General features: G+C 41.0%; 1 protein-coding gene across 3 annotated transcripts; it reads right to left on the reverse strand.

Annotated features, from left to right (window-relative positions):
* Positions 1-13216: 13216 nt before the first annotated feature.
* LOC140738626 (troponin T, cardiac muscle isoforms-like) lies at positions 13217-58911 on the reverse strand. 3 transcript variants are annotated; one of them, XM_073066205.1, is made up of 13 exons: positions 58760-58911; positions 49554-49609; positions 49441-49454; positions 48538-48579; positions 32729-32750; positions 29947-30004; positions 25275-25391; positions 23304-23381; positions 22325-22438; positions 22005-22117; positions 21519-21609; positions 15674-15717; positions 13217-13375 (listed from the first exon to the last, which is right to left on the reverse strand). In XM_073066205.1, the coding sequence occupies exons 1-13, from the start codon at positions 58838-58840 to the stop codon at positions 13324-13326; spliced, it is 882 nt and encodes a 293-aa protein (XP_072922306.1). In that variant the 5' UTR covers positions 58841-58911; the 3' UTR covers positions 13217-13323. The 3 variants fall into 3 exon arrangements, with proteins under 3 accessions (XP_072922306.1, XP_072922308.1, XP_072922307.1); XM_073066207.1 differs by lacking the exons at positions 48538-48579; positions 49441-49454; positions 58760-58911 and having other exon boundaries at positions 49554-49578; XM_073066206.1 differs by lacking the exons at positions 48538-48579; positions 49441-49454; positions 49554-49609; positions 58760-58911 and adding an exon at positions 33441-33498.
* Between the last annotated feature and the right edge of the window lie 12489 nt (positions 58912-71400).

Raw genomic sequence — 71400 nt, forward strand, 5'->3', positions numbered from 1 at the left:
GTTTACAATGTTAAAAGTCCATTATGCTGCTTTTTTAAAAACTCTGTGCCTGAAGATCTCTTTAAAATCCTGAAAATATCTACATCTACCACCACCCCAAGCAGCATATTCCAGCCACCCACTACTCACTGTGTAAAAAACCTGCTGCCCCTCACATCTCCTTCAAATTTATCCCCTCACCTTAAATGAATGCTCTCAGCTATTAGACGTTTCAACTCCGGGAAAAAGATACTGCCTGCCTACTCTACTATGTTTCTGATAATTTTATAAACTTCAATCAGATCTCCCCTCAGCCTTCACCACTCCAGAGTAAACAAAGTTTGTTCAACATGCCCGCTAATTGAGGCAGCCTCCTGTTAAACCCCTTCCCCACCTTTTCCAAAGCCTCGACATCCTTCCTTAAAAGGGCTGACCAGAACAGTATGCAATGCTCCAGATATGGGTTTCTTAGAGTTAAAGCTTGATAAAGCTGCAACATTAATTCCTGATATTGAACTCAGCGGACTAATAAATGGAAGAATGCAATAATATGCATTCGTAACCACCCTAACAACATGTGTATACACTTTAAGGGAGCTATGAATCTGAAGCCCAGGATCGCCCTGCTCATCAACACTTCTAAGGGTCTTGCACTTAATGGTGTACTGTCTCTTTATATTTGACTTACCAAGGTGCAGCACTTCACATTTGGCCTGCATAAACTCCATCTGCCATTCATTCCTCAGTGCATATCTGCTACTGATCTATATCCTACTATATTCAATGCCAATCTTCAAAGGTTCAAAGATTCAAAGGTTAATTTAATATCAATGTTTGTGTGCAGTATACTGTTCTGAGATGCTTCTTCTCCAGAATAGCTTCTTCCATGCCACCAATCTTCCTATCATTTGCAAACGTACTACCCCACTCATCTACATTTTCATCCAAGTTGTTTAAAGTTCAAAGTAAAATTTATTATCAGAGTGCATACGTGTCACCACATACAACCCTGAGTTTCTTTTTCTGTGGCATACTTAGCAAATCTATAGAACAGTAACTGTAAACGGTATCAATGGACAACAAAACTGTGAAAATGTAAATATAAATAAATAGCAATAAAAATGGGGATGAAATAACAAAGGTAAAGTGAGCCCATCAGTTGTAGGAACACCAGAAGTAGAACAAGTGTAGTTCTCTGCTTTGCTTCAAGAGCTGATGGTTGAGGGGTAGTAACTGTTTTTGAACCCGGTGGTGTGAGTCCTGAGGCACCTGTACCTTCTACTTAGTGGCAGCAGCGACAAAAGAGCACCCGGGGCAAGGATCTTTGATGATGGATGCGCTTTTCTACGGCAATGTTTCATGAAGATGTGCTCAGTGATTGAGAGGGTTTTACCTGGGAGGTACTGGGCTAATCCACTAAATTTTGTAGGATTTTCCACTGAAGGGCATTGGTGTTCCCCTACCAGGCAGTCAGCACATGTTCCACCACACCTCTATAGAAATTCGCCAAGGTTTTTGATGACATGCTGAGTCTTTGTAGACTTCTGAGGAAGTAGAGGTACTGTCGTGCTTTCTTTGCAATTATATTTTTATGATGGGTCCAGGACAGGTCCTCTGAGGCAGTGACACCCAGGAATTTAAAGTTACTCACCCTCTCCACCTCTGATCCTCCAAGGAGTACTGGCTCATGGACCTCTGGTTTCCCTCTCCTGAAGTCTATATACATCACAGACAGCAGGGGTCCCAGTACAGATCCCTGAAAAACACCATTAACCACAGTCCTCCAGCTAGAATATGTCCCTTTGCCCACTATCCTCGTTCTTCTATGGGCAAGCTAGTTCTGATTCCAAATGGCCCATTTACGATGGATCCCCTGCACCTTAACCTTCTGGAAGAGTTTCCCATGAGGGAATTTGTCAAATGCCTCCGCACAAAGCCATGCTGGCTCTCCCTAATTAGGCCATAGTTTTCCAAATTCTCATAAATCTTATCCCTAAGAATTCTCTCCAGTAACTTCCCTACCGCTGACATGAGACTCACTGGCCTTATAGTTTCCAGGATTATCCCTGGTTCCCTTCTTGAATAATGGAACAATGTTAGCGACTCACCATTCCTCTAGGACCTCACCTATGGCTAGAAAGGACATAAGGATATTGGTCAAACTCCCAGCAATCTCACCTCCTGCTTCTCTCAATAACCTGGAGTAAATCCCCACAGGTCCTGGGGATTATCCACCTTAATCCTCTTTAAAAGACCCAACACTACCTCCTCCTTTATTTTAAAATGCCCTAGTGTATTAACACAGAATCAGGTTTAATATCATTGGCACATGTTGTGAAATTTGTTGTTTTGCAGCAGCAGTGCATTGCAATGAATAATAATAAAAAGTATAAATTACAATAAGAAGCATATATAAAAAATTACATCCGTAGTGCAAAAAGAGAGGAGAAAATTACTGAGGTAGTGTTCATAGCTTTTTATGAATTTTGTTTTTGTACTTAGTTAATGTTCAGAGATTTCTTCAAGCTCGCCTTGTTTGAATCTCCTGCAATGATAGGGAAGGCATTAGGGTGCACAGTTCTGCGACTGCTGATTATGTTTCTCAGCTCCTCCAGTGACTACCTGACATTGGCCTGAGGTGAACGTACACTGCCACCAGGCTGGTGATGGAAAACTCTCTCGGCAGATAAAATGGATGACATTTGACCACGAGATATTTTTAGGCTGGATGAGCAGGACTGAGACAGAACCACCACATCTGTGCATCAAGATGAGTTACTCATAAACCATACTCAACCAGTTCTCTGCTTTAAAAGACTGAGCTTCCCTGTCTTTGTGCAGAATGGTGAAGCCATCAAACTGCAGTGCTGTGTCCAAAATGGCGGGAGATAGTCATGATTCTGTTACGCTCGGCACTGATCTCCCTATCATCCATGTCCTTCTCCTTGGTAAAAAACTGATGTAAAGTTCTTATTAAGGACCTCACCCACATCCTTCACATCAAAGCAAATTATCCGAGAATGGTCCTACCCTCTCCCTAATTATCCTTTCGCTCTTGATGTAGGTATCGAATGCCTCGGGATTCTCTTCAATACTACTTGCTAAGGACTTTTCATGGCCCACCTGGCTTTCTGAATTCCCTTCTTGAGTTCTTTTCTGGCTTATTTATAATGTTCAATGATGCTGTTTGATTCTGGCTTCCCTTACATACTTTTCTTTTTTCTTCTTGACTAACTTCACCATCTCTCTCAACATTCAAGGCTCTCTTACCTTGGCACCCCTGTCCTTCATTCTAACTGGAATGTATTGTACCTGTCCTGTGCAGCTGGTCTTTAAACACCCTCCACGTGTCCAAAAACAGCTGTTCCCAATGAACTCTCCCGAGTTCTGCTTCATGCTCTCATAATTTGACCTGTTTTAACTTAATACTCAACTGCAAGGTCCATAATTATCCTTATCAATAGCTATCTTAAAACTTAATTTAGGGAACTCGCTGGTCCCTAACTGCTCACCCGGTTGATAACCTGGCCTTGTTCATTACCCAGCACCAGATTCAATACAGCCCCTCCTCTTAGTCGCCTATCTACATATTGATTTAAGAAACTCTCTTGGATGCACCTGATAAATTCTGCCTCATCTAAACCACTTGCACTGAGAATATCTGTTTATATATTAGAGAAGTCAAGGTCCCCCATGATAACAACCCTACTGTTTTTACACCTTTCCTTAATCTGCCTGCATATCTGTTCCTCAATGTCCGGGTGACCATTGCAGGGTCTGTGGTGCAATCCCATCAGAGAGATTGCACTCTTCCTATTTTTGAGTTCTACCCATAGAGTCTCAGTGCAGAGCTCTCCATTATGTTCTCTGTGAGTGCAGCTGTGATATTCTCCCTGCAACAACCCCCCTCCCCGCCTACAAACTTTTACCTCCCTTTCTATCTTTTCTAAAACATCAAAATCCTTAGACAGTAAGCACCCATTGCTGTCCCTCTCTCAAACGAATCTCTGTAGTGGCCACGACTTCATTATTCTATGTACTGATCCATGCTCTAAGTTCATCACCTTTATCCATAATACTCCTAGCAATAAAATACACACACTTCAAACTATCCACCCCATTGTATTTTACTTTGCTCCTGCCTGTTGTTACTGGCCCTGAGATCTACCTTCCTCTCCATCCCTCCACCTTCTGACCTGGTGCTCTTGTTCCCATCCCCCTGCCAAACTAGTTTAAACCTTCCAGTGTAGCGAATCTCCTGGCCTGGATATCGGTTCCCCTTCCGTTTTAGGTGCAACCCATCCCTCTTGTACAAGTCAACCAGTTCCTCAGCCACTCATTCATCTGTACTGTCATCCTGTTCCTGCCCTGACTAACACGTGGCACTAGGAGTAATCCAGAGATTACTACCTTGGAGGTCCTGCTCTTCACCCTCTTCCCTAACTCCCTATAATCTCTGTGCAGGACCTACTCCCCCTTTCTACCACGTCATTGGTGCTAATGTTCACCAGCACCTTTGGCTGCTCACCTTCCCTCTTAAGGATATTCTACAGCTGCTTGGAGACATTGTGGACCTCAACCCCTGGGAAGCAACAAACCACAAAATCTCCTGTCTGTCCCCCTCCCTATCAAGTCTCCTGTCACTGTCACTGCCACTCCACCTGATTTTACTGAGCCTCAGAGCTGCCACAGTGCCACTGGCCTAACTGCTGCTGCTGTGTGCTGACAGGTTACCCCTACCCCCAGCAGTATCCAAAGGGATATACTTGCTGCTGAAGGGAACCCTGCACTGATTGCTTGCTCTCCTTACCCATCCACTATCTGAAGCCCAAACTCTGGATGTTACCATCTCAGTAGAAGTTTTATCAATGAGGTTTTCAAGCTCCCAGATAGACCTGAGTACATCGAGATCCAACTCCAGTTGGGCAGTCAGGAGCTGAAATTGGGTGCACTTCCCACAGATGTAGTCATCAGGGAATTTGTTAGGTACCCTAAAATCCCACATCCCACAGGAGGAGCATTCCACCACCTTAACCTTCCTGCCCACACTAAATTAAGGACTAATGGTTTACAGACACCAAAAAAAAAACTTAACCTGTTCTTACCTGTGCCTTCTCTCTGCAAGTTTTGAGTTTCTTCTAACCAAGCTTGTTAGACCTTTGGCTCAAACTTCTCAAGCCAAAGTTTTACAATTAAAATAAATGATTCCAATAAGACTCAGTACCCTTAGCCTCTGCCTATTGTTGCCAAAGCCAGACAATTTTAACACTGCCCACTCTCATAGCGGCTGCTCTGCCATTACTTTGCTTCGTTTTATTGGCCTTTGCCAATTGCCTAAAAGACCACCATGGCTGAAGGCCACTGAAAAGGCCCCAAGCTCTTTCTGAACTGCGCTGACTCTCCTATCAGTGAGTGCTTGTGATGATTGGCTACCAAAAAGTCCTGTAAAGGCCTCAGACACTTTTAAAACTTCATGACGCCTCTCCAGTTGAGTGTACTGTACTCAATGCTCCTAATGTCATTCTCTCTCCACGTTCACTTCCCTCTCATTTCTCTGCAGTCCTGTCGCCTATTCTCTCTCATATGACCATGAAACCCCTCTTCCTCCATGCCTTAGATTCTTTTACTTCTTTTGTTTCAATAACATGGTTCTCAAATATTCCTTAAAAATGCTGTGACATTGGTTAGCATCAGTTCAAAGATCACATTAGTGGGCTCTGTTGTGTAACACTACTCTGTTTTGGAAACAGCAGGTATGGGGGGTCAAACCTCCCATGATGTAGTAACTGGCTTCCTCGCTCTAGTACAGTCAAATGATTCGACAGACTCAGGGGAGGGGGAAGTGATGTAACTCTACTATGGCTACACAACTACAGCTCAAGAAGTTTGGAGTTCAATCCTGCCATCCTCCGTAAGGAGTCTGTACGTAAGGGATTGTGGTCCACGTAGGTACCAATGACATAGGTAAGAAGAGTGACAAGTTTCTGGAATGTGAGTTCAGGGAGTTAGGTGCTAAGTTAAAGGACAGGACTTCCAGGGTTGTGATCTCAGGAATTCTACCAGTGCCTCTGCTAGTGAGGCCACAAGCAGAAAGATTATACAGTTTAATGTGTGAATAAGCAGTTGCTGTAGGAAGGAGGGCACCAGATATTTGGATCATTGGGCTCCCTTCCAGGTGAAGGTTTGGACCTGAACTGGAAGAGGGGGTGTATTAATATCCCAGCTAGAAGGTTTGCTAGTACTGCTTGGGTGGGAGGCATTAAACTAGAGTTGCAGGGGAATGGGAACCAGAGCTCCAGAACAGATTGTGGAGAGGTTGTGGAGACAGATGTTGTTAAGATCTCAGACAAAGTCGGGACTCAAAAGATTGAGCATGGTGTGACTAACGTCCTGAGCTGCCTATATTTTGATGCTTGATGTATTCTAGGAAAAGCAGTTGAGCCCAGGGCCTGGATCTAAACAGAATTTTGATATTGTAACCATTAGTGAAAGAGACTTGGATGCAGGAAGGGCAGGACTGGCAGGTCAGTGTTGTGGGTTTCAGTTGTTTTAGACATGACAGAGTGGGGGGGGGGGGTGATTAAATCACGGCAGTGCTCAGTCAGGACGGACCGGAGAACTCAACTAGTGAGGCATTATGGGTGGAAATACGGAATAGGCAAAGTATGGCCATGTTAATGGGGCTATATTATAGACCACCTAAAAGGCTGCAGAATGTAGAGGAACACATTTGTGGAGGCTGCAGACTGTTGCAAGAATCATAAGGTTGTTATAGTAGGTGATTTTAAATTTTCACATATTGACAGACTCCCAGACTGTAAAAGGACTAGATGCAATAGAGTTTGTCAAATGTGTAGAGGGAAGTTTCCTTAATCAGTAAGTACATAGAAGACCCATTGAGAGAGTATGCAATACTTGATCTCTTATTAGGGAATGAGTCAGAGCAGGTGACAAAAGTTTGTGTAGGGGAACAATTTGCATCTAGTGATCATAATGCCACAAGTTTCAAAGTAAATATGAAAAAAGATAGGTCTGGTCCATGGGTTGAGATTCTAAGTTGGAGAATGGTCAATTTTGATGTTATCAGTAAGGATCTGACAAATGTAGATTGGAACAAGCTGTTTTCTGGTACATGGGAGACTTTCAAGAGTGAAATCTTAAGAGTACAAAGCTTGTATGTTCCTGTCAGAATAAAAGGTAATGTTAACAGGTTTAGGGAATCTTGGATTTCAAGAAATATTGAGAGTGTGGGTTGAGCTACCAGTGCAAGTGGTGCATGTGAGCTCGATTTCAACATTTATGAGAAATTTGGATAGATACATGGATGGGAGGGGTATGGAGAACTACAGTCTCTGTGCAGATTGACAGGAGTAAGCATTTCAAATGGTTCAGCATGGAATAGATGGACCGAAGGGCAACATCTATGGAGGGGAATAAACTGTTGACTTTTTGGGCTGAGACCCTTCATCAGGACTGAATGAATGGCAATGAAATCTTCTTTTATGCAGAAAGTGATTGTGTCCTTGGATCTCGCTGTTTCTAAGGTTGGTGAAGAAATAAATCAATGTCTTAAGAGGGTTGTTGGATAATCATATGAAGGAGATTGGCTTTCATTGCTGTGGGGAATGGGTCTTCTCGCAGACAGCAAATCCTCAACAGGTGAAATTGTGTCTCCCTGTGCTATAATTTCTTTAGTTACATGGCATGAAACTGGATGATTTCGGGTAGAATGGTCTTTGATTAGCCTCTATGAAAATGGCCGAGTTTGTAACATGATCATCTCCAGTTTATGGAGTCAAACCCTTTTCCAAGGCTTACGTTCAGTGTGTGGAAGGAAGAGTATTGTTGAGCTGGTTCCCCTTTGGATAACGTTTGCAGCTAAACCTATTCAGCTTGAATTAAAATGTGTAGAACATCTCTGAGTTCTTTTTATGTCTTTTATTTATTTAGAGAAACAGTGCAGAACAAGCCCTTCTGGCCCAACAGCTGTACCATCCAGCAGCCCATCTATTTAACCCTACCTTAATCACAGGACAATTTACAACAACCAATTAACCTGTTAACTGGTGCATTTTTGGACCTGTAGGAAGAAACCCGAGCATCTGGAGGACATCTACATGCTCATGGGAAGGACCTACAAATTTCTTACAGAGGACACTGGAATTGAACTCCTACGCCCCGACCTGTAATACTGTTGTGCTGACTACTATGCTATCATGGTGCCTTAACACTGTTGTTTCAAACAACACCAGAATAATTGGCTGGTCATTGATTAACGGGTTCCAGATTTTACTGTCAGGAGCACAGCGGTTTTAATTGTGAATGTGTGGTTGTTAATGTATGTTTGTGGAAATGGAGTGATTTCCAGTGATTGTTAATCAGCACATTGTGGGCGATATGCAGCAGCCAGCATAAGCCTTGTGAAAATGACTGCTCTCACGCAAGCTCCCCAGGGCTCTCATAAAACAGTTACATTTAGGCAGTAATTAATAATCAATCCCACTGTCAAAATTTAGGGATGTTATAAACAATGCAAGAACCTTCCAAAAAATGTTCCTGCAATTAAACTGAGCCCCAGAGAAGAAGAAAAAATATAAATCTCGTTCCTACAGAAAATAAGCTCGAGGTTCTTAAAATTTTAAATTTCAGTGTTTCTTTTCTTTTGCCTTTGTTCTTTTATCACTTTACATAATTTCACTTAAATCCTGTTTTCTTTTCCTCTCAAAAAGATGTTTATTTATTTCTCTGCCTTTCTCTTTTATGTCTTAGATTTAATTTATCAAGGGTGTTAGTCTCAGATCCAATCAAGGCAATAATGTTCCATTTGCCTCTTTGCTTAGTTATCAAGTCATTAACAGCATTTTGCAGAATAATTGAAAGTATAATGACAATGTGGATTGGAGGAAACTTACTTTTGCCAGAAAAAATTGGAACTATGAGTTACTGTTTAAAAATAAATTTTTGCTCATTAGAAACAAAGATGAGGCAAAATATTTCTCTTAGAAGATTGAGAGCTTGGAATATTCTTCTTAGAGGGTAGTGGGAAAAGGCTTGATGGATATTTTGAGATAGGGATGGATAGATTCGTAATAAACAAGGAAGTGGGAAGTTACCAAGCCAGGTGGAATGCAGAATTGTTGTCACGTTCATGTCAGGCTGAGTGGTTTAATCCTGTTCCTGATGTACATACCGGTGCTATTCCAGCAGTATCTGAGTCCTGCTCTTTATTGTGTACCATCAGATGCCAGAGCAGGGACTTCAACTCATATCACTCTATTCTTTAAGAAGGTGAGGGAGGCAGAAGACTGGAGATTATAAGCTGGTTAGCCTGACTTCAGTGGTTGGCAAGATGTTAGAGTAGGGTGTTAGTCCCTCCAAGGCATCAGAAAGCATCTTCTCCACTGTGTTAAAATCGGTGCTTTGGGTAGTGATGCGTAAGTCATCAGTATATATAAAATGGTGTGTGACATCACCTATAGGTTGGGCATTCGTGTAGATGCTGTACAGCAGCGGTGCAAGCTGTCAAGAGTCAGTGGATGTTGCTTACATGGATTTTCAGAAGGACTTTGATAAGCTGCCACACAAGGCTGTTAAACAAGAGAAGAGCCCATGGTGCTATAGGGTAGATACTAACATCGATAGAAGATTAGCTGACTGGCAGAAAGCAAAGAGTGGGAACAAAGGGGGCCTTTTCTGATTGGCTGCGGGTGACGAGTGGCATTCCGCAGTGGTCGGTGCTGGGTCCACTTCTTTCCTCGCTAAATGGTAATGATCCGAATGACCGAATTGATGGGTTTGTGGCCAGGTTTGCAGATGCTACAAAGGCAGGTGGAGGGGAAGATTGTGTTGAGGAAGCAGGGTGTATGCACAAGAAATCAGATTAGGAGAACGGGCAATGAAGAGGCAGATGGGATATGTTCATGCACATCGGTAGAAGGGATGAAGTTGTAGACTATTTTCTAAATGGGAGGCAAATTCAGAAATCAGAAGTGCAAAGGGACTTGGAAGACCTTGTGCAGGATTCCCTGGACATTCACTTACAGGTTGAGTCAGTAGCAAAAAAGGCAAATGAAATGTGAGCATTCATTTAGAGAGGACTAGATTACAAAAGCAAGGATGTAAAACTGAGACTTGAAAGGCATTGGACCACATCTGGAGTTGTGAGCAGTTCTGAGCCCTATTAGAATTGATGTGCTGACATTAGAGACAGTCCAGAGGAGGTTTACAAGAATGATCCCGTGAATGAAAGAGTTAATATACAAGGAGCTCAGGGTTTGTACTCACTGGAGTTTAGAAAAATGAGGGGGAACTCATTAAACTGAACTTTGAAAGGCCTAGATGAAGTCAATGTGGAGAGGATGTTACTAATATTGGAAGAGTCTAGGACCAGAGGGCACAGCCACAGAAAAGAGGGATGTCCCTTAAGAACAGAGATGAGAATTTCTTTCATCAGAGGGTGCTGAATCTGTGGAATTTGTTGCCACACATGGCTGTGGAGGCCATGTCATTGGGTACAGTTAAAGCAGAGGTTGATAGGTTCTTGTTTAGATGCTCTCGTTGAGTGGCAAAAAAAATAAGCCACGATCAAATGGTGGAGCACTTTGTGGCTGAATGTCCTAATTCTCCTCCTGTGTCTGATGCAATAATTTTAGATTATAAATTCTTCTTGGTGCTCTCTGAAAATAATTTGTTCTTTTATTGCTTTTGAAACTTCCATCCAGAAACAAGAAAGCCAGTTTCTTGACTGCTCTGTGAAAATGATTGATTTCATTCCAGCTAGATAATTAAATAGACATCACACCATTCTACATAAATCTCCCTCCAGTTAAAATGTCCAAGTTATTTTAACAGGATTTTTCATACATTCATTTTAAAAGATGAGAAACCAACATAGATGGAAAACCATGCTCCGAACTCTCAATGTAGCCTGAGTGCACAATACACTGCCCTCTGTGCTCTGCTTTGGAAGTGCTTATTCATAAAATTCAACTCTTTGTTAAGCATTTGAATGGCTTGACCTAAGTGCCTTATTTTCTTGCATCAATATATATTGAATCAGTGAACAAAGATACTTACTCCAATTTATGAATTGTTTAAATCCTCCAGCACAAAAACATGCCAATAACATGTTAATAATTAAGGATAATTTATGAGTTCTGATCAAGGTACAAAGAAGCAATTGAGAAAAGTTGGTAAAAGGCTAGCAAAGACAGACATTGAGGATGTTGTAGAGTGATATGTCCATCGGCAATGTTCCCACTAAGCTGTGTGTGTGTGTGTGTGTGTTACTAGCACACAAAGGAATTTAAACTTTGCTCAAAAGATTATCACTCTCTACACCTCATTGACATGTTAAGTATATTTCATGATGGTTCACAATCACATTTCCTTTTCCAGATTCTGGTGTGGACATTGTTGACAATGTGGAGTTCACAATGATTTGTCTGCAAATTTTAGAACTGGCTTATTTATACTGTTTTTATTGAATAAATTATTCAGTGCACACATTTTGTTGGCACTGGGCAGAAAAAAAATCACAGCATAAGATTTTTGAGCACACTGGTCATTACAAATTAGAGGGAACATTGTCCATTGGTGGCATTCACCTGTCAGCGTGAGTTATTTTGTTACATTGGCCCTCATTACCAAGTGCTTTCGAAGCTGAAGCACTCCGGCTCAATGCTGTGCTGCTGGCAAGCCTAGCCTGCTGATGGGGGACCAGTCACAGAGCTGGAGTCTTGGGTGTCATGAGACTTGAGCAGCAGTACCGTTCCTTTTGATCTCTAGGAAGCAGCTTCAGTTATTGAATAGATTATCACATCATACAGAGGGCAAAGGGCAATCTGCTCAGCTGACCCTCATAAAGCTCAGCAGAATTCCTGTCTGATCCAAACAAACGAGCTACCAAAGTTCAAAGCCGGCGTTAAATGGTGATATAGGACTAACAGTTTGGCACTTTGAATATACAAATAAAACATAATTTGTTTTATTACAATAGTGTTAATGTTGCGATTGCAGGAGTTAGATATTTCCTATTTACTGTTACAAATCTTGGCAGCCTCTGCAGAAAGTAACAACCTACTACTGAGTAGGTCCTCTTCAGGACTTTCTGCTTCACGTCATTTGAAATAATCGCTGTGGCTGTGAAAAACTTTTATGTGTCCACTGATAGAAACACAAGGTAAGAGCAGGAATGTACCATTTAGGCCTTTGATATTCCTCCGTCACACAAAACCATCTTCCTAAACTCATCCTTTTATACTTATTACATCCAGAAATGTATCCACCTTTTTCTTAAATATACAGTGTTGTAGACTTGACAGCCTTCTCTCAGAGTAAATTCCATTGGTTCCTCACCCTATGAGTGAAGAAGTTTCCCTGATCTTCATTCTAAATCTCTAGCCCTTGTAATCTGAGACTGTATTCCCTCAGTTAGAGGGAACATCCTCCTCATATCCAGTCTGGCTAGTCCTACCAGAAATCTGTAATTTTCCATTCTGCAAGATAACGATAAGCTTTGCTTGTCACATGAAACATACAGTGAAATGCGATGCTTGTATCAAATAAAATCAGCAGGGATTGTGCTGGGCAGCCTGCAAGTGTCACCTTGCCTCCAGCGCCAACATAGCACGCCCACAACTCTTCAACCCTAACTGTACATAATAGCAATGTGGGAGGAAGCCAGATCATCTGAAGGAAGCTCAGGTGGTCATGGGGAGAATGTACAAGTTCCTTACAGACAGTGGTACGAATTGAACCCTGATCAGTAATCACTGGCTGGCCCTGGAAAGTGATACGTTAAGTGCCACGCTACCTTGCCACCTCTAAATAGATTCCCTCTCATTCTTCTAAACTTTAATAAATAAAAAAAATACTGAATCTTCGCCCAACAGCCCAGCCACCACAGGAGTCAGTCTGTTGAACATTCATTTCACTCTTTCTACGGCAAGTATATCCCCATCTACGTTAGGTAATCTATGTAATTTTAATCATGGCATTTTTATAAATTTAAAATGTTCATAGAAATCAGCAAAAATATTGATTTAATTATGCAGGTTAGATACTCAGAACAAAATCTGCTTGACATATTTATACTTTAGGCATAGTTTCAAGCATTATTCCAGGTATCCAAAGTGCATATTTAAAGCAATAGCTTTTAATATGAAAATCAGATTTTAAATCATCACAAACACTGAATTATGGGATGCTATTTTTTAAAAAAAATGAAAGAAGACCATTTAATTGTCAACATAGAAAAGTAATTTATTGTTTTATTGGAAATCCTGCCTTGAATTAATTTGATGCATCAGAAGATGCAGTCTTCTGTTGCATTTCAGTCACTTATTACTTCCAGCGGCCACCAACTTTGCCCTTGCCTCGTGCTGATTTTGAACTGCTGGGGTTTGGAGACAAAAAATTGGAAACATTAAGTTAACAATTACAGAAACTGGTTAATAGACACAGCTTCCTTTTCCTTCTGATACAAACGCCAACTATTTTGTTAAGCAATGTTTTGTGGACCAAATGCTTTGTTACAATTTCCTGAACAATACTTTTGACAGACCTAAAGGAAATTTATGGAAACAATTTGAAGACCTGAGGCCCACATTAAAACAGCATTAAACTACCACCGTATGATGAGCTTCTTATTATACAGTCTGATACTCCCCTGATGGGGAACAACAGGAGGCAGGTGACTGGTGATTGCTGACAGGCAAAATACCTTAGCAGAAACTTGAATTACTTAAATCATTCTTGCTCCAACATAAACATTAAGTGCATTTTGTTTTCACTTGCACAGTAACATGACACACAAGGAGAAAGATATAAAATAACTGGAAATTAGATACATAAATATAAAAATATAACTGTTGTAATGATTGCTATTACTTCTAGGCAATTTAAGATAGCTAAAAGGGAATTATTGTACTGATTGGTGCAAAGCGAGACTATAATTGTGTTCTGGTTGAAATAACTGCAAGCAACATACACATTATTCAGAGTTCATTCAAAATACCAGGCTATGTAAAAGCATATATAAAATTCTTTTACCATCCTGATGCGATTCCAACTTTAAGAAAAAGTTGTCATATGACCTGGTATGAGTAATTCTGACCAAACAATTGAGCTTCCATAAAATCTAAGATCCAAGCAGGTTCTGATTGGGAATGATGCTGGATGGGATCTAAATTCAAGCAGCAAAATCTAAAATCTCATTTGTCTCCATCAAAATGTTCACTGTTGCAAACATTTGTCATGGTACTGTTGAAGTTGATTTTGAATACTTTAGCATCAGCACTGTGTGTTCTTTGCAAACAGATTTTATTCTCATTTCTATATGAAAGCAAACAATGAAAGATCTACACTGTCATGAGTAGACACTTCAATAGAGAATGAACTCTCACCAGTTTTGCACCATGATTTGAAAATTAATTGGTCTATAAACAACATTCTTAGAACTCCACTTAGTAATAACATGCATAAACAATTAATTTCATGACTAAATAACAGCATGGCTCCATTCCATTTCTATTTTATATGTAATTAAGAAAGGTCTGTACAGATGTGGTTGAGTTTATAACTGAGAGGAATCTGGTGCTATGTTTTGTAACACCAGAAACAGATAGAAAGAAAAAGACACAGGAGTTGGGATACTTGTCTAACTAGTTTTTCTTTACTAGGCACTCACATGACATGGTGTTGTAATGACGTAGGCCATTCACATACTTCTTACATATAACCCATAATGAATTATGTAAACAAACCAAGAATGCTTAATCAAATGGCATCTTTACAATATTACTGGAATATTAAATACACAACACACACAAAATGCTGGAGGAACTCAGCAGGTCAGGCAGCATCTGTGGAAAAGAGAACAGTCGACATTTCGGGCTGAGACCCTTTGGCAGGACTGGAGAAAAAAGTGAGGGGGAGGGGAGAGAGAAACACAAGGTAGTAGGTGAAACTGGGAGGGGGAGGGATGAAGTAAAGAGTTCGTAAGTTGATTGGTGAAAGAGGTACAGGGGTGGTGAAGGGGGGAGTCCAATAGGAGAGGACAGAAGGCCATGGAAGGAAGAAAAGGAGGGAGGGGCACCAGAAGGAGGTGATGGGCAGGCAAGGAGATAAGGTGAGTGAGGGAAAAGGGGATGAGGAATAATGAAGGGAGAGGGGCATTACCAGAAGTTTGAGAAATCGATATTCATATAATCAGGTTGGAGGCTACCGCGATGGAAAACAAGGCGTTGTCCTCCAACCTGACTGTGGCCTCATCATGACAGTGAAGGAGGCCATGGATAGACATATTGGAATGGGAATGGGCAGTAGAATTAAAATGGGTACCATTGTGAGATCCCGCTTTTTCTGGTGGATGGAGCATAGGTGCTCGGTGAAGTGGTCTCCCAATATACGTTTGGTCTCACCGATATACAGGAGGCCACACCGGGAGCACCGAACACATCAGATGTTCCCAAGAGACTCATAGGTGAAGTGCCACCTCACCTGGAAGGACTGTTTGGGGCCCTGAATGGTAGTGAGGGAGGAGGTGTAGGGAGGGGCTGGTGTAGCACTTGTTCCGCTTGCAAGGGTAAGTACCACAAGGGAGAATTAAGTACACTACATACTGTTTCTTGAATATAACACAGAGTCACTGGACTAAAATTCCCAAAGCAAACAGAAATTAGTTTTTACTTACAATTTCCCCATTTGCTCCTGAACTCTGATCTGCAGCAGGTTAATCTGGAAGCAAAAACATGCAGTGAGATTGCGTGCCGTCTCTAACATTCTGATCCGGCAATTCAAACTGTGGGGAGGTACTAGAAAACAATAAATCTATGTACTTCAGTATAGTGATGCATTATTTCTGACTTAATCAATAAATACGCCTAAAATTTAATGCATTTTCTTCAAAATGAAAATTAAAATCATAGCTCGGTCATCTTCAATTATTTCATTCAATTGTTAGAGAATTGAGATCTTCATAGACACAGTTAACCATCAGAGTGAATAAAACACAGTCATTAGTAACTCTGCCAATATTTAATAAGGAACCTGAATTCCTGCAGATCTTTTCATTATACAAGAAATACTGCAGTTGCTGGATATCGAGAGCAATACACATGAAAAATGGCTGAAGGAACTCATCCTATCATTATCCTCAGTCATTGTAGTGCAATTTGGAGCTAAAAAAAACATTACTTTACAAGCAAAGTCACTGTAGTCAGGTGGAAATAATAGTGGCCAAACTTCTCACAGCAAGAAGCCCCAATGCAGGGTTTCGAACCAAAATGTCAACAAATTCCTCCCAGTGATGCGGCTGAACAAAAGGATAGCAAAGGACAAAATTGGTCCTCTTGAAGATCATCTATGCATGGAGCTGAAAGAGTTGGGGGAGATATTAAATGGATTTCTTTTGCATCTGAATTTACTTGGGAGACAGAGACAGAGTCTATATAACTGAGGCAAAACAGCAGAGAGGCCATAGACTGTATACAGACTATAGAGGAAGGGGTGCTTGCTGTCTTGAGACTAATTAAGGCAGATAAATCCCCAGGGCCTTGGATCTCAGACCTTGTGGGAGGTAAGTGCAGAAACTGCAGTGGGCCTAGCAGAGATATTTAAAACATTCTTAGCCATGGGTGAGGTATCGGAGGATCGTAGGATAGTTAATATTGTTCCATTGTTTAAGAAATGCTCTAAGAATGAGCTGGGAAATTATAGACCAGTGAACATTATGAGTAGTAGGTAAATTATTGGAAGGCACTCTAAAGGACCAAATACTTAAATATTTAGATAGACAGCACTTGCTTGGGGGTAGTTAATGGGGCTTAGTGCATGTTAGGTCATGTCTAAACAATCTTAAAGAGTTTTTTTGAGGAGGTTTCCAGGAATGTTGATGAAGGAAAGGCAGTAAATGTTGTCTACGTGGACTTTAGCAAGGCCTTTGACGTGGTCCTGCATGGGACACTGGTCAAGAAGTTTATTGCCATTCAATCATATGCATGTATACTGCCAAATGAAACAATGCTCCTCTGGATCAAGGTGCACAACACAGTACATATAACTTACACATAATATACTATTACCACGAATAGATTAACTAATAATAAGGTGCATGTACAATACAAGTCAAAAAGTAAATAGTAGTAAAGTACTGACAAGCCAAAAACTACTGGCGCTTCTTTTCTGATGAGAGCTGGGTGGTGGCAGGGACTTCAGTAGTCTCACAGTATGGGACAAGAAGCTGGTTCCCATCCTGACAGTCCTTGTCCTAATGCTATGGGTCAAACAGATTGTTGGATGTACATGAGGGATCCTCGACAATGCTAAGAGCCCTGTGTATGTAGCGCTCCTGATAAATATTTCAGATGGATACAAGAGAGACGCTGATCATCTCTAAGCAGTCCTAGCAATCATTTGCAGGGTCTGGCCGTCAGATACCTTGCAGTTCCCATACGGGATAGTGATGCAGCTGGTCAGAACTCTCTCAATGGTGCTCCTGCGAAAATTGATTAGAATGGGGGGGGGGGGGGGAGAAAGGGTGCCTCACCCTCTCTAATGTCCTCAGGAAGCAGAGACATCGCTGTGCTTTCTTGAGGGACCAGGAAAGATCATCTGTTATGTCTGATTTGGATGATAATGTGGTAAACTGGATCAATAAATTTGAGGATCACACCGAGATATGGGGCACAGCGGGCAGTGTAGAAGGCTATCAAAGCTTGCAATGACAAATGCAATTTAATACAGACAAGTGTGAAGTGTTGCCCTTTGGGAGGACAAACCATAGTGAATGGTAGGGCACTGAGAAGGATCTGGGAATACAGATCCATAATTCGTTGAAACTGGCATCACAGGTAGATAGTATTGTAAAGAGAACTTTTCGCACATTGATCTAAGTATTGAGTACAGGAGTTGGGATGTTATGTTACAGTTCTACAAGATGCTGGTAAGGCCTTATTTGGAGTATTGTGTGCAGTTTTGGTCACCTAACTACAGGGAAGATATCAATAAGATTAAATCAGTACAGAGAAAATTTACAAGGATGTTGCAGGGACTTGAGGACTTGAGAAATAGAGAAAGATTGAATACACTTGGACTTTATTCCATGGAGTGTAGGAGAATGAGTGGAGATTTGATAGTGGTGTACAAAATTATAAGGGGTATAGATAAGGAAAAACAAGCAGACTTTTTCTAACGAGGTTGGGTGAAACTAGAAGTAGAGGTCATGGGTTAAGGGTGAAAGGTGAAATGCTTAAGGGGAACATGAGGGGGAACTTTACTCAGGTGGTGGTGGAAGGGTGAAACGAGCTACCAGCAGAAGTGCTGGCTACAGATATAATTCCAACATTTAAAGAGAAGCTTGGAAAGCACAGGGATGGGAAGGGTATGGAGGCCTATTGTCCAGGGGCAGGTTGATGAGACTAGATAGAATAATAGGTCAGCATGGACTATATAGGTCAAAGGGTGTGTTTCTGTGCTCTATGATTCTAACTCACTGAGTTCCTCCAACAGATTGTTTCTCACAAAAAACTTTATCCAAACAAAGAATAATGAGATATAATTACCAGACAAATGGCTAATTGATTATAATTGTGACCAGATGCTCAGTGCTTACAATAAAGTAAACAACTCCCCCAATATCAATCAGCTAAAGTCTTACAGTTTTGAACAGCTCATGATTTATGCCATGCATTAACAGTCGTCATCATCACAACGTACCATGTCACATGACATAGGTGGTCTTGGCAAAGTTTTCTACAGAAGTGGCTTGCCATTGCCTTCTTCATGGCAGTGTCTTTACAAGATGGGTGACCTCAGCCATGAAGAATATTCTTCAGAGATTGCCTGCCTGGCATCAGTGGTTGCACAACCAGGACCTGTGGTATGCACCAGCTGCTCACATGACCATCCACCACTTGCTCCCATGGCTTCACGTACCCCAATTTGAAAAGGGCTGGGTGGCTAAGCAGGTGTTACACCTTGCCTAAGAGTGACCTGTAGGCTAGCAGAGGGAAGGAGCACCCTACCACCTTACACCTCCTTTGGTAGAGGCGTATCTTCACCCTGCCACCACGTAATAGAGTACAGTTATTTCTAATGACAAATTACGATTCCCAGCTCCTGCGTAAACCTTTACAGGTGGCATCTAGTTTAAAAATCTAACAAGATAGGACGATTGAGATATGGCTTTGTACACAAGGCCTCAAAAATCCTAAGGCAAAGAAGTTCTGAAAGAAATCTACAAACTACTGGTGAGGAGCTCAGTGCTCAATTCTAGGCACTGGAAGAGATTAGGCCATGCAGGAATTTATAATAATTATAGCAGACATGAAGGACTTGATGTTAGATGGCCTAGAATTAGTATTTTTCTTCAGAGAAGATTAAGGATAGAAACAACAGAGTGCTCAAAATTTTCTTGCTTTGATAGAATCAGTCAGAAGTTTGGTGTTTGTATGTTCGCCCCGTGACCACGTGGGTTTCCTCCGGAAGGGCCTATTCCACACTGTAGCTCAATAAATAAATAAAGTTGTTGGGAAGTTGGTCACCAGAAGACTTTGAGTTAAGATCACTGCCAAGGTAACCAGAGAGCAAATAACAAACTGCTAGAAGAACTCGGCAGTTTGAACAGCATCTGTGGGGGATAGGAACTTTACATTTTTGGGTTGAGGTCCTTTATCAGGCCAGAGAAAAGGAGAAAAAATACAATTAAATTGTAAATTGTTATGATTAGAATTGTGATGTCTGAAAAACAACAACTTTAAAAAAGATATATATAAAATTTTGTTTGGTTACTTAAAAAACAACTGTGTGTTCCTAACTAGCAACTTTTTCCACATTTAAAAGGAATAATTGGGCAAATGGAGACTTCCCATGCTGCTTAATCATAGTTCTTCAATTAATCTCAAGAACTTTGGTGCCTAGCAAAGCTGTTGAAATTTGGCTTTGGGTGCCATGGAAACGTAGCAGTTAGCGTGATGCGATTGCAGCTCGGGGCTTTTCCGAGTTCGAAGTTCAATTCCAACACTATTCTGTAAGGAGTCTCTGTGTGTTCTCCCTGTGGAATGCGAGGATTTTCCCCGAGTGCTCTGGTTTCCTCCCACAGTCCAGAGATGCAGGTTAATCAATCACTGTGAATTGTCCTGTGATTAGGTTAGGGTTATTTGGGATTGTGGGATTGTTGGATGGCATGGCTTTGTGCTGAATCATTAAATAAATAAATGACAAATGGATACACTTTGCTGTAATAATCTAACATATACCAGGTAGGAAAGAAAACAAGACTTAAAATATAATCAACAAAACAAAAATTCTCTCTTCAGGGTCATAAACACCAGAGTCACCACTTAGAGTCACTAATGCTAATGACAACCCAAAATCCTGTAGATGTTGATAATCTGAAACAAAAACAGCTAATGTTGGAGAAGCTTAGTGAAGTCAGACAAAAATTGTGGAAGGAGAAGAAGTCAATACTTTATGTCTGCAACCCTTCATCAGAACTGGGAAAGAGAGAGATGCAGAGGTTTTCAGTAGGAGGGAAAGTGAGGAAGGTGTAGATCAAAGTAAGTGTCTGTGGTAGAATGACTTGAAATGGCTTAATGGGAACAGTTATCAGTGTAGTGAGGAACTCCGCAGGCCATGCAGTGTCTACAGAGGGAAATGAACAGTCAACATTTTGGGTCGAAACCCTTCATGGGTCTTAGCTTAAAGCACTGAATAATCATTTCCCTCTGCCGATGCTGCCTGGCCTGTTGAGTTCCTCCGACATTTTGTGTGGGTTGCTCCAGATTTCTAGCATCTGCGGAATCTCAAGTCCTGGCCTGTGTAATGCATTACAGATGGTGAAGTGGTGAGATGTGCCCAGCAGGGTGCATGTCAGTGGGGAAGAAGTACTGAAATGAGGTAATTTGAGCTATAGATCGAATAGAATGAGAAGATATGGGTAAGGTATCAGAGGCATTGGATGTGGATGGTTCAGTATGGGGTGGGGCAGGAGGAAAGTTGAGTATACGACCTCCCAAATCATGAGGAAGAACCTTGTCTCACTTAACCCAGAAATGGAAATTGCATTAGCGCCGCAAGAGGTCATGGCTTCAAGTTTGCTGATTGGTTGATTTGAACTGGAAATGGTCACAATCATGATTTTCCCCATGAGCTATGCTGACTTTTGAAGTGCACAAGCCATTGCTGTGTTAATTAATTTCTGAGCGCATTGATTACTACCAGAGTGCATAGCTCATTTTGGATTCATCCTTAGACATCTGCCTAATGGAAACTAACAGGTCCTGTGCAATGTAACTACTGTGATTCAGTGGGTGATGGTTATGAGATGATGTGCTGAATAAACGATCCTAGATGTGTAAAAGCTACATTTATTACAACAGAGAAATCTGTTTTTCATGAATTCTCAAAAGAACAAAATCATTTACCAATGGATATGATCAGGGGAAATTTTCCATTACAGAACTGACAATGCAAATGCAATAATTCTAATTTTATTTAGCAGAGAATTATGAAATAAAAACAACAACAAATGTACATACTTCATATTTCTGTCTCTTCAGTTTTTCACATAGCTCAAACTTCTCTCCTTCAAGTTGCAGCAACCAATCCACAAGCTCCTTTGCCTTCTCCCTAAACGCACAGATTTCAGATGGGTCACATTTACTGTTTATTCTTTTAGAGACAGCTGGATGGACATTCCAATTCCAGAAACCGTTGTTAGAAATATTTTACCCATTAGCTTAGGAATGTTGCCATCAACCCAGCTCCTTACCGAGCAACAGTACAATAGACACTTGACTTTTCATTTTCAAAGCCCTTACCCCAAATATATGATCAACTATACCGAGCTGTCAGCTTAAACACAAGGAAGAGTTAGGCAAGCAAATTAAACAGATCAGTTAGCATTCTGTAACCATTAACCGGCAGCAGCTTAGTGGATCCTGTTAGCACATGCGCCAAGCTGTAAGAGCTCATTGGAGTAACTATTTTTGTGAACAGTATAGATATTACTTGCAAGCTCTTACTTGAGTTTATCTTCGCCAAGGTTCTCAATATTGAGAGGTTTGCGTCTGTCGGCCAAAATCTTTTTCTTCTTTTCCCTCTCAGTTTGCTTCCTGCCACCTTTGCGGGTCTCAGACTATTAAACAGCAATTTGATATTAATCAATGTTTGCCCATTTCAGTAGCCACTGCAAACTCATTTCTTTTTATAGAAACCAGTATGTTTTTAAAAAAAAAATCATAAATCAATCTCAATACATAGAAAAAAACTAGGAATTTCACCCCTTTTACTTAAGTATATGATATGGCAAGTACTTTCAAGTACTAAGACACAAGACCTGTACCTTATGCATGTAGCTTCCATAATGCAGCGACATATTGGACAGAACCTTCTTCTTCTTGAAGTCTTCTTCTGCCTTCTTTCGAAGTTCCTCCTCCTCTTTCCTTGCCCTCTCCTCCTACAGAGAATTGATTAGAATCTAATAAAATGAAAGTACTTTAACATTTGTAGGAATCAAAAAGCTTGCAACCCATCGCTCTATAGGGCCAAAGAACTAAATGTCCAAAAATTTATGTTCAGATATGTGGTTTTAATCCAGTTGAATGAGCAGAACTTCATTTTTAACAACGTTCATTATTATCTATTATAATAATTCCCTTAGATTAGATTTGTTTTACAGTGCGTCTTTGAAAGTACATTTCTTTTACACATCAGGGGAGAGATTACCCAAGGAAAATAGGAAAAGTAGCACCTTTTCTGTAGTACAATTCCATGATTCATTGATCTTTCTCTCTCGCTGGACATTAGAATCTGGTCAGCCAGTACATCTTTGGACCGTGGGAGGAGAATGGGGCACCCTGGAGGAAACCCACGCAGTCATGGGGAGAACGTATAAACTCCTCACGTGCCGCTGTCTGTAAGGAGTTTGTACGCTCTCCCTGTGACCACGTGAGTTTCCTCCCAGTGCTCCTGTTTCCTCCCGCAGTCCAAAGACGTAGCAGTTGATAGGTGAATTGTTCATTATAAATTGCCTCATGATTAGACTAGGGATAAATCGGGGTGGCTGAACGGCACAGCTTGAAGGGTCAATTCTACACTGTATCTCAATAAATAATAACAAAAATAAATACAAGTTTATTTATCGTTGATGGCCAAAGAATGTTAGTTTGATCCTAGTCTTTCCCAGTTCATTGAAAGGGGGTTTCACAATCGGCACTAGAGTGCATGCTTATCTCCCTTTGTTTTTTGTCTTTGTGTTCAGAAGCTCTGTTAATAAACTAAGGACTGAACCCGTGACCCTTCTGGCCATTCAGATAACTTACTACTGCTCGGTTCAGTCGCTCCTTCTCCTTCTCTGCTCGGATCCGTTGTTGCTCTGACCGCTCCGCTCTACGCTTTTCCTGAAAACATATTTGTATTTGGAAACTGTTACAGGGAGTGAAGAGTTCAAGAAATCTCCAGGCAAGATGTTCCTTATCCTAGATCAGCTACATATTGGCCAAATGTCATCGTGTAGAATGGCAAGAAACATTTTTGATATCTTACATTAAAATAAGACGGGTATCTCCAGGTTATGGGCGGCCACATAAAAGGAGATAATTACTATATTCATACATATGACACTGTTGTATGTACCTGACTTTCAAAATAGCTCTTCTGAAGAAGCTTTCCAAAGGGCATTGAAACTTCCTCTGCTTCATCAATATGAAAGAGGCTTATTTACCATCTACACTGTATCACATACTATTTCAATGCATCAAATTTGGCTATTTGCTCACAGAAACACTGAACGAGTAAAGAGTACTCCATATGAATGCAAAACTATTATTATGCAGAGTAACCATAGGATTTACATTGCTACAGTCAGGTAACGTTTCCCCATTTGGAAACAGTCAGGTAATATTTAGCAGTTGACGCTTTACAAGACAGTTCAATTTTTAAACAGCTATTCTGCAGTGGAGCATTAAATTGTGTTTCAAGAAAAGACATTAATAGTGGATTGGGTGGAGATGTTTGTCAACTGATGCAAAAATATCATTATTTGATATCTGGTACCTGCATTAGAATAACTTCCAAGCTATGTGATAAAAAAATTCCAGTTTCAGCTGAATTTAAGCACCTTGTTCCAAAGAAAATGAAGGGTGACTGAAGTTAAGATTTTACAGGTGTAAGTCAGTAGCATCAAATTTTCTTACGTAGATTCAGATGTTTAATTCTATTGTTATCAAGAATGACACTGGTCCTGGTGTGCTCTAGGCTTGCTTACTGAATGATCTGCATATGCTCTTAGGCTTTTCATCATGCTTACCAAAGACCAGGGGTTCCCAACCTCTTTTACACCAAGGACCTCTACCCTTAACCGAGGGGTCCATGGACCCCAAGTTGGGAATCCCTGCCATACAGCATAGTACAAAAAGCATAGGGACAGGCCCTTTGGCCTGTAATGTCATGCTGAACTATTTAAACACTGAACTAAACTAATCCCTTCTGCCTAAGCAAGGTCCATATCCCTCCAATCGCTCAGCACATTCATAAGCCTATGTATGAGTCTCTATGGTATTGGCCTTTACCGTCAAGCCTGGTAGCACATACCAGACATATACTACACTTTGTGGAAAAAAATACACTTCCCCTGGACATCTCCTTTGAACTTACCCCCTCTTAGTAAATGCACTTACTGTACTCTGGTATTAGAGATTTCAACCCTGGGGAGGATAAAAGATGCTAAACATGAAGCTGCTGCTGAATACACCTGCCAGACTGAGGCAGCTGGAAATGAAGTACCCATTCATGTTATATTGTTCTGGCTGATTTGGTAACAATCCTGTCTCTGAATCAGAACGACCTGGGTTCCACTCAAGGACCCATCACAAACTTATACTGCATTATCAGAGGTGTCTATGGATGACAGGCTTATCAGAAGCCCCCTCTATAAGGAATTTGATAGCCCTATTTTGAAGATGAGCAGACAATTTATCCCTGACATCCTGTTAATAATTATTCACTGTTCTTAAAATGGAGTGCATGATCACGATCAGATTGGGACCAGTGCAAATTTAAATGATAACCTTTTATAGCTCAAAATATTGTGCAGCCAAAAGCATATCTCCTATGCAAAACAAATACATAATTTTAGAACATTTCATTAGAGTACAATTTTAGTCTTTGTGGATTTAGGGAATTACTTGGTCACAGATAGGAGGAAATTATGTAGAGACTTAAACATGCAATAAATGTCACATTTAGCGTTATTTGATATTAGTTTTATGGTAGATCTAGCCATTGAACCGTACAATTCTCTCTTTTAAAGCAATAAGTTCCTCTTCATCCTTTTTCCTATTCTCGAAATGAGCTTCAATGAGAGCTTGAAGTTCCACGAGATCTTTTTCCATGCGTTTCCTCTGAATGTCCTGGAGGAAAAAAGGAACAATTTTTAATTGCTGGTGAAGAGCAGCTTCTAACAATGACATCACAGTGGAAATACCTTTGGTGAATATAATATAGTATTGCCAATATAATCACTCAGCAGGGTTACCAGCTGATTGCAAATCAAATTCCTGAACTACGTTTCTACTTAATTAGACTCCACTCAAAGGGGATTTTGAAAATAAGTTCTTCAAAACAACACACTAAGCGTCCTCTCCTTAAATGCTGCCTGACTTGCTGAATTCCTCCAGTATTTTGTGTCTGTTTCTGAAGATTTTCAGCATTTGCCAAGTCTCGTGTTTAGTTCTTTAGATCTCTTTGCTGCTTAGAATAGATATAAAGATGAAGGTAACACAATAGCATACATGGGGAAATATCAAAAGGTAGAAACAACTGCAATTATAATGCAAGATTTTCAATTTGCATATTAATTGCACCAATAAACCCACAATATACTGTGGAAGAGAAATTGGGAAAGTGTGTCAGGTATTGTTTCTTAAAGTGATATATTACAGAATCTATTTAGGAACAGGATTATTTTATATTACTTGGATTACTACTTATATTACTATTACTTGGATTGTACTACCTGTATGTATAATCTATATTTTCATTTATATTTATCATTATTATTGTTATGAGCAGAGAGACAACATCTGCCGGAAGTAAATTCCTTGTATGTGCACAGGTACTTGGCGATTAAAGTCTGATTCTGATTCTGATTCTGATATTGGGTCATGCACAAATCTTTATGCTGGAAGACACGCCAGATATTTCAAGATACTTGACGAGTTTATTTCAGACAGAATGGATGAACTTGAAATGAACAATTCCATTTATAAGACCATAAGACATAGGAGCAGAATTAGGCCATTCAGCCCATTGAGTCTGCTCTATCATTCCGTCATGGCTGATCACGGATCTCACTCGACCCATACACCTGCCTTCTCGCCATATCCCTTGATGCTCTGACTGATCAGGAAACTATCAACTTCCGCCTTAATTATACACACAGATTTGGCCTCCACTGCAGCCTGTGGCAGAGCATTCCACAGATTCACTACTCTCTGGCTAAAAGGTTCCACCTTACCCATGTTATAAAAGGTTGCAGCTCAATTTTGAGGCGGTGTCCTCTAGTTCTGGATACCCTACCATAGGAAACATCCTCTCCACATCCCCCTTCTCTAGAATTTCAACATTCAGTAGGTTTCAGTGAGATTCCCGCTCATTCTTCAAAATTCCAGTGAGTACAGGCCCAAAGCTGCCAAACGCTCCTCATATATTAATCACCTGATTCTGGCATGGTCCCAGAGGACTGGAAGATTGCAAATGTCACCTTAAGATGGGAGGAAGGCAAAAGAATGGAAAGTGTTGGAGTCTATTAATAAGGATGAGGTTTTGGGGTACTTGGAGACTAATGATAAAATAAAGTCAAAGTCAGCATGGATTTTGTGAAGGGAAATTCTTTCCTGTTCTTTGAGGAAGTTACAAGCAGGGTGGACAAAGGAGAGGCAGTGGATGCCATTTATTTAGATTTCAGAAGGCGTTTGATAAGGTGCCACACATGAGGCTACTTAACAAGATAAAATCTTCTGGCGTTACAGGAAAGGTACTGGCATAGACTGCGGAATGGCTGAGAGGCAGGAGGCAGCAAGTGAGAATAAAAGGAGCCTTTTCTGGTTGACTGCCAGTGACTAGTGGTGTTCCTCAGGGGTCAGTAGGGACTGGTGCTTTTCACATTGTCTGTCAATGTTTTGGATAGCAGAATTGATGGCTTTATTGGCAAAGTTTACCGATGATAGGTGGAGGAGTAGGTAGTGCTGAGGAAGCAATGTGATTGCAGCAGGAATTAGACAAATTGAAAGAATGGGCAAAAAGTGGCAGATGGAATAGAGTGGTGAGAAATGTAAGATAATGCATTTTGGTGAAAGGAACAATAGTACGGACTATTATCTAACTGGGGAGAAGGTTCAAACATCAGCGGTGCAGAAGGACCTAGGAGTCCTTGTGCAAGACTCCAAGAAGGTTAATTTGCAGGTTGATTCTGTAGTAGGGGCAGCAAATGCAATGTCGGCATTTATTTCAAGGGGAATAGAATATAAAAGCAAGGCCACACTTGGAGTATTGTCAACAGTTTTGTGCCCCATATCTCAGAAAGGCTGTGTTGTCATCGGCGAGAGTCCAGAAGAGGTTCACGTGGATGATTCCAGAAATGAAGGGGTTAACATATGAGGAGCATTTGGCAGCTTTGGGCCTGTACTCACTGGAATTTAGAAGAATGTGGGGGGAATCTCATTGAAACTTACTGAATGTTGAAAGGACTAGATAGGCTGGATGTGGAGAGGATGTTTCCTATGGTGGGCAGTCCAGAACTAGAGGGCACAGCCTCAAAATTGAGGGGTGACCTTTTAGAACAGAGATAATGAGGAATTTTTTTTAGCCAGAGAGTAGTGAATCTGTGGAGTGCTCTGCCACAGACTGCAGTGGAGGCCAAGTTTGTGGGTATATTTAAAGAGGAAGTTGACAGTTTCCTGATTGAACAGGACATCAAAGGATATGGCGAGAAGGCAGGTGTATGGGGTTGAATGGGATCTGGGAACAGCCATGATGGAACTGCAGAACAAACTTGATGGGCTGAATGGCCTAATTCTGCTCCAATGTCTTATTAAGGATGAAAGGAAGTTGAGTCACTGGGTCCCAGTGAAACTGAGGTTTTAAAGGAAACAGCTGCAGAGGGACTGATTGAAATTACTCAAAACTCACTAAGTTCTTGGAAGCTATCAATGGAAAATCAGCAAATGTGACTTCATTGTTCAAGAAGGGAGGGACAAAAGGCAGGGGACTATAGGTCTGTTAGCAAACATTTGTTATAAGCAAGATGCAGGAGTTGATAATCAAAGAAAAATATCCTGTTACTTAGATAAGCTTAATGAAAAACAAATTATCATAGCTCTATGAAAGGTAAATCATATTTGACAAGTTTGCTCCTGTTCAACAAGAAAGGTTGATAAAGAAGAATCTGGAAATGTGGTATAAATGGATCTTTATAAGACATTTGACACAATGCCATGTAACAGGTGCACAAGAGCTCCTGGTGTTCGGGAAACTGTGTCAGCATAGTTTAAAAATAAGTTATGACAGAGAAGAGAGAGTGGAATAAACAGGTATTTTATAAGGTGGAAGAGTTTAATTAAGCTAGGGATTAGCTCTTGGCCCTCAATTAGTTATTAATATTAATGACCTGAAGGTAGGAGAACAGTGTAAGTTATCCAAGTTCCAAGATAGGAGGGCATATTGTGATGAGTATATTTGGAATTTGAAACAAGCTATCTATTTTCTGATTGAAATGTCAAATTCAGATTAACATTGGCCTGGGGGAGGCAAACCAGCTATAATTGAAGCTTGAGAAACTGAGTGGCCTACATCTGCTCCTATTTTCTTCTATTCTTACGTAGTGTAAATGAACATGCCCACCCAGGTACAACTTGTAGCTGACAGTCACATGTTTATTCACTTCTAATCATTATGAGCTTTTCTTTCACCATTAATTGGATATGAGAGGAAACTCTTTATCGGTTCTGTACTGTGATACCTTATTGACATTTATCTCTTCTTTAAAATACCTTCAGTTTTGATATATACACAAGTTTAACATCATACTGAAATGAAATAATTGAAATAGTTAGTAATTGGTCAAGTTAGTGTAGTTGTACAAGGATATATTTACTGTAACTCCTTTTGTTCTTTCTTATAATTTACCAGTAGTATTAATGTCATCAGTTGAGCCTAATACTAGGTGGTAAAAACCTTGTTGATGACTTTGCAGTTAGGTTTCGAGTCTCAGTCTGAAGCACATTTTCACGATGGTATGTACTATAACGAGAATTCTTCCTGTACTAGGGGAGATGTCAAATTCGCTGTAGTTCTACCAATAAAGAAGGAATTGTACTGAGCAACATTCCTAGTTTCAACCAACCAACTAAAATCAGACCCAAATGCTAATTTACCAATCTTAGTATTTAAGGGATTTGTCTATATAAAAAGGGACTGATATAGATACAAAATTGTATTTCAATAGTTATTCATTGGTTGTGAAGATGCAAAGTTTGCTGAGGCCACTGTTTCTTTCATTTGCTGTCAAATAAGTAGTTTGATGGAAACAACATTTAGAGATGTATTGTTTCCATACTCCATGGAAAAAAGTAAAGTGGATTGATTTATACATTATTTTAGTATTTTTATTATCAGGATACAATAATTAAGAAATAAACAGTTAAGGATTTTTTACTAAAACTAGAACATAAAGAGTTTTTAATCTCATCTCTGCAGATGCAGATTTGCTAGACAGGAGCACAGACTGAAGAACTGCGATTGATTCTCCCAATTTTTTGACCTCTCAAAAAGTTGGTACACACTTGGGAGCACCTCTAGTCTGGTAAATAGGCTTAATGCACATCCTTCTTAATCAATGCTGTTATGAATAACAAAAATCTAAACAGGGAGCATTAAGCACATAGACAAATCAAGAAGTATACTTGCATCAAAGTCAACTTTTTCACCATCAGGCATTTTGGGTGCAAGATTAGGCATAAATAATCTATGAGAGAGAGGGAGAGAGATTAATTCAGTATGAATTTTGAACTTCTGGATTAACAGTATTGTTAATGTGCAAAAGTGCAACAATGGATATGATATTGAAAAGTACTCAGAAGACAAATAATGTTCAATATGCAATAAGTAAGAATTAGCATTTCTATAGGACACATACAATTGTTCAACGTGGTAACATATGTCAAAATGAGACAAAAAGCACATTAGGACAAATGGCCAATAGCTAGGTTGATGAAACTAGATTTAAAAGATGTTTTGAGGACAGAGGGGTGGAGAAATCATTTAGGGAGGGTATTCCAGAACTTGGCCTTTAAGAATTTGGGTGAAGAAAAGCAGCAATGGACAAAAATCCAAAATTCAGACAGAACTGAAGAAAGTTACCGTAATAGGGAAGGTGAGACTATGGAGGATATTGAATACAAGAAATTTATAATGGAATCACTTCAAGAACAGTAATCAATATGCATCAGTGAGCAGAGCAGTGATGGTTGAATCTGAAGATGTGAATTTCAGCACCAATAGACAAAACAGTGGCAATGAGTCTGTAATGATACTGAGATGGAAACACGCAGTGCTGGTGATGGAGGGAACATCAGGTGGCAGCTCATTGGATGGTCCACCTTCTGACAGCAGCCGGGGGGGGGGGGGGGGGGGGAGGGGGAAGGAATCAGGCTGAATATGTAATTTTTGATGGAAGATACAGTTTGCTTGTTCTTTTGCTCTTTTAAATGTATAATTGGAAGAAATGCTGGTGACAGGATGTCAGGTGAGCAGCCTGGCAACACAATGAAAGGCTTTTTGATGTGTTTTCAGATATTGAAGCCAAGGGAAGCCTGTCACATTTAGATAGCTAATGGGGTGGAGTTACTGGGCAGACTCCTGTGATTAATAGTGTTAAAAATGGAGACCGTTATAAAATAATAAGAATAGTGTCCCATGGTCACAGTCATATGAAGAGTATTACTTGTGCATCAGTTGATAACACACTTGTCTCTGAGTGGCTACTGTGGGTTCAAAATTCACATAAGGAAAATCTAGATTGGTACCCAAAGGGTACAAGCTTTTGCTTTGAAAGGCTAAGGCCCTGTCTGCAATCTCAAAGATGTAACAACACTATTCTGAAGAGGAAGGAAGTTCCTTACAAAGTCCAGCTCAATATTGTTCCTCAATCAACAGCAATGATTTACCAGGTTACTGATTAGGGGACTTTACTGTGTGGGGAAGGGCTCCCAATCTTCTCATTTTATAACAGTGATTTATACATTGAAAAGAATTTTATTAGCTGCAAAGATTTTGTGATGCCTGAGACAGTGACAGTTGTAATAGTCAATTTGATGTATCCTGAAAATGCTGTGGACTTAGAAAACAAAGAAAGATGATGCAAAAAAATGGAAAGACAAAACAGATTAAAGTAACAAACAGCCTTATACACCTATAGTTAATTTAACAGAAGCTCACTGCTAAGCTGAAACTTGCCTGTTGCAACATACATCTATTTAGGCAAATGGAACACTAAAACAACAGTTCAACATATTTGAAATGAGATTGGGACCTTGACTTACACCTAAATTTATGGGAAATACATCAATTCATATTCTAATAGATCTCTGAATTATGTTGATTTTTAATTATTTTCTGCACTTCCCTCATCTATTCCATTCACTTACATGAAAAACAGAGCAAATAATAATTCATTGTGTAGTTTGCAATAAAGGTAATTTAGAAAAACAAAACAGAAACCGTGTCATTGAATGAATCCAAACTGGAACTTGGTTTAATGCTATGAAAAAGTATAATTATATCTGATAAATGTATCTTTACTATCCTTCTACAGAAATTATTCCGGAAAGAGTTACTGTTACATGCTGAATTATTAATGCAAAACATTCAACTTAAAAAGCACCAAGTAGTCGTGGTTAAAATTGTAATAAAATGGGTACATCTGCTATTTCCCCAAAGACCGAAAGTAAGAATTAGATTACACGCCTCAGCAATCAATAATCATTTCCAAGGCCCCTGACATGGCTTGTACAGTACTGGGCTTCCATCCTGGTCGTGAATGTCAATATTAGATGGGAGTTAGGAAAATACAATTTGAAAACCTGTTCCTAAAATGAAAATGTGTGTGTGCTGTTTTTAGGTAGTGTATTTTTGATGGGGAGAAGAAAATTGGATCTGATAAAATATATTGGCGCTACAGTGTATAACAAGCAAAACTCAAAGGAGAATTAGAAGAGTTATGATAAAAGATTATCTTGAAACAAGTTTGCTTACAATGCCACTGATTTGTCAATTATAATCCTAGGTAAGTAGGTCTTTTACATTTAATGGATTCCGCAGTGGAATAGCTTGCAGAGTTGCTGTCTCATAGCAGCGACTCAGAGTTAATCCTGATCTCTGGAACTGTCAGAACGAAGTTTGCACATCACCTTGTGATTGTTCAGGTTTCCTCTGGACACTGATTTCCTCCCATATCCTTAGGACCTGCAGGTTTGTCAGTTATTTGGCCACTGTCTTAGTGTGCAAGTGATTAGTAGAATCTAGGGAGGAGTTAATAGAATTGTGGGTGGAATAAAATGAACAGTGTTAAAATGGGTGTTTGATAGTCACTCTGGACTCTGTCAAAGCCCTGTTTCTGTGCTCTGTCACTCTATGACAATTTTTTTTTAAATTGCCAAAGTTTTGTAAGTACTTAAAATTTATGACTTACTTTGGTTTAGGCTTGGTCTCTTCTGTAGGGAAGCGAAAGAAATCAAATAGTATATTAATGACCTTATAATACACGACTCTCTTACAAATAAAACTTAGCTTTGGATCATTCAGAATTACAAATAAGCACAGAATTATTGGCAAGTTCCTTTATTTCAGGAAATTGACTTGAAGTTCAGTAAGATTAAATGATAATTGTTCAAAAATAATGCAGTGGTAGACTTGTAATCCAGACGTCCTTACAAAGAACACACAGAACAAAAGGTCAAGTCCCACCGTGAAATTTGAGAATTTGAAATCACTTTAAAAATTATCTGGAATTAAAGGATAAAAGCTGGCATTCCTATCGGACTGACATAACACCACACTGCAGCTGCCATGTACTTTGAGGCTCGCTCACTCAATTTTCAGTAGCTAGTGTGGAAAAGTCATGGCTCATGTACAGCAGCAGGTGGGAATGTTAGGAGGTGCCTGGTGCCGAAGAGTCAAACCTCCCTATGGCCCTCCTTAAATTTAAACTTCAACAATTCTGCAATTATTTTCGTTTGCTTCTAGGTTACTAGAAGTTCTCCTTGGCTTTCTACTCGATTAAAAATTGAGTCAATTTCATTTTGTTTTCACCTTAGAAATAAAGTTTTGACTCAGTATCATTATGCAGATATTAAGGCATTTCTCAAAATGTTTCAGGTTTACAAGATTAAAAATTATGATACCTTCTTCTACTTCTGCTGAAAGTGAAAAAAAAACCATAATTAGATAGGAAGTAGAAAGAGAGAAAAAAAACAAACAACATTAATTATTATCACCAACTAAAAATAGCAGTTAGTGAATCAGTTGCCAGTTAGAGCTCAACAAAAAAGTAGGAAGATGGTAAAACAGGTGCTTTCTATATTACACTGGAGAAAAAGTATAATAAAGTTAACAGACAAATAACAGGAGGCCAGGTTTGGAGTCTCAAGTTCAGATTGTACAAAGAATCAGCAATATGTTTGAATCTCCAATTTACACTCATTTTTTTCCCAAAAGCCTTTCAGTTAAGGGGCCAATGCCTGTCAACAAATGCTGGTCTTGCCAGGACTGCCCTGAATCTAAAGTATGTAATATATAGACCTGTTTTTCATCCAACAAATTAAAATTTCCATCACAGCCTGTCAAAGTTCATATATTTTTAAAAAAGCAAATTCAGAAATGCATGAGTGAGAATATTATTCAAAATTATATACAAGTTAAAAGATCCAATATAATCAAATTATATGATGGGTGATAATTTCCAATAATTGCAACACTTTTCCATTCTCAGTGTAAACAGAGAATGGTTTAGTGCCAGAACTCCTACATTGTAGCACTGATCTCCCAAGTTACACTTTCTAAATCATACTTCCCCAGATACCAAACATTTACATGACAATTTTCAAATAAGGTAAATGTAATGTAAATAATTGAAATGTCAAATAATGTAAACATTAGACAACAAGGGAATTGTTATCCATAGCAACAAACAATCTGTTGGAAGAACTCAGCAAAGAGGAAAGGAATTGCCGATGTTTCTAGTCAAAACCCTGTATCAGGACACTGTTGACTTGCTTGATCAACTGAGTTTCTCCAGTGGATTGTTCCATGCTCCAGATTGTTATCCATACTTCTGCATGCAGCTGAAGGGCAGGACCACCCTTATAGTTTATTTAACACATTAAAGCAACAAATCATTTTTGTTGGTTAAGTGGATTGGGGTAAAAGTTACTACATGTCATTTCAGAAAGTGAAAACAAATATAAAGAGATACCTTGGGGTGGCTCTGAAAATTGGATGAAAATAAAAAGAGTTGAATTAAACATCAAGTAAACTGGATGCTAATTACAGATTTATTTTTCTGATTTGTTTTTGTTTGGATTGTGGTCATCAGTGTCAAGACCAGCATCTGCTACTCTTCAAGAGGTGATGGTGATCTGCCCTCTTGGACTGCCACAGCTGGGCAGGTGTAGATATTTCAACTATTGGGAGTGTGCTCTTGGATTTGATCCCCATTGTATAGAAGGGACAACAATAAACCTCCATATATAACGAGATATGTAAGAGAGAAAAGGATGATAGATGACGTGGAGGAGAAACTGCAGTCATGATGTCTTTGTACCTGAAGCTCTTATTTTTTATGGTGGCTGGGACTGAGCTAGCCTAGGAGAGTAACGGTAGTGTATTTTCTGGCAGGTACACACAGCAGCCACTGTGTTCCAGTTATGGAGGGACTGGGTGCTTCAGTAGATGAGGAACCACTCAAGTACACTGCTGAGTCCTGGATAATTTTAAGTTCTAAAGCGTCTTTGCAGATGTTTGCATCCTCACTTATCTGTGAGGAGTATTCCATCGCTCTCCTGCATTGTGCCTTGTTTATAGATCCTGGAGAGGTTTTGTGGTGTCAGCCAGTGCCTCTGCCCACAGGATAGCCAGCCTCTGAGCTGCTATTGCTACTTCAGCTGAGATTTGGAGGTTGATTTGAGGGGATAGGGCAATGGTCTTATGGTCATGCTGTTGAATGCCGAGGGTGGGTGGTTAGAGATGGGAGACAGATGTTACCTGGCACTTCTGCAGCTTAAATATTACGTGCAGCTTATCAGCCCTGTGTCCGAATATTGCCTACGCTCTAACACACGGTGACATGGACTGCTTCATTGTGAGAAGTTGCAAATGGAACTAAACACTGCGTAAACATCAGCAAACATCTCTACTTCTCATTGTAGGACACTGAAGGAGGTCTACTGATGAAGAAGCCTGAAGCTGATTAGGTCATCAACACTCATGCAGAGCTATCTTCAAGCTGGGTTGGTTGACCTCCAGGACTCACATTTGGTTAAATGGTGCCTTAATGTCAGGAGCAGTCACGCCTACCTCACTTGCAGACACAAATTTTTTCATTTATGTTTGGACAAAAGCAAAACTCTGGTTTGAAGCTGAGTGATCCTAGTGAAGCCCAACCTGAATCATACTAGTGATCATACAGATCTTCATACAATTGTCAGCAATTCTTTTCATCATGTTGCTGATGACTGATAGTAGATTGTTTGGATTTGTCATGTTTATTGTGAACTGAATATACCCAGGCAATTTTCAACACTGTCAGAAAGCAACTTATGAAACTATACAGTAAACTGAATACAGGTATGACTAGAATATAATTATACTTACATTTTCACATCCAATCCACAACTAACTTGTATTATAAAATTTGTCTAAATACCTTTAAATGACCCATGGCCTTAAAGAATGCTTGCTACTTTTTATGTTTTCTTACTGACATCCATCCACACTTTACATTTATTTAAAAAATAGTATTTGTTTCTAATTTTAAAAAGTGACTGCTTGAAGATGCAATTAGTGAAGGGCCATCTTGCTAAGTCTGCCAGTTGGGCAATCAGAGGACACCAACCTCAAATTATTTCTCTTTTAAAATGGAAGAGAGGGGAAAAAATTTAAGTCAAATATTTGATTTGCCAGCGTACAAGAAAGGCAAACAAGGCTCTTTGCCAAAAACAAGCAACCTGAGAGTCAGTATTACGCATTTATGATTAGTATAGTCTATCTGACACAAAATTATGTAATTAATCAGAATATTTTACTGGCTGGTCAGAAACAATTTCTCTGACCAATTAAGCAGCCAACTGGTGTGAAAGGCTCTTTCCTTCAACTGTTTTGCTTTATAAAGATAACTATTCATTATTTACAATATTCTGAGATACAATTCTACAGATCTTCCAGGCTCAGAAAGGTACATTAAATATGTCGTACATGTCAGATCACTGCATATTTAGCAAGAAGGCTCACAAATGCAAAATTGCACTTAACACGGAGACAGTATGCTCAACTGAACAGACCTTGTAACATAATGTGAATAAAGGGCACAGTGGAGTGGGTAGGGCAGGGGTTCCCAATCTGGGGTCCATGGACCCCTTGATTAATGGTATGGGTCCAATGCATTAAAAAAGGTTGGAAACCCCTGGAGAAGAAGGAACATTGACATGCTGATGGAAAGGGTAATATGTTAGAATGATGGAAGAGTGCTGGTGGGAAGAAGATCAGAATGTCAGGCAAATCGAAATCTGGAGAAAGTCAGGAAAAAACAAGCAGGGGTTGGAGTCATCTGCTGTTGTAAGGGAAGGGGTTGAGTTATAATATACTGGAGTCCTGAAGGAGGCTACAGTGAGAAATAACTTTCTAATGCCATGGCACCTCAATGCAATTCATCCCCTGCACTTAACTACATGAGCTTAGACTTCAGCAGGAATGCCACTGAATGGTTGTTGAAGCAGATCTCACCTTTGCTGCAGGGTTCAGCTTCTGTAGCAGTTGTATACATGTACAAATAACTTTGTGGGAGTAATGTACAGACATGTTGCACACTATTCGATGCCATGAATTGAGCAGCCGCTTTGTAGAAATCCAAAGCAAATTTGTGAAGCTCTAGACACACAGCACGTTCCTGACCATCTACCATGATCATTTTTCCACTGCATCTCTATTGTGCTGTACAGACAAGCACTTGCTTCTGCAATACAGGCTCTGGCTTATTTTGAGTATAAAGATGCTGAAACACGAGATTTTCTTACTGCCCTGATATTTTCCCAGTTTCTCAAACAGTATTTGATGAGATTTCCCAAATTTATCTAGTCATTTCACTCTTGGATCATGGAGGAAAAAAACTGCTAATAATTTTAACTATTTTTTGCTGAAGCTGCCTGGCATCTTAACACTGTCTTTTCCTTTAACTGGTGACAGACATCTTACTCAAAAGGATAGCAGTGCAGAAACCAATCAAATATGGTGATCTTTGTTGTAATTACATGGTTCAGTTCTCCCTTAATGAAAGTGGTGATGTAGTGCTGGCTGTGTTGCAAAAAAAAAACATTCAGTGACTTTTTGTTAGAGGATTCTCCAGTGCGGAAAATAGAATGCAAGTAGGTTAAAGTCAACTGCTGAAAGATCAGTGTGTTTCTTTTCATGCTTCTATTGGCTTTCAGTTTTTATTTCAAACTTTCAGCTTGCACTGTACTTCTAACAGAGATGGGGAGAAACAAAAAAAATTTCCAGGATGATTCTGAATTGCATAAATAAAAGAGGTGAGTGACTTGTGTGATGGGCAATATTATGCAGACATTTAGCATTTCTCAGATGTGTGTATTTGTTTGATTTGTATAACTTTATCCATCTGTGAGATTTTAATATGGGACCAAGCACACAAATCTTCATCAGTCACCATCAGCCTAGTCTTAATTTTCAAAAGGTATAGTATATTACTTAATTGTAAAAAAAATGTTTTAAATCCTTGTTTATGATATCATGACAAGACTTTGTTAATTTGCTCTAAAGTGCCATGTAAATTTAGAGTGCTTGTATCATAGTGTAATTACCAACAACTTAACTAGCACCCCAGTTGGTTGGAGTATTCTGGGGGAAGGGAGTGTGGACAGTCGGCAGAAGCTGTACCAGAACAGATAACATTACTGTGAGCCAAAAGCACCTGCATCTGGAGGCACCAAGTCAGGGCAGGCTTTCTTAGTGCCCACTGTTAATTGCTAGCAGTGGAGACGGCAAAGGCTGGCTCCCTCTGCATGGAGAACTGGTGGGCAAGTAGATGACTAGAGCTAGGTTCCCAGTGCGAGGTCTACATCCAATGCAACAGGGCCTGTTGGCCAGCCACTGCTTTTATTTTGTGTAATCACTCAGCCAATTTTGCTGTGACAAAAGAGACTGGAATATGGAACAAATGGAAGAACTCAGGAAGTCAAACAATATCAATGGAGGCAAAGGTTGTACACCAAGCTTTTGGGTTGAGATCATGAGAACATAAGAAATAGGAGCAGGAGTAGGCCATCTGGCCCGTGGAGCCTGCTCCATCATTCAATAAGATCATAGCTAATCTGGCCATGGACTCACCTCCACCTATCTGTCTTTTCCCCACAACCCTCAATTCCACTTCAATTCAAAAATCTATCCAACCTTGTCCTTAATATCTTTACTGAGGTAGCCTCCACTGCTTCATTGGGCAGAGAATTCCACAGATTCACCATCCTCTGGAAAAAGGCAGTTCCTCCTCATCTCTGTCCTAAATCTACTCCCCCGAATCTTGAGGCCAAGTCCCTTAGTTCTAGTCTCACCTACTAGTGGAAACAACCTTTCTGCCTCTATCTTATCTATTCCTTTCATAATTTTATATGTTTCTATAAGATCTCCTCTCATTCTTCTGAATTCGAGTGAATACAGTCCCAGGCAACTCAATCTCTCCTCACAGTCCAACCCCTCCCATCTTTGAGATCAACCTGGTAAACGTCCTCTGCACCGCCTCCAAAGCCAGTATGTCCTTCCTCAAGTAAGGAGTACAAGCAGTACTCCAAGAGCTATCAATTTCCATTGCCAGATGAGACCAACTCAAAACATGGAGGAAAAACATCTCATATTCCACTTGTGTAACTCACGCCCAGTGGTATGAGCAGTGAACCTCTCCCAGTTTTAGGAAATCCACGTGTCTGCCCACATGCACACACAAAGATTTGAAGTTTGCAAGGACATCTCCGGTGAAAGAAGAGGTTACTGGTAAGTAAGTGTGGGGTGTGTGACCAATGGGAATGCTCTGAAGGTACACATGATCTCAATGAGCCGAATGGCATCCTTCTATGTTGGAGGAGAATACAAGACATTGCCTGACCAGGGTGGCAAACCCTGCAATTAGATGAGGATGAGAGTGCAGTGAATACCTGGAGGCATAAGGCAAACAGAGTTTGGTGAGGATTGAAGAGGAAGGTGATGCTCAAGCAAATGAGACAGCCAGCTTGTTAAACAGGAGGACAAGCTGTTGTGCATTAAAAAAAAAGGTGAAGGAAAGCATGAAAGTAAAAGGCCAAGCAGCATGGCTGAATTGTCAATAGATAATGTGTAGTAAAACCCTGATAATCCAGCATCCTCAGTGGTTCTATTAAAAACTATTGGCCATTGCACCTACAAATACCCCCAACACACTTTCCTTCTTTTGTTTTAAGATCTATCACAGTAATGTAATAATGTTTCAGTGAACAGAACAGGTAGAGAAAAGAATACAGGAAACAAAACCTGGTGAACTTCAAGGGAAAATGAAAAATGGGTAAGTTTAAAATGAGCATGGGTAGATGGTCTGCAGTAGGTTTAAAGAAGGGGTTCCCAACTTGGAGTCCGTAGACCCTTTGATTAATGCTTAGGGTCCCTGGCATAAAAAAGGTTGGGAACACCTGGTTTAAAGGGGGAATTGGAAGCATCAGCTGACTTATCTACATACCAATTCAGGTCAATCAGGCACCTGATTTGGAGTTTTACACATCTCCATAAGTAGGTTTGCAATGAGAATAGGAAACAGTAACAAAATACTTAAAATCAGAGACAGAACATACTCAAGGCATTGAGAATCACGGATTCAGTTGCCAGACAATAAGGGCAGGTTTAAACATGGTCAACAAGTATTAATCAGAGACTGGAACCAAGAGTTGATACAAATCTGCAACACGACAAAGCAGTCAGAGAATTAGACTGTGGAGTGATGTCTGTGGGGAAAAGATCATCCAGGTTTGGGACGTCTGAAAGACAGACTATTGAGTAGGCTGCTATAAAGGAATCTATTAACAGGAACCATGCAGTTTCACTGGGACTTAAAGCCCTCTGACAGACAGTGCACAGGAAGGATCTATAATCAGTGAACAATTTGCAGAAGTTTTAGGGCAACAGCTTTGACCAGTGTTTCGAAAGGTGAGACAAAAAAAAACTCAAGCAAGGTAATATCAAAATAGAGTAGCAAAGTTCACACAGACAGAGATGCTGAAACTATGCAAGGTTTAGAGAAGTACTTAGTGTCTACAAGATTCTTGCTACTAACACAATGGCTGAATGGACAAAGTTTTAAGAGAGGACTACATTGCACGGTAGTTCCAAGCCTCTAAAGATTCTGTGAGAATTATTATGAGGACGTGATCTCACTAATATCCATTCAATATCGCAAAGCTGGATTGTGCCAAGGCAAACACTAAAAGCTTTGAAGACCATTCAGAACAGAAGGTCAAGGAAGATGGCTTTATTGCTTCAAAAGTGATAGGAGGAAAAGTATCACGTATACAGTGAATCTGCAGAATGCAAGGCTATGTGAAAACCAGAGAATGAGATGTATTAACTGAAGTAGGCATTATTGCAAGCTTATGCTAGCCAGTAACATACCAAGTACATGATGTAATTCTAAATACTGTGAATTCCTGTTAGACTTTGTGTTACGCTTCTGCATACAGGTGACGCGAGAGATTTCGCCACAATACATAATCCAATGTATTCATCACAATGAAGTACAGAACAGAATGCGACAGCACACAGAGGATATCATCCAGTTGAATCTCCACTGTTTTCAGCATTACCAAGTGAAGCTTGCCATGAAGAGTTCAATAAATAAGGAGATCAAGAGATTGAATAATTTGTAGCTTCTTGAACTTGCATAATTTCATAAACGGAACTAGTTGATGGTTTGTATGCATTCATTCATTTTTTTAAAAATAAAGACTGATTTTCCTCTTTAAACCTGGTAACAACTTCTTAACACCCTGCTGCCACCCAGCATATTGCACATCCTGTCTGAATGCCCTGCTGTGCGCCCCCCACCCCCAACTTAGACATTCTCCATTCCTGCATTGGTCACTTTTCATCTTTTATTGCTGCTGTTTCACGTATTTATACAACTGCCTGTACATTTATAATAGTGCCAGTAACATTATACTGTCTCACATAAACATGCACCTCGCATTTTATGTCACCTTGCCAATCTTCAGGCCATGCCACTCACGAACTTGTGCTAATATTATTTTGTAACAGCATGTGTTGAATCATAAATATGTGTTGTGTGCAAATACATGTATTGTCTTTTGCACCTTGGCCCCAGAGAAACGAGGTTTCATTTAACTGTATACATGTGTACGCTTGAATGACAATAAACTTAAAAAAAGAAAAAAAGTGTGGTAAATAAAAGTGTGTTTTCAAGAAATAATTGCACAGTATGTCATGATTTTAATGCTTTGTTGTACTGGGAACGGCTGTTTGAGAGGTAGCACTTTCAATAACAGATGTTCGATATGTAGTGCTACATCTAAATATCTGCTTTCACCAACATAAAGAGAGAAGTTAGCAAAGCATACTTCGTCCCTTCATCAGTTGATTGTTGAGCCTGAAGCACAGAGGAATCTTTCAATTGGATAAAGAAAAAAAACAAGGACAACTCTCTGTTTGGCTTTCACTTCATAACACATGTACACCAAGGCTTGCTTTATTTTGACTAAAGACTGTTAGAATTATCATTGTGTGTGATGTTTATAATTTATCATACATGAACACTATTGTACTTGAGATAATCTGTGATAGTGTAATGGAGGCTGTAATAAACCAATGAAATAAATAAACAAAAATGCATTTGAGAGAATAAGATATTTCTTATTTCTTGATGCCACATCTTACATAAGAACATAAGAGATAGGAGCAGGAGTAGGCCAATCGGCCCCTCAAGCCTGCTCCGCCATTCAACAAGATCATGGCTGATCCAATCTTAACTCTAGTTTTCACCGAATCCCACAAGGCAACAGTGCCAACCAACAGGGCACCATGCCGCCCATTTTATTTTATTATTCATCCTGCCCAAACCCATGTGATCACCTGGGGAAAAAAAACCGAGTTGCCAATTGAGGAGAAAAGATCTGGAAAATTCCTCTCCGACCCATACAGGCTATCGAAAACTGTTCCAGGAGATCACATGGCTGATCTAAACCTAGCCTCATGTTCAATTACCTGCTCGCTCACCGTATCCCCTAATGCCATTTTTATCCAGGAAAAAGTCTATCTCCGTTTTGAATTTATTGAGTGTAGTAGCTTCCACAGCTCTCTGGGGCAGTAAATTCCACAGCCCCACTACCCTCTGAGTGAAGAAATTTCTCCGCATCTCAGTCCTGGAACGGCATCCCCTTATTTTAAGATTATGCCCCCAGTCCTAGTTTCACCCATCATTGGGAACATTCTCCCCGCATCCACCCGATCAAGCCCCTTCACAATCTTATATGTTTCAATAAGATCGCCTCTCATTCTTCGGAACTCCAATGAGTAGAGTCCCAATCTACTCAACCTCTCATCATACATCAACCCACCCATCCCCGGAATTAACCTAGTGAACCTTCTCTGCACTGCCTCGAGAGCCAGTATGTCCTTTCTTAAATATGGACACCAGAACTGCACGCAGTACTCCAGGTGTGGTCTCACCAATACCCGGTACAATTGCAGTAATGCCTCCCTGTTCTTATACTCCATCCCCCTAGCAATAAAAGCCAGCATTCCATTGGCCTTCTTGACCACCTGCTGCACTTGCATACTAACTTTCTGTGTTTCCTGCACTAGGACCCCCAGATCCCTTTGCACAGAAGCACTTTCCAGTTTCTCTCCATCTAGATAATAACTTGCTCTATTATTTTTCCTGCCAAAGTGCAAGACCTCACACTTGTCAGTATTATATTTCATCTGCCAAATGTCTGCCCAATCACTCAGCCTATCTATGTCCCCCTGCAGGGTTTCAATGTCCTCCGCACTCATTACACTCCCTCCCATCTTTGTGTCATCAGCAAACTTCGATACATTGCACTTAGTCCCTTTCTCCAAATCATTAATATAGATTGTAAAGAGTTGGGGTCCCAACACCGACCCCTGCGGAACACCACTAGTCACCAACTGCCAGTCTGAGAATAAACCATTTATCCCAACTCTCTGTTTTCTGTTAGAAAGCCAGTCCTCCACCCATGCCAGAATATTATCCCCAATCCCATGATTTTTTACTTTAAGTAATAATCTTTGGTGTGGCACCTTGTCAAATGCCTTTTGGAAGTCCAAATACACCACATCCACTGGTTCCCCTTTATCTACCCTATATGTTATGTCCTCAAAGAACTCCAACAAATTTGTCAAACATGACTTCCCATTTGTAAAGCCATGCTGACTTTGTCCTATTAAGCTATGTTTATCCAAATGCCCTGTTACTGTTTCCTTAGTTATCGATTCCAACATTTTGCCAACCACAGATGTTAGGCTAACTGGCCTATAATTCCCAGCCTTCTGTCTATTGCCCTTTTTAAATAAAGGAGTTACATTAGCATTTTTCCAATCTGCCGGGACCATTGCCGAGTCCAGCGAGTTTTGAAAAATTATCACTAATGCATCCACAATCTCGACCGCCACTTCCCTTAAGACCCTAGGATGCAAGCCATCTGGTCCAGGGGATTTATCCACCTTCAGTCCCATTAATTTATCAAGTACCATTTCCTTGGTGATTTGAATCGTAGTTAGCTTCTCTCCCCCTAGAGCCCCCTGTTTATCCAGTGTTGGGATATTTTGAGTGTCCTCTACTGTAAAAACTGATACAAAATATTTGTTCAGCGTTTCCGCCATCTCCATGTCCCCTACCATTAATTTCCTGGTCTCATCTTCTAGGGGACCAACATTTACTTTAGCCACCCTTTTTCTTTTTATGTAACTATAAAAACTCTTACTATCTGCTTTTATGTTTTTCGCCAATTTACTTTCATAATCTATCTTCCCCTTCTTAATCAATCTTTTTGTTATTTGCTGCTGATCTTTAAAAGCTTCTCGATCTTCAATCTTCCCACTAGATTTAGCTACCTTATATAACTTTCTTTTTAGTCGTATACTTTGCTTTATTTCTTTACTTAGCCACGGATAACTATTTTTTCTTTTACACCCTTTTTTCTTCAGTGGAATATATTTTTCTTGATAGTTGTAAAATAACTCCTTAAATATACACCACTGATCAAGTACTGATCTACCCTTTAATCTATTTTCCCAATCCATCTTAAGCAATTCCGCTCTCATACCATCATAGTCTCCTTTATTTAAGCTCAGTACGCTTGTTTGAGATCCAACCCTCTCATCCTCTAATTGAATGTGGAATTCGACCATGTTATGGTCACTCATTCCAAGGGGATCCTTTACTAGGACATTTTTTATTAGTCCTGTCTCATTACACAGGACCAGATCTAAGACTGCTTGCCCCCTTGTCAGCTCAGTAATGTATTGTTCAAGGAACCCATCCCGAATACACTCAATAAACTCTTCTTCAAGGCTGCCGTGTCCAACTTGATTAGTCCAGTCAATATGAAAGTTAAAATCCCCCATAATCATAGCTGTTCCCTTATTACAAGCCCCAACTATTTCTTGATTTATGCTCCGACCAACTGAGTTACAGCTGTTTGGAGGCCTATAGACTACTCCCACCACTGCTTTTTTCCCTTTACTATTTCTTATTTCTACCCAAATTGTTTCGTTATCCTGATCCTTTGAGCCAATATCATTTCGCTTTATTGCAGTGATTTCTTGCTTTATTAACATAGCCACCCCACCTCCTTTTCCTTCTTGCCTGTCTCTCCTAATTGTCGAATACCCTTGTATGTTTAATTCCCAGTCCTGGTCACCCTGCAGCCATGTTTCCGTAATTGCCACAATATCATAACCATACGTAATTATTTGTACTGTCAACTCATCAATTTTATTCCTAATACTACGTGCATTCAAATAAAGGACTTTCAAATATGTTTGACACTTATTTCCTAGCTTTTCCTTTTGTACAACTTTACGCTTATCTCCGTACATTCTTTCCCCTCCTGACACACTTTTTTTATTCCTCCACTTTTACCTACATCCATTACCTTCTCCATTGTCTTTTTAATTATTTGCTCTCTAGAATCCTCCCCCCCCCCCCCCACTAGTTAGTTTAAAGACCTCTCTGCAGCCCTAGTTATATCATTCGCCAGGACACTAACCCCAGCCCGGTTCAGGTGAAGCCCGTCCCTCTGGAACAGTTCTCTCCTGTCCCAGTACTGGTGCCAGTGTCCCAAGAAGCAAAACCCACTTCTCCCACACCAGTCTTTGAGCCACGCGTTTAACTCCTTAATTTTATTTAACCTAGCCAAATTTGCTCGTGGCTCAGGTAATAATCCAGAGATTATTACCTTTGAGGTTCTGTTTTTTAATTTGACCCCTAACTGCTCATATTCCTGTAACAGAACCTTCTTCCTTGTCCTATCTATGTCATTAGTACCGACGTGTACTAAGACAACTGGATCCTCCCCCTCCCACTGCAAGTTTCTCTCCAGCCCAGAAGAGATGTCCTTAACCCTGGCACCAGGCAGGCAACATAGCCTTCGGGACTCTCGCTCTCAGTTGCAGAGAACCCTATCGATCCCCCTGACGATACTGTCCCCTATTACTACAACATTTCTATTGACTCCCCCCTCTGGAATGGCCCCCCACTCCACGGTGCTATGGGCAGGTTGCTCATCCTCCCCACAGTCCCCGCTCCTGCCCTCACAGGGAGTTAAAGCCTCGAATCTGTTGGACAAGAGCAAGGCCTGCATCTCCTCCAGCCCAACCTACTGGATTCCCCTACTTGCCTCACTCATAGCCACACCATCCTTGATGTTGATTTTTGACAATTTCACAGATGTTTTAATCAATCTGCACGGTCATACATTATACATTCTAAAGTTGCTTTTAACATTTAATTTCAACAGCAAAGGAATGTCTCAAAAATGATGGAAAATCTCCAAATACTTGGTAAGGGTAGCTCATTTGCTACTGAGGTTTGATTATACTGTGGATTCTGGTCAATTAAGGAATTGGTTAATTGGGGCAGTCACTTATTTGGGACAACTTGAGAAAATAGCTGGGATTCCCTTCGTTTATTTGGGACAATACACCACTTAATAGGGACAGGAGACTGTTGCTGAACAGTTTGTCGCATGGCTGTTAGACACTACACTGCTTACAGTGAAGAGTTTTCAAATAGCATCAGTTGCATGTGTTTTGCGTGCAAAAATCTGTGAATTTTGACACTGATATTTGGAAAGAGATAAGCAGTAGGCAATTTAGAACTGTTTTGTTCTCTGTGGTTTCAAACATTCAGGCTTAGAGATGCCAGAAATGGCCGGAACTGTAAATGAAATGGTTTCACAACTTCAGCAAGTTAGAAATTATGAAGAATTAAGGTATAAACAGTCATCTTGGACAGCAATTAAAATGAAGATTTGGAGGATGCAATGGATGAAAACATTTGTATGAAGGCAGTCCGTTATCTGCACAAGGTGTCTGCGCTGATGTTGTTCATTTATAGTCCATCAAAAGAATATGGCAGCTTACACAGCATTAATTCTTTCATCAGTAACTATTAGGAACTGGTACAGGTTTATAGTACTGTAGTAGCATTGGTGGTGTTCCAGTTTGCTCTGTATTTTATTTAAATCCATTATTTGTTATTCAGTTAAATGGTTGCTTGTCTTTTTTATACCTTTTTAACTGTTTCCATGAAACTTTGGCTAATTGGGCCAAAATGTACTGGTTCCAATATGTGCCACTTAACCAGAATCCACTTTATTATGGCATTTTCAAAAGTTGAAAATTAAACCTTCAGTACAAGGAGCAAAAGGAACAAAAAGTCAGGATTTGTCCATAATCTTAGAATGCAATGATTGTTCTGCAATCCAAAAGGAAAAGCCCTAATAAAGTACAAATGATTACACTTTAGATAAAACTACTTTCCTAATAATTACCTTTCTGTTAAGATGAAAACTTGGGAATGCACTAACAATGTTTCTACATTGAGTATATAACACCATCAAAGCCTGATATCAAAGCTACTCCTCTCTTAGTATAGCCCTTCCAAAGAAAACAGTTTTCCTCGGGGGTTATTTAGCTAATGTTTAATAAAGCATGGGACTTTATAGATAATCCATAAATATGCCTAGCACAGCACAACAAGAAGCAGTTTAAGAAAATTAATGGAGAGCGTAAAAGGGATTGTGGATAGAAAAATCAGGAGAAACTGGTGTACAAATAGACATTTCTGAAGCAAAGAGATTAATACTAAATACTGTTGCATAAGCAACCATTTTGTGGATAGCATGATCCCACAAAATGAGATGCACAACCAGCTGATTTACTTTTACTTGTGAAAGCTGGAGTTAGGAATGTTGGCCAGGATGTTATTACTTCAACACAGGAGGCCACTTAGCTCTACCCCAGTTCTCCGAAGGGCAATCCAATCATTCTTATTCTCCCTCTGCTAATTCCTTACAGTACAGAAATTCATTGTCCTCCATATCCATCATGTCCCTTTTGATCCTTTTCACTTACTCCACTGAGGGGTAATTTGTGGTAGCCTACTAATATACTAGCAAACTTTTGGGAGGGCAGGATTCAACACAGGTTGCCAGAACCATTAAGTAGCAGCAGTAACTGTTCCACTTCTCTGAGACTCACTGAACTAGAGAAACTGCTTATCCTCCATTAGACATTATCATGCAGTCTTCATCATTCAGCTGAACCCAAGTACAGATAGATAAGAATTTAGTTTAATGTAGAATTCAATGGAGCGCACATTTGTCAAAGCAGTTCTTCTCTCACATGGTCATCTTATGCCTTATATACAGAGGGTCTGAACTACTCACATCACTGCACATGGAATAAACTAATTAGCATCAATAGTATTGATCCGTGCCAATTATCAGCATGTGCTCATTGAGAATATGCATCAGAAAATAGATCAAGCACATCTACAATTCCTTAGTGGGATTTAGTATGTGTAGGGAGCAGGAGACAATCTTCTGTAATATTGACCTTGTAATTTTCATGGCCCATGGGATGAAATTAATTCATAACAAAACAATGCAAAACATGCACATAAAGTGCTTTTATTATGAATACAGACATTACTTTTACCTTCTTCCAACTTGACCTCTTCCTTTAGCTCTTCCTGTTCTTCTATTATTACAAGTATTTAAAATACTCCAGTTAGTTCTGCAACAACTTAAATTCAATAAGATTTACCGGTTTTACCAATTCACCACTCCAAGTTTTCATACTGACAATATATTGCATAATTTCCACGTCAGTTTTTGGAAATAACTTTCTTTTTACTCTTGGCATCCATTTTACTATTTCATTAATGTAACAGAAATTTAAAAAGTGCACTGCAAAGTCAATAAAAAACACTGCAATAGAAAATGCACACAGCGGACACTTTATTAACCTGCTTGTTAATACAAGTATCCAATCAGCCAATCATGTGGCAGCAACTCAATGCACAAAAGCATGCAGTCATGGTCAAGAGGTTCAGTTGTTGTTCAGACCAAACATCAGAATGGAGGAAGAAATGTGATCCAAGTGACTTTGACTGGGGAATGATTGTAGGTGCCAGATGGTGTCGTTTGAGAATATCAGAAACTGCTGATCTGGGATTTTTACGCACAATGGTCTCTTGAGTTTATAGAGAATGGTGTAAAAAAACAACAAAAAAAAACAATCAGAGAGCAGTTCTGTGAGTGAAAACTGCCTTGTTAATGAGAGAGATCAGAAGAGAATGGCCAGACTAATTCAAACTGACTGAAATAACCACACGTTACAACAGTGGTATGCAGAAGAGCATCTCTGAACACACTACATGTTAAATCTTGAAATGGTTGGGCTATAGCACCATAAAATCATGAGCCTACACAGGGGGGTACCTAATAAAGTGGCCATTGAGAGTATATCTTTTGCCTTTTTTGTCAGATGTTTGTTCTGTGGATAATGAGAAAGAAATACAGTTTATGAAGCATTTAAAAAATACCATTTGTGTCTTACCTTCCTCCTTTTCCCTGTTAGCAAAAGGGGAAAAACAATTTAAAACAATGAAATAAAACAAATGCTCTCTCTATTTGACTTTAATATAGTGAAATATGCTTTGTCACACTTACTCCAACTCTTCAAGGGTATCCTCAGTGTCCGCCATATTTGCACAATTGATATGTATCTAACAAAAATAAAATTTGAGCAGTTTCAATTTCAGTAACAATAGACTCAATTTTGTTTTAGTTGATTTCTGCTCAATACTGGCATAACAAACCAGCTTTTTCTGTGTAATGTGTACATGTTGGAAATGCTTTTACCATCAACTAAATGCTCTAAAGCTCTAAGAGGACCACAACCTTGCCATGGTTTGGAGGCTTGTGCACCTCAAGCACTTGGAGAGTCATGTTAGCTGGAGTCACAGCTTGATACTTTGGCTCTTGGTAGAGTCAACCAGGTCAAAGGATATAAGCCAGACTAAGAGTGGCCCACCAGTCCTCCAGGTTCGTGGGTTCATCTCATAGCTAATAACACTGACAAATTGTTACGGAAACAGCAGTGAAGAATCCATCTACATCTGAGTGCGATGGTATTCCTGAGTCTCCACTCGGAATCTGCATGACAGACAGTAATGAAAATTGCGATGAAGCGAAAAGCCCTGAGCTTCACCAGAGATGGAAGACCCTCTAAACAGCAGCGGTGTAAGGGGCAGTTTATGAAATGCTCTAAAACACCACAGCCCAGGATATTGCTTGATCTCTGCTGGTGTACAATTTAATGATTATATTCTTTGTGAAAAATGCACAACTTTGTTATTCTATAAACTTGTTTTCAGAATGTTACCTCATATCAAACTAAACTGATGCTAAGTGACATGAGCCGTGAGCAGTAAACAGTTTGAATGAACAGTCTGCAGAGCAGATGTTGAAGTTTATTGTGATTGCTGGTTGAAAGCTGCCTTGTTGCATTGGGAAAAACAGTTCGACACTTCATTGGCGTTAAAGACCAGCTTCTTCTGTGCAATATGTTCAAGCTGGAAATTGTTTTACCATCAACTAAATGCTTGAAAACATTGCAGCCCAGGAAACCTCCACTGATCTTGCTTGATCTCTGCTGCTGAGGGGCAATTTAATGATCATATTCCTTGTGAAAAAGAACACAACTTTGTTATCCTACAACCTTGCCTTCTGAAATTTTATTGAATCATATCAAACTGAACCCATGATAAATGATATTAACATTCTAACTAATACAACTCACAGCGTAATACGCGCAGGATCTGAATGAACAGACTGGCAGTATGCATTTAATTAATCTGCCCAATAAGGTTCCTCTCCTGTCATCCATGCTCTGCCAACGTACTTTATCAAGTCAGAGTCATATGGCCCGTTTCTGTGGTTTTTGCTTCATCCCCAACCATTAAACACCCATCTACAATAATCTCAATTTTTTGTTAATTAAAAAACCCTCCCTGTATTCCCAACTCCCTCTAGTTGCTACAGCTCACCTTCAAATGAGGGAAGTTTACAGTGGCCAATTAATCTTCATCAACACATCTTTCCAAATTGGGCGGAAAGGGAAGTACCTGGGAAGAATCCAGGTGACCAAGCCGGAAGTCACAATTGAGTTTGTGAAGCAGCACCTTTTTCAGCTGGGACACTGACTGTTACAAATTGAATGCTTCCCACAGTCCCCGTCCCCCCACTGTGACCATATCCTTTTACCTTTATCATTGCAGATTGACAGAAGATCCCAACAAACCCAAATCTCTCTCAAATCAAGGAGGAGACCTTTAACAGGAAGGGGACATTGCATCATTCCACTAGGCACTCCCATGCACCATCTCAGATCATGGTACCTTGACACAAGTGCCGAGCCAGGGCCTTTCACCCAGACTTTGTGCCATACATCACATTGATCCTACACTAATCCCACTTTATTCTGCCCGCTTTCCCCTCAGCTATGCCAGATTCTAACACTCATTTGCGTACTTGGTTTTCATTCAGTGAGGCATGTCAGCGCCAGCAGACTGCAGCCGGGTAAAGAGCTAAGGAAACGAATATGCCAGCACCTATTTGGCATTAGTTTTGTTCAAGTGGCTCAGGCGAGGACGCTGATAAAACAATCTGCGTGAAAAGGCCCCTACAAGACACTGTAGATATTCTTTCACTCTGTCTGCCTTGCTGGAACATTTTTTTTGCAGTCATCAGGAAGCCTCCCAGCTACAGCTGGTCTTTGAAATGGAGTCCATGCTTACTTGTCAGGATGCGGGGGCACTTCCTTGCCACCAGTGATGTAGATGCAGTTGGCAGAGATTTTTAAGCCTCTTTACTAGTACACTAAAAGACCACGCAAAGTGTACAGTATGCTGCCAAAAATCCCCCGATCACACTGGTGTCAGCTAACCCAACCCTGGTTTTGGCTGTAAAGGCATGTTCCTAATTCAGTTTCCACCATATCTCAGAGCCTGCTGACATCTTGATGTAGGGGAGTACCTGTACCTGTTGAGCTCTGTGTCTGTATCTGTGGTCCTCCTTCAGGCTGTCCATACTCATGCTCCCACCACTGACATGTTGTCCTCACATCATAACGTCTTACATAAACACGCACCTTGTATTTCATGTCAACCTGTCAGTCTTCAGGCTATGCCACTCAGGGACTTGTGCTAATATAAATTTTTGACTGTATATGCTGGGTCTTAACTATGTGTGCTGTGTTTTGCACCCTCATTTTAGTGCAGGGTTTCTCAAAGAGGGTTCTGCGAGAGGTCACGATTAAAAAGAAAACAGCTTTAAGCTTCAGGCGATATGCAATGCTAATGCTCGCAGCGGTGGACAGTGACAGAGTAGCTCTGCTAGCAATCTTGTTCGAGGTCTCTCAACCTAGTGTGTCTGTGAGCAGTAGGACCATGTTTATTTTCTTGAGTTCATTCTCAGTTTTTGACGTGAGGTAGGGGAGACCGCTGATAATTGGTGAGTGCTGTATTGTATGGAGGGGAGGACGGTAGGCCGATGAAGAGCGTGAAGTGCGTTTTCCAAGTATTGACTGAAGTCACTCAACTTGAGCTGTGACATCAGCCTCTCCCATCCAAATTACCTTCCCAACTTCCCCTTACGCGCCACTGACTGACTTATGGGAGCATACAAGCTACCGGTGTAGTAGAAAATTGGAGGGAAATTTTCATTCTAAAGAAGGAATTTTTATATGCCACAACTCAGCAGCTGGCCCGTCGCTTTGCTGTTGTTGTAAATGTTGCAAAAGGTGAATTGCGTAGGTTAGAAGTAAATTGTATTGTGAAGTTTTCGGATGTTTTTGCTCTTTTCTTGTTTAATTATTTATTACGCCTTTTTAAAATAATAGTTTATTAACCCCTGTGTTAGGACAAGCAGTATGAAAAATTGAAAAGGTTTCACTCTCAAACAGTACAGTAAGTTGATGTATTGATGACACGTCACACGATGCTAAAGAAGTCTTGTGGATTAAAACGAAAACCAACCACTTCTCAATCCAGTTTGATGAGTCAAAAGATTTCATCCATAAATGCCATACTTAGCATTTGTAAGATTTGTAAATTATGGAGAAATGAAAGAAAAAACTTTTCTGTTGCAAAAAGCTACCCAAAACAAGCAAAGACCAAGGTATATTTAATGTTTTGTCTCCATATCTGGAAACAAAAAGGTCCATCTTGGAGGAACTGTATTGGCATCTGTACTGATGGAGCCCCATCAATGGTTGGCTCCATGAGGGGTTTTGTTTCTCCTGTTAAAAAATTCCTGACATTGTCATAACATAATGCTTTCCTCACAGAGAGGTGCTGATGTTAAAAGCTCTTGGGGATGAAATGAAAAAGGTTTTGGGTGATGCTATTAAAATGTTAATGTTATTAAGCAAAGATCAGCTTACTCAAGAACGTTTAAAAAACTGTGAAAAATCTGACAAAGAGCACATTAATCTGCTATGTACAGAAATCCAGTGGCTTAGCAGAGGAAGAGTTCTCAACAAGGTGCTTGAGCTGAAAGGTGAATTGCAAGAATACTTCCAAGAAAATAGTCCACCAGATATTGCTGAGTGCTTTGAAGAGGATTCTTGGATTTAAAAGGAAATGGATTCTTTGGGAAAATCGTGTTGCAAAAGAAAATCTTGAAGTACTTTCATTGCTTCTTGGGCTTGAGAGTGAGGAAGGATTTCAGAAAGTCTCGAGTCATATTGAAAACAGAAATTTATGTTTGCCTCTTGAGTATTTAAGATTTATGAAAAAGAAAGAAAGTTTTATTTCAAGAAAGGTAAGCAAAGCTTAACAACCTGTTTTTTTTTCAAGAAAGGTTGGCTAGAGATTCACTCTTTACTCAAAAGAGCATTGACAATTATTTTTGGATTATTATATCTACAACTTACTGATCACACTAAGTGAGCTGTAGATATAATAATTTTTATGTAGGAGTTCCCAGAGACCTGAAAATTATTTCAAGGGTTCCTCCAGGGTAAAAAGGTTTAGAAAAGTTGTTCCAGAGGAACAAATTTTTGTTTAGCCGTATACATGTGTATGCTGGAATGACAATAAAATTCAACTTGAACATCTGCTCTGCAGGCAGTTCATTCAGACTGTTACTGCTCACTGCTGATGTCATTTAACATCTGTCTAGTTTGATATGAGGTAACATTTCTAAAAGCAAGGTTATAGGATGATAAATGTGTAGGTTTTTCACAAGGAATATTGTTAAGTTCCATGCCAGCAGAGATCAAGCAAAAATCAATGGAGGTTTCCTGCGCTGTAACATTTTAGAGCATTTAGTTGATGGCAAAACCATTTCCAACTTGTACGCATTGCACAGAAGAAGCTATGGCAATAAAGTATTGAGCTGCTTCTTCCTCAATGCAACAAGGCAGGTCTCCACCATTATAACTTGCCTCTCCAAACTGTAGCTGAAGTCCCAAGAATCAATCTCATGATTCTTTCCTGCACCCTTGCCAAGGTTTCAATCTTTGCTAATGTGTTGTGACATGAATTTGATGAAATGCTTTGAATGGAGCAGTTTTATTACAAACTTTTGCAATGTTTTTGGCGCAGGACCCCTTCTGGCTTTTTAACCACTCTCTGAACTAACTTTTTTCCAATTATTTCAGGTCTCTTTTCCTACTGCAGCAGAATTATATCTTTCATTTTATCTTGCCAAGTGCATACCTGCTAGTGCTTACCACTAAGTTCTTATTTTTTTCCTGTGTTGAAATGGAGATCAAGTGAGATAATTTGCAAAATGTACTTTGAGCTGTTAGCAAATGTAGATGTTTGTGCACAATGATCTTTCCAAAGAGATGCTTCTATATGAAGGTTAGCCAGCATGCTGTCTGGGATGGAGCTTCTCAGTCATGAATGAAGTCTGGATAGGCCATGATTGTTTTCTATGAAGTGGAGGTATCAGAGGAGAGACCTCATAGATGTATAAAAAGTTACGAGGAGCGTACTTGGGACAGATAATAGAATTTCTCCATGGATGAGGTACCTAAAACTAGAGGGCACAGGCTCAGAATAAAGGGCAAGAAATTTAGAGTAGATCAGAAAAGGGAATTTTTTCCACCCAAAAGATGGTCAGAATTTGGAACACATAGGTTGAAGATATAGTGGAGGCAGGCAATTGCACAACATTGAACTATCACCAAGGAGTGGAAAGCTACTGGCCAAGTACTGGTAAAAGGAATTCATCGTCATCTTCTTCATGTGCCATATTATATGATGTGGGTGATCATGGTCTTGACCATGATTGTTCTTGGCAAATTTTTCTACAGAACCTGTTTGCCACTGCCTTCTTCTGGGCAGTGTCTTTGCAGGACAAATCACTCCAGCCATTATGAATACTCTTCAGAGACTGTCTGCCTGGCATAAGTGGTTGCTTAACCAGGATTGTGATATGCACCAGCTGCTCATACGACCATCCACCACCTGCTCCCATGGCTTCAAGTGACCCTGACCAGGGGAGCTAAGCTGGTGCCTCACCTTGCCCAAGGGTGACCTGCAGGCTAGCGGAGGGAAGGAGCATCCTACACCTCCTTTGGAAGAGGTGCATCTCCACCCTGCCACCCGAGAAAGAAATTGGCATAGATAATTAGTTGATGGGTGTCATGGAGCAAGGAGCCACTCTTGGCCATATCTCTACACTGCTATATCCAAATGGCTGCTGGATGGAGCCTGATGTGAACCAGGTGCAGTCATTCGTTGGAAGTGCTGAGCTTAACTACAAAGCAACTTGGGATGATAACCGTGTGCTGGGCTGCACCTCCCTTAATTCCAAGTACATTCAGGATAATCCAACTTTCCCAAGGTGTCTAGAAATAATCATTATTAAGATGATATCTGTTTTAGACTGCAAGTCATTGAAGCAGAATTTGGGCCATCAACATATTTAAACAAACATGCTTGACATTTGACAATTACAGGAGGCTTCCAGAACATAAAGGATAAACTCTGAAGCACTGCTAAACGGGAACTAATTTCTTTTGCTGTACCTCCATAAATTCCATTGGGTCAGTGGGTATTGAGGGCTCCATCAGAAGTAGTCCAACATCAATAAAGAGTCCCACAAATACTGAACAAGAGTCAGTAGGTACTCCCAGTAGCCTAACATTAACCCAAATGGGACAACAATCCTTCATATCACAATGTACCTCACTTAACCAGGACCAACAGTCAATGGGACAGCTTCTTTCTACGTGCCATAGACTGATAAATTCATATGTCTATACACTGCGACAGAGTCATAATGCAAAGATCTTTATTCCCTCACGTTGTGTGACAGATGTCAAATTTAAACGGATTTAAATTCAATCCATCCAAGGAATGAGGATACTTGTGGAACCAGCACTGAAAGAAGCCATGTACACACAGAAGTGCACTGTTGTACAAAGAACTGGGTGCAAACTCGGTGCTCTCCTGACCTGTTGCTGCACCCTGCTGTGCTAGGAATCAGCTCGAGGACTCAGCCCTCTGCTGGTATTCTTGCCGCAATGAAGCGCTAAAAGTGACCCTGTTGCCGCCTGGAGTGTGTCACCAAAGCCGTAGGACTTCCAGGTATTGGATGTGCTTGGCCCACTGCGAGGAGCAGCGTCCCCTCCTCATGTGTAAACACACTGACGTACAAATCTCTTGTCACTTCAGTGAGGTATGATAGAAGCTGCTGTCTGCCTCTCTCTTTGGGTGCACGGGCAGAGGTTTTCTCCATGGCTGGCAATCGCCATAAATAAACACCGAGAAACCTGAAGGTTGTTGTTGGATTGGGGTGTAGAACTGATGTTTTTCTGGTAGTTAAACTTCCCTATGTTTTCTTGCATTTTTCTATAATCACCTATATACGTGTAATTGTTTAGTGAGTTCTCCAATAATTACAGAACAATTGCTTCAGCATTTTCATACCACATGGCTATTTTATAGACAAGTTTTCACTGGAACTTTGTTATCGCTATCTAGTCAGAGTATGAGATGACTTGGTATCTCTTTCTTGTTTGTTTCCCATACTTGCAACATTTATTAAAAACTACATGAACAGGTTTTGTGCTGCATTGACTTACAATGAGCCTTTGGAGCACAGAAGCAGAAGGATGCAACACTGTGGAGCACGTTCTGTCAGTCCACAGCAATGGGGCCACACACCATGCACCCAGGGCACAGCTGAGCCTCGCAACAGAGTGTTGTGCAACTCACAGTTCACCCCAGCCTGCCCAACACCATCAGCTCCTGCTTAGTACCTTGCTGCTCCACTCTACCCCAGATCTCAGATCAAGGGACTATGAGGATAGAGATAAAATGAAGGGCAGGGGTTTATGCCAGGTTCCCACTCAGGAGCCTAGAGCAACTAGAGGGGTAGACGAGACCTATAGCACTATAATGTTTCAGCTTGATGCGTATCAAGCACTGCAGCAACAATGATCTTTTCATATACTTCAACTGTTATGTTTGTTTTGGCATTTCTAATTGCCAGTACAACATGATCCCGGCACTCATCATTTGACATATAGAAGCTTCACAATGTTGGGTGATTTCTCTTCTTTAAGAAATCAGATTTAGGGCTTATAGTCCAAGCCAGAGCCTTATGGTGCTTATTTGACTATCTTCTGAAGGCAGAGATCACATGAGGGAATGCAATAGATCTCAGAAGCCAAATGTGGTGACAAGGATTTTTAAGCAGCCCTCCAGGCTAGTAACTTATCCAGATGTTCAGTCAACAAACACACATTCTGGAAATGAATATGCTGTAGGCTTTGGCAAGTTATATGAAAAAAATATTTAAAATGCACATCAAAACAGAAAAATCCATTAAAGAATGTATGCTATTTAATGTTCAAATCTTGCAAAACTGAAGAAAAATCTGCACAGTAAAATAATTTTTAAAATCCTTTCACGGGATTTCAGACTGGCATTTACCATTCATTTTTTTAAGACAGTGCATTATGCAACAATAAAGTTCATTAATAAAGCTTCTTATGATTTTGTGCATGATACTATCACATCTATACTGCAAAAGATAGAACTAAAGCACAGCTGGGAGAGTTAAAGACGCAGGTTAAGTCAAAGGTTGGAATTTGTGTTTACTGATAAACAGGGCATATTGAGGTTGGTGGGGCTGGGAATGAGGTAGAGTGAGTTGCGTTGGTGGGAAGAGGACAGGACATCTGTAGGAGAGGATCACAATTTTAGACCCTGACACTGCTGGCTTTCCTTCTTTGGAAAAGAATGGAAAGAGAACCCAGCAGTGAATTTGGATCAGCTGCATCTCTGTCCCCAGAGACATTCCTTCATACCTTGCTGAGAGAAACGATACCCTTGCTTGAGGAAGGTTACTGAGTTGGAACTTTCATCCCATCAAAGTCATGAAAATGTTCCATTAATAGTGTCAGTTGATGTTTTGCGCTATTTGAAACAGAAAGAAAAATGCTCCCCAAACAGTCTCACACCAACATTTTCCTGCACAACCCAGATCTTGGGAGAAATCTGTAACAACAACTCAATTACAAAGAACGAAAAAAGTCAATGAAACTCTAAAAATGAACCCACCATTAATTGTTATAATTATGATCAGCTTGTTCTGAACTTGTAAAGGACTGGACTACTCCTCCCGAGTAACCAAACTATAAAAAGTAGTAAAATTAATAATCGGTAACTAATAGTCGTGCACTCATGAAATATAACTTTTCCTGCAATAATTATAAACGTTATACCTATGGCATGGCCTCTTTACACTAATATTTTATACCCAGACGTTCGCAACACATTTTGCGAAGATAAAAAGCACGACGACCTAAGCAAAAGCAGCAGACAGCTACCGTCCCGCTCACCTTCCCTTACCTGCGACCACGAGCGAGTACCACTACCAGCCCCTACGCTCTCGCCTGGAGCAATGCGCGCACACCCGGCGCGCGGCCACATTTAGCGCGCGCGGACCCCCCGGGCGGCTCGTGACCGCGCCGCGCCTTCCCATTGGCCAAGGGGAGAGCTTGGGCAAAGGCGCAGAGCGCAGGGGTCGCAGGTGTGCGAGGATTGGTGCGGAGGAGAGGTGTGGGTGTTGAAGCTTTGGGGATGCACTTTATTAATCGCGTCCTTTGCAGGGCTGAGCAGGTGCTTTGCTTTATTATGGGGTACTGACAACAAACACTTGGTGTTACATTCCACATCTGCATCAGATTGCACTGGCTGTTAGCACTAGCTTCAAGGCTTTTTATTCTTTATTTAATATAGATGACTACACCACAGGGGGTGACAGGGAGGGGTGTGGGGGCAGTATGCTTCCCCCTGTCGCTGTTGCTGCTCTTTGCTGAAGTAATCTAAAATTAATCCCACTGCCCTGTCAAGCCCAGGAACTATCCATATCTGCTCTGGAATCTTCAGCCCATTTGGGAGCATGTCCAGGACCCACGTGACCCGATTGTGATCTCAGGGTCACACAGAAAAAACAGTCCACTATTGTTTCAGTTACTTCTGCCCTGTTAGCACACCAACCAGCATCCTCTTTGCTTTAGCTACAAACATGGTCAAAGCCATGTCCCTCCACGCACGTCACCTTGCTACTCGTCTGTTGCCTTGTTAAGTCTGCACCTGTGGTGATCCCTTGAGTCTATGTATTGTGAGCAGGCCTGCCCTTCCTTTCAAAAATAAGTTTCCCATAAATCTTCTCATGAGCTGCACAACCATGCTTTTAGGACACATTACCCTACCAAGCAATGCAATATATTCACTGACAAGCAACATTTCAGCAAGAAAATGCCTGTGAGGGATGTTACACAAGGCCCACCCTCTCAAAGTCCAGTGCTGTCAGTACCCTGGACTGGCTCTTACACACAGAAACTTAACAGCTTTAGTGTGTTCCTCACCATGTACTCTCCCTCTTACAATGTGCTGGTTGGCAGTATTCACTTATGAACATCTCCTTACATGGCCTGAAACATCAGCTATTTATTCCCCTCCATACAGGCCACATGTCCTGCTGAGTTCCTCCAGCATTTAATGTGTTGTATGTCCTTACGCTGCAAGACCGATGTATTTCAGACAGACCGAGGATGCTGGAATACATAGCCACAAACGGGTGCTGGAAGACCTCAATGGGTTGAGCAGTATCTATGGGGGTGGGGGGGGGGGAGTGCATGGGAGGAATTGTCAATAGTTTGGGTTAAAACCCTACATCAGGACTGAGGAGACATAGTCAGTATAAAGAGAAGTGGAATGGTACAACAGGGGTCATAGTTGGACTGAGGAATGATGAGCAGATTGATCCAGATAATGAGTGGGAGGGGTGGAGTACGGGGGGGGGGGTGGAGAAAGACGTGTGGATGATAGAGGAGGGCAGACTAAAAAAGGCAGAGAGTCTGGTGGGGGAGAGGGGGTGATGAAAGAGGCGACAGCTGGGGAGTGATAAGTAGACACACTAAGGCTACCACCGCTAAGTAGGAAGGTAATATTGGAACCATAATGGCAAAGCTACTGCTGATTCTCAGTATGCATCCCAGAGGACAACCGTTAGAGCACAGAGTCCTATCTTAAATAAACTGTTTGAGATGAACTACAACAAGGACCACTGCATCCATCTCTGGAACATCATGGTAAACACTGAGTCCACATGAGTTATATGACCCGCCACATTGAGGGGATTCAGTAGTGCGACTGAAACTCCTTCTATGCAAGAGGCAGGGTCCTTCACACCACTAGCCATGCAAGGCTTTGGTGCTTGTTTAAGCGTCTAGTGGTGAGACAGACTACCAAATGGTTTTGATAGTCTCTTCCATCCTTTCCTAATTACCCGATGAGAGATGTTACTGTTTCAATGTTTTACCATGAACTCTGAAAGGCCTCAATCATCTTCTCTCACCTCTATTTAACAGTGAACCCTCAACAGTATGAGCAGTAACATAGAAACGTAGAAAACCTACAGCTCAATACAGGTCCTTTGGCCTACAATGCTGTGCCAAACATGTACTTACTTTAGAAATTACCTAGTTTACCCATAGCCCCCTATTTTTCTAAGCTCCATACACCTATTCAGGAGTCTCTTAAAAGACCCTATTATATCCGCCTCCACCACCATTGCCAGCAGCCCATTCCACGTACTCACCACTCTGTGTAAAAAACTTACCCCTGACATCTCCTCTGTAACTGCTTCCAAGCACCTTAAAAATGTGCTCTCTTGTGTTAGCCATTACAGCCCTGGGGAAAAATCCTCTGACTATCCACATGATCAATGCCACTCATCATCTTATACACCTCTATCAGGTCAACTCTCATCCTCCGTCGCTCCAAGGAGAAAAGGCTAAGTTCACTCAGCCTATTCTCCCAAGACATTCTCCCCAATCCAGGCAACATCCTTGTAAATCTCCTCTGCAGCCTTTCTATGGTTTCCACATCCTTCCTGTAATGAGGCAACCAGACCTGAGCACAGTACTCCAAGTGAGGTCTGACCAGGATTCTATACAGCTGCAACATCACCTCTCGGCTCTTAAACTCAATCCCACGATTGATGAAGGCCAATGCACCATATGCCTTCTTAACCACAGAGACAACCTGAGCAGCAGTTTTGAGTGTCTATGTACTCGGACCCCAAGATCCCTCTGATCCTCCACAGAGTTTTACCATTAATATTATATTCTGCCATCATATTTGACCTACCAAAATGAACCATCTCATACTTATCTGTGTTGAACTCCATCTGCCTCTTCTCAGCTCAGTTTTGCATCATATCAAAGTCCCTCTGTAACCTCTGACAGCCCTCTACACTATCCACAACTCCCCCAACTTTTGTGTCATCAGCAAATCTACTGACTCATACTTCCACTTCCTTATCCAGGTCATTTATAAAAATCACGAAGAGAAGAGGTCCCAGAACAGATCCCTGAGGCACACCACTGGTCACTGACCTCCATGCAGAATATGACCTGTCTACCACCACTCTTTGCCTTCTGTGGGCAAGCCAGTTCTAGATCCACAAACCAAGGCCCACTTGGATCCCAAGCCTCCTTACTTTCTCAATAAGCCTTGCATGGGGTACCTTGTCAAATGCCTACCACTGTGAATTGCATCAGGGAAATCACACTAAAATGCACTGCAGTTTCAATCCAACCGCACGATGCCCTCGAGGTGCAGATGACATACTTGCCCACTTCCTTGTGGACAATTTGCCAAGAATAATGTTGGCAGAAACATGTTTTAGTTTTTCAAGATGCTTAGTTTCAAAAATGAAAAAGATTGAGGTATGTGCTCTCTTTCAGATAGTTTAATTGGTCCCTCGGACAACCAAACCTCTTGTAAACATCCTTGCCTAAAAAATTAATAGTGCAGTATTGTTTTTTTTTAACAGAGTAAAATGTCTTTGAAAAGTGATTTTTCCCCAAGTGTAAACTTTTTCCTTGGTCTGTTACAATTTGATTTGAACATCACCGATTCCTGATGGAACTAAATAATTTTTCTTGAAGAAGAAAGCCCTTAACTCCAAATGGAGTCGTCAGGACGCCATCGTGACAGCATTTTTTTTTAGCAGGCTTTCTTGTTTTAACGAGGCTGAGTTGCTAGCTCGACATTCAACCCAGCACAGATGGAAAGCATGCAAGGGAGCCGGCTGGATTCGAACTCAGCAGCCTTTGCTCCAAAGTCCGGCACAGATGCCACTATGCCACCAGCTGGCTAATTTTTCTTGGGTAAGTCCTTTATGTTAGAGGACCAAATTGAACCTTAATTTAGCATTTTATGCTTCAGCAGATGATATGAGAATGTCCACCTTTCTTTGTTGATAAATAATATTTTGATATTATATTTCTGAACAAAGATATTTTACAGGAAGCTCCATTTCTAGTAATACATTTTAAGCTTTCGTCTATTGAGCTTATTTTTATGACTTTATCTGGATGAAATATTTGAGAGAAACTATCACTTGACCACGACTGATCCAGTGCAAAAGAACATTAAAGTGGTGGACAGTGCCTCAACTATATTCAATCATTTTAGTCAACTAATTTTTCAACGCTATTTTTTGACTTCAAGTTTTCTAGGTGTGCATGGTCCTGTGAAACAATACCAACATGTGTTGATAATTTGCTTTGTTAATTATATCCAAGAGATGCATCAATGCAAAAACTTTTTCCGAGTCATGGAGATTTTGGGCTAAGTTTCTGAGCCATGTTCAATAGGTTAAATATTCAAATTTCTATCCCACTGGGAGTGGTTAAAGGCCTATTGCAGAAATTTACCTTACAATTTTACAGTGCATAAATGGTTTTAAGACATTTCTGAAAACTATTCCAAAGACACCTGGGTTAATAGGTTAATTGGTCACATGGATGTAATTGCGTGGTGCATGCAAGTAGGGCTGGAAGGGCTTGTTACCATGCTGTATCTCTAAATAAATAGATAAATAAATAATAAATAAAATAATACTATTATTTCTGATGGGGATATCTGCACCACTGAGAGAGAATGATTGTTATGGTCTGGTCCGGAACCCGCATTCCGGTTCTTGATCCGGTCCATGGACTCCAGGCTCCAGGTCTTGTAGCCATCCCTCCTTTCACCCTTGAGCCCAAGTAGTCACACCTGTGGATGATCGTGGCTTGTTTGGACTCAAGGAGGCGCACCTGATGCCCATCGGCGGGCGGTGTATATAGGGGGCTCTGGGACTGAGTGGAGTTGGGGGTTGCCTTGGAGTTTCTCCTTGTTAAAGATGAGTTCTTTGAGCAAGTTTGGCAGTCACCCTGGACCTAGTTCCCTTCCTATCCCTTGCCTCTGTCAGGCAAGCCTGGCTTGACTGCTGTTGCCTGGGGGGGGACTTTGCCCCTTTCCATCCCTTGCTGCTGATGGGTTGTGCCCCTAACCTGCCCTGTGACCTGCTCAGGCCCCTGTGTTCCTGCCTGGGAGGTCTGGGCCCTTCCCAGGAGTTATTTGGCCTGCCCAGTGAACTCCAAGATCCTGCCTTGCCTGCCTGAACTCTGGGATCCTCCCACCTGCCTGAACTCTAAGACTCTGTTGGAACTCCAGCATCACCTTGAACGTCACGTTACTCATGCACTCCACGGTCTTCACGTCTTGTCTCTCATTTAGTTGTTCCTGTCCTGCCCCTAGTACTTCAGTGCCTGTGTCCTGCACTTGGGTCCAGCCTTTTGTCTCCTTATGACAATGGTTTTGATACTGGGGGACAAAGGGAACTGTTCATGGAACTGCTTTGGTGCTGATCTCACACATGGAGCTTGGTTAGTGATGCACCATCAATAACTCACTCTGAGACGCAAGAAGCGAGATATCGGCTTTTATTGACTGGAAGAATGAACAACACTACATCCTGGAGAATGAGGCCGGGCTCAGGCCTCAATCGCCTTTATACAGGGGTCTGTGGGAGGAGCCACAGGAGCAGTCCAGACAGGTATATGTAGTTCACCACAGTTAGTTTGACCAGAATCTTGTCAAACAAGCAGTGTACAGCTCCTGTTCTCTCAGCAGGTCATCAATACCAGCAAGAATTACTGCTTATATATTTGTTCCTGGATTGTAGCACTAATTATGCTGTATGGTAGCATCACACTGTACCATGTCTCTGAAATTTTTTCCCATGAATTCAGCAGGACAGGGTTTCAGAAGAAGATGTTAGTAACAGGTCTTGGAAGAGGAAAAGATAAAATTAACAGCATTTATCACCTGATTAGTAAATAGTTCTGCAAATACAGTAACTATAAGGCTAGATATTTCATTATCAGTGCTGCATTATTATAATATTTGCTAATTTGTTGATTCAGCACATCTTTTATACCATAGCCATAGAGCAAGTGTCGTTGCTTTCTTCGTAGCAAACCTTGTGTGATTATTAGAACATTTGTACTACATCAAAAGCAACACTTTAAGGATTTTAAACACAAAGTATACTGCAGATGCTGTGGTCAAATCAAGGCGTACAAACAAGCTGGATGAACTCAGCAGGTCGGGCAGCATCCGTTGAAATGAGCAGTCAGCGTTTCGGGCCGAGACATTGACTACTCATTTCAATGGATGCTGCCCGACCTGCTGAGTTCATCCAGCTTGTTTGTACTTTAAGGATTTTGATCGATTGGATTTAAAATGGTACTGAAGGGGTTGTGGCATCAGTGTGATTAAATAAATACAGGTCAATAAATTATGTACTGAGTACTTCTCTGGGAGACCCTCAGAGTTAAATGTGATTTGTACATCAGCTCTATCTGTTCTGACCAACACACACAAAATGCTGGAGGAGCTCAGCAGACCAGGCAGCATCTATGGAAAACGGTAAACAGTCGACCCTGCAGGCCAATACTCGTCGTCAGGACTGGAAAGGATGGGAGGAGTCAGAGTAAGAAGGTAGGGGAGGGAAGGAAGAAGTACAAGGTGGCAGGCGATTGGTGAAACTGGGAGCGAAGGAGAGGGTGTAGTAAAAAGCTGCAAAATTGATTGGTGAAAGAGATAAAGGGCTGGAGAAGGAGGAATCTGACAGGAAAGCACGGAAGATCATGGAAGAAAGGGAAGTGGGAGGAGCGCCAGAGGGATCTGAGCAGGTAAGAAGATAAGGTGAGAGAGAGAAACGGGGATGGAGAGGAAGAGGAGGCAATTACCGGAAGATTGAGAAATCGATGTTCATGTTATCAGGTTGGAGAACACAGACGGCAGACGGAGGTGTGTGTTCCTCCAGCCTGAGTGTGGCGGCATCGTGGCAGTAGAGGACGGCTTGGACTGACGTGACAGAATGGGGATGGGAAGTAGAATTGAAATGAGTGGCCACCAGGAGACTGGAGCGGAGGTGCTTGGCGAAGCAGTCTCCCGATCTACGTCAGATCTCACCGATATACAGGAGGACAAACCAGGAGCATCAGATATAGTAGGTGACTCCAACAGACTCACAGGTGAAGTGCTACAGCACCTGAAAGGGTTGTTTGGGGCCTTGAATGGTAGTGAGGGAGGAGGTATGGGGAAGGTATGGCACTTATTCGGCTTGCAAGGGTAAATGTCAGGAGGGAGAGCAGTGGGAAGGGATGAATGGACAAGGGAGTTGCATAGGGAGCAAGTCACTGTGGAAAGCAGAAGGCGGGGGGAGGGAGAGAAAGATGTGCTTGGTGGTGAGATTCCATTGGAGATGGAGGAAGTTACAGAGAATTATAGGCTGGACACAAAGGTTAGTGCTGTGATAGGTGAGGATAGGAGAAACCCTATCAGTTGGCAGACGGAGAATGGGGTGAGAGCAGTTGTGCTCGTAATGGAATAGATGTAGGTGAGGGCAGAGTTGATGGTAGAGGAAAGACAGTCCCTTTCTTTGTAGAAGGAGGACACCTCAGTAGTTCTGGAATGAAAATCATATTTTCCTTCCCCCTACTTTCCACAGGGATTTGCTTCCTACATGACTCCCTTGTCCACTTGTCCCTCACCACTGATCTCCCTTCTGGTACTTAACTTTGCAAATTGAACAAATGCCACATCTGCCCCAACACCTCCTTGCTCACTAACATTCAGGGCCCCAAACAGTCCTTCCAGGTGAGGTAACACTTCACCTGCAGGTCTGTTGGAGTCCCCTACTGTATCTGGTGCTACTGGAGTGGCCTCCTGTATATTGGGGAGACCTGCCGCTTTGCCAAGCACTTTCACTCTGTCTGCCACAAAAAGTGGGATCTTCTGGTGGCCAGTGGCCACTCATTTCAATTCTACTTCCCATTCCGTTATGTCAGTCCATGCCCTCCTCTACTGCCACGATGAGGCCACTCTCAGGTTGGAGGAGCAACATTTTGAATCTGTCAGGATAGCCCTCAACCCAATGGCATGAACATTGACTTCTTTGACATGGTAGTTGCACCCCCCCCTTCACCATTCCTCATTCATGTTTCCCACTCTCACATTATCTGCTTACCTTCCCATCACCTCCCTCTGATGCTCCCCCTTCAATTTCTTCCATGATCTTCTGTCCTCTTCTATCAGATTCCCCCTTCTCCAGCTCTTTATCTCTTTCACCAATCAACTTCCCAGCCCCTTACTTCACTCCCTTCCCCTCTCCCAGTTTTACCTATCACTATGTCATCTTGTACTTCTCCCCTCTTCTCTCCTTCTTAATATGACCTTCCCTTCCTTTCCAGTCCTGATGAAGGGTCTCAGCCCAAAATGTCAACTGTTTACTCTCTTTTATAGATGCTGTCTGGCCTGTTGAGTTCATCCAGCATTTTGTGTAGTTTAGTTTGGATTTTCAGCATCTGCAGATTTTCTCATGTTGTGGGTTCTGATATGAGGGGTGAGGCCAACGTAGGATCATGGTCTAGCACAGAGGCAGGAGGTGCTTAATAGGGTGGACAGTTAGGGAGGTGGTGCACACCCCTCTCTGCCTACTCTGACTTCAGATGAATGGACCTGAGATTCTCAATGACAGCTCACATTCTCCTTCCTCTTTGTCAATGATCATGGGTTCGAGAGTCAGTGGGTTTGTTACAATACTCAAAGGACCCTTTGAGACCATCTATAATCTTTTCCACCTGTTGGCCTCTTACCATAATGGAGCTAAGAATAGAGCATCTGTTTCTGGATTCTGGAGTTGGGCATCTGAACAATCTGACCTTTCCACTGGAGCTGGCTGGTGATAGTGTGGCCTCGAAGTGTAGACAATACTGTCAAATGGCTGAAGAACAACTTTTTCAGAATCCTTCTAAGATCCATCTCCAGATTATCTTCAACGAGAACAAGTAATATAAGAATGAACTTTCAGAAGTTGAATTGTTTCCTTAATAGGTTCATCCCAGGAATAATATACAACTTGTAAAAACAGTTGTTAATGGACCACAGCTCCAGATATTACATTTACAACATTGGAAGTATGTTTTCAAATCTGCAGGGGAAGTAACAGTAAATACTGTTGATACATGGATAATGGAATATTACCAGAATGTAGTTTCTTTTGCTGATTATTTAATCAGGTTTGACACATAATAACAATAAACCAAGCTTAGCACTGATATCAGTGGACTGCAGAATTTGCCAGCCCAGGAAGAAGATAGTTCTGTTGACATCCTGTGAACAATGAAAGAGTTGCATGCAAAATAGCTGAGATTCTTCAGGGGGTGTATTAATGAAATGTGACAAATGGTAGGGGATAGTATATGCATGTTTAGCATGATTGGCTCAGCTCCATCTGTGAAGGTCACAGCTGCTGTGATCTTTTTATTAACTGCTTATTCCAAACACCTGGGGGACTGCAGCTTGGGTAGAGGTTGGGTTTGGAACAAAACCCAGGGAATAGTATCCAGCAGGACTTGGTAAATAACTGGCACTCTGATGTAGAAAGATTAGAGGTTTATGCTTTTACAAAGAAGGTGAATCAATACAATAGTGCACTTTAAAAATTGATCTATCACATTATTCTGTTTCCCTCAGCATTTTGCTATTGAAAATTGATTTACTTCTCAGAGTGAACTGTTTTAACGACCACTTCCAGATTGTTTTGTGTCACTCTGCAAATTTAATTTGGCACTTCTAGACGTGATTTACCTACATACTGACACAATGTCTGCCTTATTACTTAGGATGATGTCTTTTTCCGAAGCAGCTCTTGTCTGGAATCATTGTAGTGAAATTGGGACCAAGTAGGCTCTGGATTGATTCTTCTTGGCCACCCTTGGGAGAGCTAGGTCTTTGGAATGTTGGATTGGCATCCCTATCAGGTAAGGTCTATTCTTTCCTTTAATTGTTACACTGCTCTCTCCTGTTCCACATACTCTCTACACTGCCATGAGCCCCATCACCCCTAATGTCATTGAGGGCCAGGTTCTGTCCCTCTGAGATCCTGAACAGATCAGCAATGGAGTACTCTAACTCCAACTCCAGAAAATCTCATCCTCTCCATTCCTCCCACTGCCTCTTCATTGTTCAATAATTGCCTCAATCCCCGGTTCCCTTCCTGGTTTGATTATTCTTCCCTTTCACCACCCCACATGCACTCTGAATATTACACAAGCACTGGGCGAGCACCTTTCCTGTTCAAATCCTGCCCTGGGACCAACTCCATGGTGAAATATTTAAAATCACAAATCATCACAAGATATCCCATGGCACCATCCAAACAGCATTTTGGTGTACCAGGACTTCAGAGCGACAACCCCTTTTTCCACGTTCTCTACTCATCTGATTGGAACAATAGAACAGAAGGACGAGAGTAGCCAAATTTGCCTTTGCACTCGTTATGTGTGCAGCAAGTAGCCGCCTCACAGCTCTGGCACCCCAGCTTCCATTCTGATCATAGGAGCCTTACATGTGGAAGATGGAGATCCTCCTGGCGATAGTGATGGTATCCTCCAGGAACTCCAGTTTTCTCCCACATCACAGTTTGGTAGGTTAATTCCCAATTCTGATGAAGGGTACTTTTCCACAGATGCTGCTTAGTGCATCCAGCATGTTGCTGAAAGTTTCTTAACTAAAAAGAAAGGGTCTTCGTCAACTTTTACCAATTTTTATTGATCCACTCGAGAAGGAATTCTTTCTGGGTGCATTGTGGCTTGCTATGGCAGCTGTTCTGCATGCAATCGCAGGCAACTGCAGAGAATTGTGACACAGCTCAACACATCACGGAAACCAGCCTCCCCTCATGGACTTTCTTTATACAGCTCACTGCATCAATAAAGCAGCCAGCATGGTCAAAGACTTCATCTACCCCAGACATTCTCTCTTCTCTCCTACCTAACTGGAAGAAGGTACAAAAGCCTGAAAGTATGTTGCTCTAGGCTCAAGGACAACTTCTATCCTGCTGTTATCACATTATTGAACAGATTTCTTGTGTGATAAGAGGAACTCTTCCTCACCGCCTACCTCATTATGACTTTGCACTTTATTGTTTACCTGCACTGCACTTTCTCTGAAGTTTTTACACTTTATTATCGTTTTACCCTGTTCCATCTCAGTACACTGTATAACGATCGGATCTGTATGAACAGTATGCAAGATCAGCTTTTCATTGTACCTTGCTACATGTAACAATGATAAACCAACACCAACTTAAGACCATAAAATACAGGAGCAGAGTTAGGCCATCAACTACTTCATCATGGCTGATCCATTTTTTTCTCAGCCCCAGTCTCCTGCCTTCCTCCCGCATCCCTTCATGCCCTGACTAAATCCAAATCTTTCAACCTGTGCTGTAAATATACCCAATGACTTGAACACTCCTTCTATTCAAGGCTGGGAACTTTTGTCTGTGATTTCACCGAGATTCTCCAGGAGCCAAATCAAATATTCTAAGAACATTATCTGTACGCCCAGATTTAATTAATCAGCCAATATTCTCTCTTGCAAATACATGGAGAGTTTGCCATTTCAGAATCAGACTTACTTTTAATGTCACTGGCATCCTTGCCCTTAATTCCACAAAACAGGGAGCCAAATGTCCTATGGATTTAGACATCTTGTTTCAGAACCCAGTGATTTTCCCAATATGACTGACTTCCTATGCTTGCCTTTTGCTTTATGTCAGTTGAACAGAGCATTTCATGTTTGCCCAGTTATTTAAATATTTGGTCACTACTTCACTGGATTAAATCATACAGCACTGCAAGCAACAATTCAGCCATGATCTGTGTAGGTCATTCAGATTGTTCACTGTGTTTTTTGATTGATCGATTCGGACCGGGTCGCTTCGGCGAATAATGGCTCTGTGTCGGCAAGTGGGGCAGCACTGAACTGAATGAAACTAAGTGCTACTGGACTCCTGGTTTGATGTCTTATATTGTGTTGTCCACTCATTCTGTTTGCCACTTACGCAGTTTGTTCTTTTCTTGCGTGTTGTGTGTTTGATGTTTTCTTGACTGGATTCCATGGTGTTTCTTTGTTTTGTGGTTGCCTGCAGGAGGACGAATCCCAGAGCTGTATTCTGTATACATACTTTGATAATAAACGCACTTTGAATCTTTAATGTAACCGTTTACGAGTTATGATTAAGGCAAGGAAATTTACACTCAGTGGCCAGATTATTAGGTACCTCCTGTAACAAATAAATTTGGCACTGACAGTGTGATCATGGTCATTTGCTGCTGTGGCCCATTCACTTAAGGTTCAATGTGTTGTGTAATCAGAGAGCTCTTCTGTACACCACTGTTGTAACATGTGGTTATTTAAGTTACTGTTGCCTTCCTGTCAGCTTGAACCAGTCTGGCCGTTCTCCTCTGACCTCTCTCATCAACAAGGTGTTTTCACCCACTGTTGATCACTGGATTCTGTTTTTATTTGTTGTTTTTCACAGTGTTCTCTGTAAATTCTGGATACTGCTGTACGTAAAAACTCCAGGAAGTCAGCACTTTCTGAGATTCTCAAACCACCCCTTCTGGCACCAACAATCATTCTACCTTGAATTCATTTAGATCAGATGTCTTCCCCCATTCTGGTGTTTGGTCTGAACTACAACTGAATCTCTTGACCACGTCTGCATGCTTTTATACATTGAGTTGCCGTCACATGATTGGCTGATTAGATATTTGCATTAACAAGAAGAT

This window comes from Hemitrygon akajei, chromosome 14 (genome assembly GCF_048418815.1).
Source record: "Hemitrygon akajei chromosome 14, sHemAka1.3, whole genome shotgun sequence".
Taxonomy (NCBI): Eukaryota; Metazoa; Chordata; class Chondrichthyes; order Myliobatiformes; family Dasyatidae; genus Hemitrygon; species Hemitrygon akajei.

Excerpts from the sequence above, each read along its gene's own strand:
- LOC140738626 (XM_073066205.1), bottom strand. The coding sequence starts at position 58,840 with ATGTGGCCGCGCGCCGGGTGTGCGCGCATTGCTCCAGGCGAGAGCGTA. Across the intron at positions 22,118-22,324 it reads ATGGAAGCTACATGCATAAG|TCTGAGACCCGCAAAGGTGG; the intron begins GTACAGGTCTTG and ends GCTGTTTAATAG. Across the intron at positions 13,376-15,673 it reads CAGGAGCAAATGGGGAAATT|CAGTTCAAAATCAGCACGAG; the intron begins GTAAGTAAAAAC and ends TCCAAACCCCAG.